Source organism: Amblyraja radiata, chromosome 12 (genome assembly GCF_010909765.2).
Source record: "Amblyraja radiata isolate CabotCenter1 chromosome 12, sAmbRad1.1.pri, whole genome shotgun sequence".
In the NCBI taxonomy this organism is placed as follows: domain Eukaryota; kingdom Metazoa; phylum Chordata; class Chondrichthyes; order Rajiformes; family Rajidae; genus Amblyraja; species Amblyraja radiata.
In genome coordinates this window covers 21637643-21692637 of record NC_045967.1, presented here as the reverse complement: position 1 = coordinate 21692637, position 54995 = coordinate 21637643, and the positions used below count along the sequence as shown (strand labels likewise).

Sequence of the window (54995 nt, the reverse complement as noted above, 5' to 3'; positions counted from 1 at the left end):
AATGTTCAGGAATTGTATATATTTATCAATTGAATAAAGTCTATTTTGAAATTTAAAAAAAAAATGTTTTAACAGTGAAACAAATATGATGGATCACCGTTCATGAAACGTGGAAAAGCGGCGATCCCTCCCAGCAAATCACTCAGCAGCCACTGAACAATGAAAACAATGGCATTCGGGGGCTTTGGGAGTTATAAGAAAACTTGGAAAGCCACAGGAAGCTTGATTCCTGTAATTCAGAGGATGTTTTGAAAAATGTGCATATCAGAAATGACCACAATTATGAAAACACACTCAGAATTGAACATATGCAAGATTTACTGGCAACATAATTCAAGATTGTACCAAAAAGGTGTGTATCTTATCTGTCAAAAGACTAATTTCATAAATTATCCTATTTACAGCCTAAAAGCAAGTCTTTTGATGCAAAATTATTGGATTTGAGCAGTCAATGTGACAGTGTCTGTAGCTATCTGCTCTTTGTTGTACCCAGGAATAAATACTCCTCAAAGAAAAGAAGAAGAGGCGAGACTTATGTAAGGGTAAGAAGAGTAAAGGGCCCGTTGCACTTGGGCGTCATTTGTGCGTCACGCAGGTGGCCCACGAAGATTTTGTGAATCCCAAAATCCTGGGGCGCTGCGCGTCACCGCCTACGTCACCACGCACCATGCGTGCGTAATGCACGCCATGCGCACATCACGTGCGCATTATGCATCATGACGTGTAAATTATGTCGTGTAAATGACGCTCAAATGACGCCCAAGTGGGACAGGCCCTTAAGAAACACATCTAAGGTTTTTCGGGTTTCCCTGTTGCACTGCCCTGGGATTGCTGGGGCATCATCAGGCAGGTGGATCGACTTGGTTGGGTATTAGGCACAGATGCATCAATGCAATGAGGGAGTGCTGTTCATGTTCTCACATTCATACCCCAGTCTTATTTTACTGGCAGCTCTGAGATTCTGTTAGATGAGCCTTCCAGTGAAAGGGTGTCCAAGTAAAAACTGCAGCTGCAGTCTGTTTTCCTTTTGCATGGTGACAGTGGTACACATCCCAGATCAGCAACAAGGAAACAACATCATTGTTTATTCAGTTACGTCATAAGCCGATTACTATGGGCACGTGCAGCAGTATGATTGCAGTTTGATGCTCAGCTGCAGATCCGAGAGATCAGGCAACATTTTTAAGTCTTACGAGTTGAGGGCAGATGCAAGCAATAGGTTGCCTTGGGCTATACAAATGAGTTATTCCAGCACTTGGTGTCTCTTGTAGAAATAAACAACTGCAGATACTGGTAAATACCCAAAAGGACAGAAAAGTACAGAACTAACTCAGCAGGTCAGGCAGCATCTCTGAAAAACATAAAGCATCACATATCGGGCCTGAAGAGTCTGAACCCTAAAAGTAATCTAATCAAGTTCTCCAGAGATGCTGCCTGACCTGCTGAGAATGTATCACTTCCTTTTACATCACTTCAGCATTTTGTGTCAATTTGTTCCTCTCCTTTTATTTGAAACCCAGCATCTCCAGTTCTTTATTTCTACATTCAGGCATTGAACTGTCATTTGAATTTGTAAATAATTATTACCATATAGATTTTATTTTCACTCAGAATTTGAAGGATAATCAATTGTGTTGGGATACCTTTCCCTGTGTGGGTGAAACCATTTCACCTGATATTTGCATTGGTTCATCTGAGACATGTTAAGAACGAAATAGCTTCTCTTCTCATCAGGTTTCTATACATGGCCTGACCTGATGAGATCATAAACTTGTCCATGGAGTCAAGAAGAGCAGGACTGCTTGTCAATTACTGAGGACCCACAGTTAACGAGCTGAGGTGAGTTTTAGTGGGACAACCTGAAAGCAGTTAGCATCCTGGATTGACTGCGGCTTAGTGGTTGTATACAAGGAAGCTAGAGACTTGCTTGGGAGCGGCCATGAGTAAGTATGAGACTTTGACTTGAGAAGCCTATTGCCATGTGGAGAATAAATGTGAGGCTTTGGCTTGAGAGGCTTCAGCATAGAGGCTGACTGCAGAATAAGGTATAGTCTGTGTTTTTCTTTCTTTTATAAGCCTTTCTTGGTTTAGTGCAGTGAAAATGGCAGTCCGGGCAGTTGTATGCTTCTCCTGCAGGGTATAGGAAGTCGCTGAGCACCACACCTCAAGGAGGTGCATCCAGCTGCACCGTGTTAGGGAACTGGAACAGCAGTTGGATCACCACAGGATCATCTGGGAGATTGAGGGGGTCAGAGATAAGAGATACAGTGAGGTGAGCATGTGCAGGGTAGAGGCAGAAAGTAGATGGATGACCACCAGGAAAGGAAGTAAACACAGAGTACTGGAGTCACGTGTACTGCATAACCTTAATTGCATTGATGTTCAGAGGGATCTTGGGATCCATGTCCATAACTCCCTGAAAATGGCTACACAAAGTTGATAGAGTGGTAAAGAAGGCATATGGTCTGTCCGCTTTCATAGGTCGGGGCATTGAGTATAAAAGTCAGGAAGTTATCCTCAGTAAGGATTTGAAAAGGATGCAGAGGAGGTTTACCAGAATGATTCCTGAATGTGGGGTATTAAGTACATGGAGTGGTTGAACAGACTTGGGTTGTTTTCTCTGTAATACCAGAGGTTGTGGGGTGACCTGATAGAAGTATATATAATTATATATGAAAGGAGGGATATGGCTTATGTGCAGGCAGATAAAAGCTTGTCTTGGCATCATGTTTGGCACAGACATTGTTTTATATGTTCTAACATTTAACTACCAGATGTCAGGGGGAGCCAAATGTGTCTGGTTCGTGTCCTTCCTTAATAGCTTGGGGAAAATTATTCCTTTGGATTTGAAAATTGGGTCACTTTACTTGCTCTCAACTCTCACCTTTTTTGTGTTTCATATTGCTCAATTTGGTGGCATCCTCGACCTCTTCCACTTTATATATATATATATATATCACAAAAACTCTTATCTTGTTTGTTTGTTTGCGTGCGTGTACTACAAATTCCAACAAAACGGTACACGATAGCGTTGGATCGCCTTATTCACCATTGTCATGTGTGATATATCAAGTTTTGTTCAGATTAATGCTATATTTTACAAGTTATTTACATTTTTAACAAAAAAAAAATGAAACAGCACCCCCACTTGCCGTTAGCAGCATATGACGTCTCAATGGGATCTCATTTACATAAACTGCCCATCAGCAGTGTTCCAACCCACAATCACATCACAATGGGAAACTTAAAAAAAAATTAATACAGCACCCCCACTTGCTGTCTTTACTTGACTGGCATCACAAAGGACACCGAATGGGTCCTCATTGTGTTTAGGTTATTTGAAAGAAAAAAATGCAATTTTCATTGAGAATTTCATTAAAAAAAAAAAAACATTGTGGATTTTCATTGTGGGGGGTTGGGATAGGGGGGAGACGAGGAGTGGAGGAGCAGGGGGATAGAGAGAAAGAGGAGGGGGTTAGGGAGGGAGATGGAGGGGGGGGAGTGGGGGAAGTAGGGTGTGGGGGATAGAGGGCGAGGAGGGCAGTGGGGGAGGGAGAGTGAGGGGGTTGGATGTGGGAGAGGAGGGGGATTGAGGGGATAGGGAGGGGAGAAGGGTTATGTAGGGAGGCAATGAGGGTAGGGGAAAAGAGAGGGAGAGGTGAGGGAGGGAGTTGAGGAGGAGAGGGGAAAGAAGAGGGAGGGTGAAGAGGACGGGGAGTGCTGGGGGTGAGGGGGAATGGAGGATGATAGTAGTAGGAAGAGGGATGGCGAGGTAATGGAGGAGGGGAGGGAGGGGGTGAGGGGAGGAAGCAGAGGAGGGTTGGTGGAGGTTGGGGAGAGGGAGGATAATACAGGAGGGGGATAGGGGACTGAAGAGGGAGAGTGAGATGCGTTCGCATCTTATATTTTACAGGTTATTGCCATTTTGAACTTTAAAAACGTCGCAGTCGCGCTCCCACTTGCTGGCCGTGCCTGCGCAGTTGGGGAGGGTTGCCGTGACTCGCTTCACAACGGGGATCTCTGGCGTCACAACGGGAACCCTTCAGCCGTGCCTGCGCAGTTGGGGGCTATGGGTCAGTGGTGGAATATTGCCTTGGGGGACAGGCCCAACGGGTCCGCACCTGGTCTAGTTCTGTATATATTTGCTTCTCCATATGTAAAGTGTGAAAAGTTGTACAGTCCAATGATCATAGTACAAAGATAACACTCAATTCATTTGTATTACATTTGCATCTAACTGAGCTCTGCTAGTGTCTGACACTGAACATGGATTTGATACTGAAAATCAGAAATTAAAAAAGCTGGAACAGCTTTATTGTTTAGGTCACTTCTCTGGAGAGAGAAACAGTTACATTTTTTGTTACATGGAGGGTTATGGTCTGAGCGCAGGTATATGGGACTAGGGGAGAATACGTGTTCGGCACGGACTAGAAGGGTCGAGATGGCCTGTTTCCGTGCTGTAATTGTTATATGGTTATATGGTTATTTTGGGTTAATGACTTTTCATCAGACTAAAACATTAATTGTTTCTCTATCTCCTCAGTTGCTGTTTGAGTATTTCCAGCAATTGACACAAAGTGCTGGAGTAATCAGCAAGTTCCATTTTTTTAGTTTAGAGATACAGCGTGGAAACAGGCCCTTGGGCCCACCGAGTCCGCAGCAATCCCCGCACATTAACACTGCTCTTAATTTACATTTATACCAAGCCAATTGACCTACAAACCTGTACGTCTTTGGAGTGTGGAAGGAAAACAAAGATCTTGGGGCAAACCCATGCAGGTCACAGGGAGAACGTACAAACAAGCAGCCATTGTCAGGATCAATCCCGGGTCTCTGGTGCTGTGAGGCAGCTACCCTACCGCTGCACCACCGTGCTGCCCTACTCCAGCACTTTGTGTCTATCTTTGGTATAACCAGTGTCTGCAATGTTTCTACATTGAATATTGCCAGCAGTCATTCTATATTACAAAAATTGAGATTATTCATAACTTTATTTCTTCTATGTTTCTGTAAACTGTCTATGCACTTGTTTCTCAAAATTCTTTCCAATATTATCTAAAAAGTACATTGAATCAGTTCACTATAAAAAATATGGCAGAAGTATCAGTCAATTTATTGCAAAGGACAAAGTGCTTGAGGAACTCAGTGGGTCATGCAGCATCTGTGGATGGAATGAACAGACAATGCAATCAGCTCAGGACCCTTCTTCAGACTGAGGAAGGGTCCCAACCCGAAATATAGTCTGTCCATTCCCTACATAAATGCTATCTGACCCAGTTTGTTTCTCCAGCACGTTGTGTTTTATTAAAGTTTCAAGCACCTGCAGTTCCTCGTGTCTCAGTCAATTTATTGTTTTCTTAATATGAAATCATTAAATTCTTCTCCATCCTCATTGATGAAATCAGTACTGTGGCTTGTTTCCTATGGATTATTGGAAAAATACCGCACACTCTTGCTTATCTCTCTCTCATATTATGGTTAAGATGCCTGTTGGCTGAACTGCAAGGCCCCAGCACGAAACTTTATCATTTGAAGTCACCGAATGTCCACGGATGATTCACCACATGATCATGAGCTGCGAATATTATATGGATCATCTTAAGTGTTTCATGGATATATTTTCAATACTTTATTGGTATTGAAAATGCTAGAACATTGTGGTGATTAACACATTTCTTGTATTTTAACAGTTATGCTGTTATCTGTCTTCAGTTGAACACTTTAACATTTAGAATTAAAAGCACATCTGTTATCTTGCCCGAGATCTATCTTTAATTGGCAACCATGCTTTCACTGAATTGTGTTCTTTTTATCACTCACTGCATGTTTTTAACTCTGCTCTGATGTCCGGGTCGGGGATTGGCCTTTTCCTGTGTTTCCTGTCAAGTTATTCCTATGTTTTATACTGTGTCCCCAGGGAAGTGTTCTCATCCTGTAATGTTTGGCTTGCATATATTTGAAACACCCTTTTAGTACAGAACTGCATATTATTTTTTTAGACTTTTTGCATTCAGCCTTTTTTTTCATTGTTGGTTAATTTCCTTTAATAAGCAAGTCTATTTCATGCAAACTGCAGAGATAAAACAAAACTGTGCATGTTGCAATTAACTGGTCAGAATATCTATAGAATAAATTGGGCAGACAAAACTTGCTCTTTATTAAATAGATAATTTAACATGCGTTGCATTAATGCACTCTGGTATTCCATTTTAAGTGTACTTGGAAATTCCCTGTTGGAAAGATCTGGTGATTTGCAGATTTCCTGTCCACAAGAGTTGATCTCAATCCCACACTTTCAGGTTTCACATTGCTGATCGTTGAATCATAGTCACATACACGATTGTCTGTTTTTTTCTTTTTCTTTTCCTTACTCCACTGACCATAATTGGATTCAAAATAAGTAGTCATTGAGTCGTACAGCGTGGAAACAGGCCCTTTGGCCCAATTTGCCCATGCTGACCAACATGCTCCTTCTACCGGAAGTGGCGGCGCTGGTGAACGGCTGCGGCTCGCCTGCAGTCCGTTTGTTTTTACTTTTTTGTGCTGTTTTTTTTTCGTTTTGTCTAGTTAAGTCTTTGGTTTTTAGGTTGTGTTTATGTGGGGGGGGGGGGGGGGTTGAAACGGGGCTTGCTGTCTCTCCCTTCGGGGGAATGCGACTTTCTTGTCGTATCCCCCTTCTCTGCCTCCGTCTGTGCTGAGGCCTAATGGCGGAGCTGGCGACCTCGAGACTCCGGAGGCAGAGCCAGTCAGGACTTGCCCTGGGCTCGCTCCCGTGAGGGCGGCCCGGCTCGGGGCTGGAACGGCGCTCCCGTGAGGGGCTGTGACGCTCCCGTGAGGGCGGCCTGGCGCGGGGCTGAGACTCTCCCGTGAGGGGCTGTGGCGCTTCCGTCGGAGCGGCCCAGCCCGAGGGTGGAACGGCACTCCCGTCGGAGCAGCCCAGCTCGAGGGAGGAATGGCACTCACGTGAGGGCGATCCGGCTAGGGGCTGGAGCGGTGCTCCGGTGGCTGGGACGGCGTCCTGGCAGCGGTGACCTGAGTCCGGGGTTCAGCCGCGGGCCAGCGGCTGCGTCTGCTGGACTGGAGGGCGGCAGCTTCAACCACCCCGGGCCGCGTTGTTTGAGCCGGCCCGTTTGCGGGGTTCGGTGAGCTGTGCCATCGCTCGGTGGGGTATCGCCTCAGCGCAGAGGGAGAAGAGGAGGGAAGAGACTGCAGCCCTAAGATTTTTGCCTCCACCACAGTGAGGAGGTGCTTGGAGGACTCACTGTGGTGGATGTTAATTTGTGTTTATTGTTGTTTATTATTGTATTATTGTATGTATGACTGCAGGCACGAAATTTCGTTCAGACCGTAAGGTCTGAATGACAATAAAGGTAATTCTATTCTATTCTATTCTACACTAGTCTCACCTGCCTGCATTTGACCCATGTTCCTCTAAACCTATCCTATCCATGTACCTGTAACAAATGGGTTTTTAAATGTTGTAATAGTATCTGCCATAACTATCAATTCTGGTAGCTCATTCCATATATTTGCTACACTTTGTAAACAAAAAGTTGCCCCTCGAGTTCCTATTAAATCTTTCCCCCTCACCTTACACCTATCTCCTCTGGTTCATGATTCCCCAACTCTGGATAAAATACTGTATTTACTTTATCTATTCCTCTCATGGTCTTGTACACTTCTACAAGATCGCCCCTCAGCCTTCTGCGCCCCAAGGAATAAAGCCCTAGCCTGCTCAACTTCTCACTATAGCTCAGGCCTTCAAGTCCTTAACATCCTCTTAAATTTTCTCTGTACCCTTTCCAGCTTAACAACATCTTTTTGTAACAGGGTGACCAGAATTGACACAATACTCTAAATGTGGCCTCACCAACATCTTGTACAACTGTAACATGACTTCCCAAAGTCTATACTCAATACTCTGATTGATGAAGGCCAATGTGCCAATAGACTTCTTGACCATCCTATCTACCTTTGATGCCACTATCAAGGAACTATGCACCTGCACTCCAAGATCCCTCTGCTCTACAACACTCTTCAGAGCCCCACCATTCACTGTGTAGGTTCTGCCCTGATTAGACATCCCAAAATGCAGCAACTTGCATTTCCCTGCATTAAACTCCATCAATCATTCCTCAACCCACCTGCCCAACTGACCAAGTTCCTGCTGCACATTTGCCAACCATCTTCACTATCTACAATATCGCCCACTTTCGTGTAATCTGCAAACTTACTAATCATGCCTTGTACGTTCACATCCAAATCATTGATATATATGACAAACGGCAATGAACCCTGCACCAAACCCTGAGGCACACTACAAGTCACAAACCTTCAGCCTGAAAAACAACCATCCACCATTACCTTCTGTTTCCTTCCATCAAGCAAATTTTCTAGTAAGTCAGCTACCTCTCCTTGGAACACATGCAATCTAACCTTCCAAAATACCCTACCATGCAGAACCTGTCAAATGCCTTGCTGAAATCCACATAAATAATGTCTACAACTCTGCTCTCATCAACCTTTTTGATCACATCCTCAAAAAAACTCAATCAGATTTGTGAGACACAATGTCCCATGTACAAAATGATGCTGACTATCCCTAATCAGCCTGTCCATCTAAGTGCATGTATATTTTATACCTCAGGATACTCTCAAGTAACTTTCCAACCAGAGATATTTGGCTCACTGGTCTGTTCATCATCACTTATATGTCTTATCAGGGCACCTCTCAGTCCCCCTCAATCCAGAAGATAAGATAACTTGAACTCCCCATAACTGAAGTCCTCAATTGTACTTTCTCCAGTATAAACGTGTTTCCTTTTGTGTGGAGATGAGGACTGCACACAATCTTCAAGTGTGGCTCAACCAGTATTTCATAAAGTTGCAACTTAAGTCATAAGTTGAATGAGACCATTCAGCCCAGCAAGTCTACTCCACCATTCAATCATGGCTGATCTATCTCTCCCTCCTAACCCCATTCTCCTGCCTTCTCCCCATAATCTCTAACACCTGTATTAACCAAGAATCTATCTCTGCCTTACAAATGTCCACTGACGGCCTCCACAGCCTTATGTGGCGAAGAATTCCACAGATTCCCCACTCTCTGACTAAAGAAATCTCTCCTCTTCTTCCTAAAAGAGCGTCCTTTAATTCTGAGGCTATGACCTCGAGTCCTAGACTCTCCCACTAGTAGAAACATCTTCTCCACATCCACTCTATCCAAGCCTTTCACTATTCTGTATGTTTCAAAGAGGTCCCCATTCATTCTTCTAAGCTCCAGCGAGTACAGGCCCAGTGCCGACAAACACTCGTCATAGGTTAACCTATTCATTCCTGGAAAAACAAAGAAAACAAAGAAACTTGATGGCCAAACTATATATTCCATGTTTTGTCCTGTGGAGACGATTACAGATGAAATGTAATGTAATCCCAAGGTAATGTATTTTGGAAAGTCAAATAGGGGCAGGACAGATCCAGTAAATGGTAGGGCACTAACAAATGTTGTTAAACAGGAGGTCTTGGGATTCATGACCATTGTCCCTGAATGTGGGAACTGTAGGTAGATGGGGGTGAAAAAGGAATATGGCATGCTTGCATTTATAGGTTGAGGCATAGAATATAAAACATGAGATGTTAAGTTGCATCATTACAAAAGATCGGTTATCTATATAATTAAAACTCAAATCTTGACCACTTCCTGTTTGCACTGCATATTGATTTTAGAAAAAACGCTACCACTTACGGCTGTGATTTTTGGCCATCTTACTCAGAGTCCCCCTCCGCTGCGCAGGACAAGAGGATCTTCGATGGGAACATCGATGAAAAGTAAAAGACTTATTAATGTTGAAAAAATGTTGAGATTCTCTCTGCTGTCAATCATGCCATGAAGGCCATGCCCCTTCCGGTGGGTGGGGGAAGGGACTATAAAACCCGGAAGTGTGGACTGCCTCAGTCTCTGCCTGAGCTGTGAATAACATTGAACACATGTCTACTAAACTGTGAGTGATTTTACTGACCTGAGTGCCCTTAATGTAGTTTGAAAATGCAGTTTGAAAATGCAACGTGGTGTTGGTTTGAAAATGCAAAAGTGGTGTTGCCTTGAAAATGCAAAAGTGGTGTTGCCTTGAAAATGCAAAAGTGGTGTTGCCTTGAAAATGCAAAAGTGGTGTTGCCTTGAAAATGCAAAAGTGGTGTTGCCTTGAAAATGCAAAAGTGGTGTTGCCTTTGCCTTGTTGAAAAGTGGTGTTGTCTTTGCCTTGTTGAAAAGTGGTGTTGCCTTTGCCTTGTTGAAAAGTGGTGTTGACTTCTATATAATTAAAAGTCTAATCTTGACCACTTCCTGTTTGCGCTGTATATTGATTTTAGAAAAAACAATACGACGTACGGCTGTGATTTTTGGCCATCTTACTCAGTCCCCCTCTGGTCATCAGGTGCCGAGGAATTTTCCCATAGATGAAAAATAAAATAGTTATTAGTGTTTAAAAAAATGTTGAATTTCTCTCTCCTGTCAATCACGCCATGAAGGCCATGCCCCTTCTGGTGGGAGGGGGAGGGACTATACAACCCAGAAGTGTTGGCGTGGCTCAGTCTCTGCAAGATGGGGGAGGGGAAGGGAGAGGTCACGACTGTCTTTGGTGGCCTTGCACCCTGCTTGAAATGGTAGGAAACTGCACGAATTTGGTGGCCTTGCACCGTGCTTGAAATGGTAGGAAACTGCATTTGAGTTTGGTGGCCTTGCACCCTGCTTGAAATGGTATGAAACTGCACTTGAATTTGGTGGCCTTGCACACTGCTTGAAATGGAATTTCAACTCTCATATTAGCGCTCCAGCAAGCCCCCACCCCCCCCCCCCATTGGTCACCAATATTGGAATTGGTGTAGAGGTGGAATATTGCGTTGGGGGACCAGCCCTCCTGTGTGAAACTGGGACCCAACGGGTCCCACTTAGTCTAGTATCACACTATAGGAAGGATGTGGTTACACTGGAGCGAATGCAGAACAGATTCACCAGCACATTGCATGGATTGGAGGACTTTAGTTATGGGGAGAGGTTGGATAGGCTGCATTTGTTTCCTCTGTCGCAAAGGAGGTTGAGTGGTGACCTGATAGTATTTATTAAATTATAGGAGATATAAGAGGTAGAGAGTCAGAATCTTTTTCCCATGCTAGGGGGTTCAAAAACAGGATGGAATATGTTTAATGTACGAGAAAGATGATTTGTGGGGAACATTTTTCACACAGTTGCTGATATCTGAAACTCGCTGGAAAGGGTGGTGCAATCATACACAGTCACTGTTTTTAAGAGACATTCATGCAGGCACTTAAATAGGCAAGGCATAGATGGATACGGTCTTTATGTGCACAAATGGTTTTAGAGTGGGCAATAAGGTCAGAATAGACATGATGAATTGAAGGGCTCATTTCTGTGCTGTATAACTCTGAGACTTTATGAATTGGGGCTTTGTTTTAATATCTCATCCAAACAACAGACCATCCAAGCAATGACAGCCTCTTTTTGCTGCAATCAAGTTTCAACCTATATTGTTTCCTTCCAGAGAGAAAACTGCTGTCAACTGACATCAGTGTCTTTAAATCCTGAGTTGAATGTCATTGTTGCAATAACTAATTAAAATGTGACAGTAGAAGTAATTCTAATCTAATAATAAAAATGAACTGCCGATACTGGTTTATACTAAAGATAGACACACAATGCTGGAATAACTCAGCAGGTCAGGCGGCATTTCTGGAGAACATGGATCGATGACGTTTTCGGTCAGTATGCTGCCTGACCCGCTGAGTTATTCCAGCATTTTGTGTCTATATCTAATTCTAATCTAGATTTGCTACCACATGGTCAGACATCAAAAGGGCTGTACTGATCTCTAGTGGTTACTTTAGCACCTCAGCAATGGCAGTGGAAAGGCAAATGTAGAATTCATCCAGTTTCATTTATATGAACTATTATTTTGGTCTTTTGTATTGCTAACCATTAAGTAGAACTGAGAAAATAAATCTAATCCAAGATTTTACTGTAGTTGAACACTTATGATAACTATTTGACTCTTTCTTGCATTTAGGTACAAACTTTTGAAAACTGTAGAGTCATGGAATAATAGAATAGCCACAGGATATGAGGAGGCCATTTGGTCCATCACGTCGGCTCCAGCTCTCTAACAGATCGACATACTAGTTCAACCACTTTTCCGGGTAAATATTTCTTGCATATACATCTATTGATGCAATGAATGCCTCCACAACATTTGCAGACATTGAGTTCCAGGTTCCAACCACACACATCACTAAAAGGTGTTTCCTCGTGTTCTCTTCATTCTTTTCCACTTTACTTTAAACTTGTGACTTACCATCAATGGGAACATCCTGCCGTTTATCCACTCTTCCTACGCTCTTTTCATTTCACATACTTCTATCAGATCACTCTTTATCCTTCTCTTATCAAAAGTAAACAATTACAGCTTCTCCAATCGAGTCTTGTAATTGAAGTCCCTCATCCCAGGAGCTATTCTTTTCTCGTCCCTTGTCATTGCTTCTACATCTGAATTATAATAAGGTGTTGAGAATTGAACATGAAATTATAGATAAAACTGGACCTGTATTTTGTAAAGTGTCAGGATGACTTCCATGCTTTGATATTCTCTGATGATAGACACAAAATGCTGAAGTGGGCCAGGCAGCATCTCTGGATAGATGGAATGGGTGATGTTTTGGGTCAAGACCCTTCAGACTCTTTTTTAACAAAGCCCAGAAATGCCCTTGCCTTAGTAACTATTTTCTTAAAATGCCCTGCCTTTTCAATAACTTGGGCACTCATATTCACAGGTCATTCTACATTTGCATCCCTCTTGGAACTGTGACATTTATTTGTTCGTATTCTTCTTCCTAACAAAATGCAATAGCTCGTGTTTCTCAGTATTAAAATTCACCTGTTTTGCTTTTGTTTATTCAACCAACTTGTTTATATCATGCTGCAATTTATAACTATTGTCCCCACAACTCATAATGCTGCCATGTAAATGCTATCTGCAAATTTAGAAGTTGCGCCTTGCAACCCTGAATCCAGGTCTTATTAAAAAAAATAATAACCTCAACAGCGATCTGTGGGCAACAGCACTGCATAAAAAGTCCAATAATCAACAGTGACTTTATGTTGTCTCTCACTTAGTCATAGAGTCATGGAATCATGGAAGCATGGAAACATACATTTTGACCCAACTCGCCCACACTGGCCAATATGTCCCATCTACACGAGTCCCACCTGCCTGCATTTGGCCCATATCTCTCTAAACCTGTTCTATCCATGTTCCTGTCTAAATGTTTCTTAAATGTTGCGATAGTACCCGCCTCAATTACCTCCTCCAGCAGCTCGCTCCATAGACTTGCCACGCTTTCTGAGAGAAAGCTACTGCTCAGATTCCTATTAAATCTTTGCCCCCTCATCTTAAATCCATGTTCTCTGGTTCTCTGGCCACTTTCCAGACTCCTACTATTCACTGTATAGGTACTGCCCATGTTAGTGCCCCCAAAATGCAACACCTCACATTTCTCTATATTAAATTCCATCAACCATTCCTCAGCTCACTCGCCCAAGCAATCAAGATCCAGTTTGACAACTTTTGACAACCATCTTCACTATCTAAAATACCACCTACTTTTGTGTCATTCAAAAACTTGCTAACCATGCCATGTATCTTCTCATCCAAATAATTGATATAAATGTCAAACAGCAATGGGCCCAGCACCGAACCCTGAGGCACACCACCATTCCAAATAGTAACATTTCACCATCACCCTCTGCTTCCTTCCAATTTTCCATCCATTCAGCTATCCCTCCTTGAATCCCATGAGATCTAACCTTCCAGAGCTGCCCACCATGCGGAACCTTGTCAAATGTCTTGTTTAAATCCATGTATACAACATCTCCAGCTCTGCCTCCATCCACCTTCTTGGTCACAAACGCAATCCGCTTTGTGAGACACAACCAAAGTATGCTGGCCATCCCTAACCAGCCCATGTCCGCCTAAGTGCATGTATATCCTATGCCTCAGAATACTCTCGAGTAACATTCCAGCCACAGATATTAAGCTCATGGCCTGTAGTTCCCAGCCCTGCAGCCCATCTTGAATAGAGGCACTACATTTGACTCACTCCAATATTCCGGCACCTTGCCTGTATCCAACGACGACTCATATGTAAATCTCCGCGAGGGCTCTTGAAATTACCTCTCTAGCTTTCCACAATGTCCTCGGATATATCTGATCAGGCCCGGGAGATTTGTGTATCTTCAGACATCGCATTCATACTTTGGCACCATTGATGCTGATTGTGGCATATACTCCAACATCTTTCCTGAAGTCGATAACTAGGTCCATCATCTTGCTGACATTGAGGTTCTTACCCTGACACTATGTTACTAAGTTCTCTATCTCCTACCTTTATTCTGTCTCATAATTGTTTGTGATCCCACCCACGTAACAAATTAATAATGTGTAGGAAAGAACTGCAGATACTGGTTTAAATCGAAGGTAGACACAAAATGCTGGACTCAGCGGGACAGGCAGCATCGCTGGAGAGAAGGAACGGGTGACGTTTTGGGTCTGAAGAAGGGTCTCGACCCGAAATGTCGTACGTTCTCTCCAGAGATGCTCCTGTCCCACTGTGTTACTCCAGCATTTTGTGTCTCCCTAACAAATTAATAATCTCAGTTTCACTGTTACAATTTTGAAACACTTTTCTCTCCTTTGTTCCTCAAACTTTAAACCTATGCCCTCTAGTGTTTGACATTTCCACCCTAGGAGGTTCTGACAGTCTATGTTATCATTGCCTTGCTTCATTTCATAAACTTTTATCAGGTTTCCCTTCAGCCTCAAATGCTCCAGAGACAACAATCCCAGTTTGTTCAAACTTTCCTTGCAGCTAATACTCCTGAATCTAGGTAGTATCCTATTAACACTTCTGCATCCTCTCTAATGGTTGCTCCTCCTTCCTGTAATGGGGCGACCAGAACTGCACACAATGTTCCAAAGGCGGCCTAACACAAGTCCTATAAAGCTGCAACATAATTTGATAAGAGTGGAAAGGAAGTGATGAGGTTTATTTTCTTTATTAGTCAAGGCATTAAGTATAAGAGTCAGGAAGTCGTGTTACAGTTTTATATAACTTTGGCCGTTTTAATCAGGTAGTATTTATAATTATCTCTCTATCTGATTTATTATTCTCTATCTCAATAAATAGATGTAGCTCCAGCTGTTATATTGATAAAAAAAATAATGCAAATATTGTTGCCTAGAAATGTTTGCATAATCCTGAGTATATTATATGGGCACAACAGTAAGATATCAACTGTTTTGGGTGCCACGGACAGGGCCTGTGCTGTGTCAAGGATGGGATGAATCAGAAGATGGGGATGGGGACTGGACATTGTGCCTTCCCCCACAGTGGTAACCATTGTGGGGGGATGATTTTTTGTGTGTAAGTGATTATTTTAGTTTGTGTCCAAGATGGCTGTCGGAAGGGAGAGTGTACGCTGGCGCGGTTTAGCTGCCGCTGCTATCTCTTCACATTGTCAAGAAGCATCTCTGGAGATCATGGAGTGACGTTTTGTGTTAGGACAGTATGAAGAGTCTATGGAAGTTATAGAACACTTAATTAAAACATTTATCATAGCCAGCAGGTCAGCAATTTATGTAATCAGACATCAGTTTATTGTATTCAGACTCACGTGATTATTAGCCATTTAGCAGCACTTAATTAAATCATTTATCTAGTAATCAAGGCACTAAACAAGTTACTTATTTTATACTTTTGTATTCTTAATAAATACATTTATATCCTTGTATTAAACATAAAATGGTGTGTGTAACCTTGGCTTTAGCTAAAAACATAGCTGGGAGATTAAAAGTAACAGTTTGGAATTTGAGGGCGGCCGAAAGAGGAAGAGATATGAGGGGAAATGTAAAGACTGAACCAAGGTCGGAAGTTAATGGTGGCGAGACAGAGAATACTAGAATCAAAGACAGATTGATGCAAAAGGAGTACAGCATGAAAGATAATGTAGCAGAGATTAGGGCTGAAAAACTGTGATAAAAAGCTGCTTGGTTCTGTGAATCGGAGAGCAATTGGAGAACGGACAGGTGGTGTTGTCTCTGAATGTTCCAGCTGAATATTTGCAAATAAAGGCTTTCGTCTTCTTGCAGAATTCTCCGTGTCTGTGTCATCTTATCCAACTTTGAGTCTTAAAACCACGACAGGTCCTGACCCGACCCGACATGTCACCTATTCACATCCTACAGTGATGCTGATTGTCCTGCTGATTTACTCCAGTAACTTTGTGTTTTTTTCTGCTGGATATTCTGCGGTGTGTGACTCACCTCCTGATGCCCCAATGCCTTCCAACCACCTACAGTAGACAATTATGGGAGAGGTCCAATTGCATGATGAGGGCAGTTCCAACAACTCATAAAAGCTTATCCCTATCCAGAACATAACAGCCCACTGGATTAGCACCACATTCATTCTCTCCACCATTAGCGCACAGTGGCTACAGCTTGTGGCCTGGAGGAGCACTATTTATTATAGGAAATAGTTTTTTATCTGATCACCGTGTCATTGCTGGGATGTGAAGGCATTTGAGGGTCTAGAAAATATTTGCAAAAGTTGTTGAAGGATTACATTTACAAGAATATATTTACAAGAATGGGGTTAGGGTTACGCAAGCCATATTATGAACCAGATGGTTGTAGCTGTTCCTGAACCTGGTGACGTGGGACTTCAAGCTTCTGTACTTCCTGCCTGACAGTAGCTGTGTTTCTTTTGACGGTGATAATGAGTGGCCTGGACAGAGTGGATGGTGGCTTTCCCTTTGATGTAGATTCGAGGACATCACAGGTCTAAGATAAAGGGAACTAGAATCAATAGTGACAGGAGGAAAAAACTTCTTAAGCAATATGTAGTTGAAATTTTAAATGCAGGTATGATGGAAGCAGGCCTTCAAGAATTGGAGAAATACATGATGAGGAAAAAAATAACAAGACTACAGAGAAGTGGCCAGGCAGAAACCAGGAGTCTAAATGAGTTTATTGCCACATGCATCAGTACGGTGATGTACAGGCACAATGAAAAGGTTTTTTTTGCAGCAGCACCACAGCATGTGTACTCAGCCAACACACAGAACATAATTAGACACAAATTACACAAGGTAATGAAAAGAAAAAAAAACTGCAAACTCAAGGCATTTGTGCTAAAACACAATATAAACAAGTCCATGATAGTGGTTCAGTATAGGTATCTATTGCTGAGGTAGGGTTAGGGTTGTGTAAAACAGAGTAGGAATCTGATGGATCTTTGTGTGTGGCTGTTCCTAAATCTGGTGGTGTGGAACTTCATGCTTCTGTACCTCCTTCCAGATGGTAGCAGTACGAAGAGGGCATGGCCAGATGCTGGGGATCCTTGATGATAGATGCCGCTTTCATGAGGCCTCATATAAATGCCTTAGATGGTGGGGAGGCTGTGCCGATGATGGACTGGGCTGAGTCTATCACAGCATCCTCTTGCATGCCTGTCATTGGAATTGCAGTACCAGGCCATGATGCAACCAGTCAGAGTGCATCATAGAATAGCTTTGATGGTTTACTGGTACACACATGATTAACTTAATGGCCTGCTGTGTAGTAACAATTCTACAACTCTATTCAATGATCCTGCATCCTACTCTCGTCAGTGATAGCTTGATCACTAACATTTTGGTGTGCATCAGCTGTTTAAAATGGCTCCATAAATCTCAATTTGTGCCAGATAATTTCTGAATGTATGCACTCTGAATCATTTGGATCTAAAATGATCTTGTGTAACTGAATGCTTACTTGCCATGAGCAAAGAACTCACCCGCCCCAGTTCTATGGATCATTCTGACAGATACAAATGCAGAACCACACTCATTATCTTTAATTTCAATGTATAATTTATTCCTCTTAATTCAATTTAAATTAACTATTTATTTAAATTGCTTTTCAACAAAAAATGGTTGTTATTTGATTAATTTAAATTGTTTTATCTTGCTTTAATGGATTGATTCATTTGAGCAAATGGTAGTGTCACATTTCTCTTGGGGAAAAATTACATTTTAATTAATGGGGATAGAATAGGTACTTGCATCATTTAATGAAAACATTTTGTGCTGAGAGCATGAGATTTCCAGTGTGTACTATATTAGATACACCAAGTTTGCATTTTAAATAGATAATTTGAAAGCATTAACAATAGGTGTAGTTGGCCACATTCGACCCTTCGAGCCAACACCGCCATTCACTGTGATCATGGCTGATCATCCACACTGAGTACCCCGTTCCTACCTTCTCCCCATATCCCCTGACTCCGCTATCTTTAAGAGCTCTATCCAACTCTCCCTTGAAAGCTTACAGAAAAATGGCCCCACTGCCTTCTGAGGCAGAGATATCCACAGATTCACAACCCTCTGTGTGAATTTTATTTTCTCATCTCTGTTCTAAATGGCTTACCCCTTATTCTTCAACAATAATAAATAAAACCTATTCCTTAAACTCTACTCTGAAAACTAAATATAAAGCAACAAGGGCAAATATCAGCCCATAGTAACAGTTCTGCCTCCTCTTCTTGGTGTTGCAGGATGGGGACGTATCTTTATAGAGGAAAATCGATCATTCAGAGTCACACATGTCTGCAAGAAAACACAATCCATTAGAGTTTAAGAAACTTTATTGTACAATTCATTAAAAGAGATTCAATGTGGATTGACCTTGAAAAACAAATCTAGGTTAAATTTTGAGGAAGTGTTTATGAATGTGGCGGCATGAAATATCAGTGGGCATTTGATAACACTTTTGCAAGAGACTGAAGGTGTGAAGCAAGACTTCCAGGGAACTATTTCTATCAATGGTTGTGACGTACTCTCTTATCAACCTCAGGTTTTCAAAGTGCAGGTGGACTCCACAATATGGCAATGGGAAGATGAGGGAGTTCATGTTGCACATGCACCAAGGTGTGTAAGTTGGAAAATAAATGCTTGTGTATTTTTCCTGCAAAAAATTCATAAAAGCAGATTTTTATTCTGTACTCCAGATTTTTTTGGTGGTGATATGAGAATTCCTTTGGGAAGCATTTCCATTACCCAAATTGCTGTAACACAAGGACAGTTAGGAGATATGCTAAAGGTGCCAGATGGCATTATTTTTATTTATTTTTATTTTTTTTAATTTTTAATATAAATTTATTCAATTATTAAAAAATAATATTACACTACAATAAAACAAGCCAGAACCCACCACCATAATACAATACAAACATGTAATAAACTACTATACAACTATGATACAATCCTTATTGAGGATACATTCAACACCCTGCGGAGCCCAGCGGTCCCGGAACTCCCTCAGGGTGCCCGCAGACAGGGCGTATTCCCTTTCTAATCCCACCCGGGCACGGACGTAACCCCAGAAAAGGGGCAGGCAGCTGGCTCGGGCAGAGCCCTCCACCGTCTGGCGCCGTGACTCGCAGATGGCATTATTAGGAGGAATAGTAAGCTGTGTAAATGCAAATGTGAAATGACAAAGAAGGACAATGTGAATGAATGGACTAAAGCAGCAGATGGACTTCAGTGTGGCAGGTACTGAAGTCATCCATCAGAGAGACATAAAAGATAATTTCATTAAATGAAACAATGTAGGAACGTTGGTGTAGGTAAAGAATTTAGATGTTAATGCATAGTTTTAGGTGTTAATCAAAAGTGCTAAAGGAACTTTGGCCTTCCAAGGGATTTTTAAAAACTAAATGCGCTCCCCTTCTCTCTCCATCCCTCCCCCATATTCTTGATCTCACTGAGCTAACTGCTAACAATGGCCTGTTTTCTTTATCATCATTACTTTTTGCATATCTTTCATTTGTTCTATATCTCTCTACATCTCTCGTTTCCTTTTGTCCTGACTAGTCTGAAGAAGGGACTCAACCCGAAACGTCACCCATTCCTTCTCTCCATACATGCTGCCTGTCCCACTGAGTTACCCCAGCATTTTGTGTCTATCTATGTTCGGAGATGATGATCCAATAATGAAGAGCATTGTGCGTAACACATGTGAAATACATTGTTCCTTATTTTTATTTTATTTTCCCATTTCAATATTTGCTACTGAGGAGGAATATCTTGGTCTTGATCATTAGTCAGCCTTTAAAGAAATTAAGTATGAGAATTTAGTTTAGAGCAAGCGTGGCAGCAGACCCACCGAGTCCGAGCCGACCAGCGATCCCCGCATACTATCGCTATCCTACTAGGGACAATTATACCAAAGCATTTAACCGACAAACCTGTACATATTTGGAGTGTGGGAGGAATCTGGAGATTCCAGAGAAAACCCACGCAGGTCACAGGGAGAACGTACAAACTCCGTAGTCAGGAACGAACCTGAGTCTGAGGCTAAGCAAGGCAGCAACTCTACCGCTGCGCCACTGTGCCATACCATACGGTTGAGTAAACCTAATTCATCTTATCATTACCTTAAAAAGTGAGGGTTATTCTATTCAACATTTTAAAATTCATAAAGTGGCTGAAGGGGATGTTCCTGTGTTGTAGTTGTAGTTGTGCTAGATATATGCAACCCTAGTTTGAGTAACCTGTACTGTTCTGGTCACCATCTTACAGTAAAGATGTGATTACACTGCATAGTTGCACAGCACAGAAATGGGTCTTTTGGCCCAACTCATCCATGCCGACCATCTAGATTCATCCCATTTGGTTGTGTTGTAATCATATTGTTCTATGCCTTACCTATTTGAATGTCTGTCTAAATGCAATTTAAATGTAGCAATTTTATCCCATGCTATCACTTAAAGGGCTTTCTCACGGTGCAACCTGAAGCAAGACTTAACAAGAGTTTAACATCGTGGGAACCTTCTGCGATAGCAGTACGGCATTCGTGGACCACCGAGGACCTCCGTGGCACTAACGGCAGGTAGTCGTGTAACTTTGTAAGGTCGGGAGAAAATTCAAAAATTTTTGAATTTCTCCAAGAGTGACTTGAGCAGCGTTGCAACATTGTATGAACGCAGATGCCAGTGCGATATCCGTGCGATATCCGTAATGACTCTTGCGGGTACCGTGGGAACTCCTGCGTACGGTAAACCCGGAAGCTTGACAGAAGGGACATAAGGTGAGTAAAAAAGGTGGTCTCAATATCGCCAATGGACCATGTGTCCATCGAGGACGTCCCACCTAATTGTCATTGTTTGAGAATCTTTTTCACAGTAAAAAGACTTGCAGAGATGCCTCTCAGAAAAGCGCAAAGAAAGGGGTCAAAGAAAGTCAGTAAGTTTTTAGCCATGCAGGTAAATGAGGAGGAAACTCAGCAAGAGAGACAGGTGGAGAGGCAAGAGTAGATGCCAGAGATACCACTGCCTGTGGGCTCCTTGGAGCAGGGAGAGGGTGATCAAGGTGGATTTGAGATTGCCTCCCCAGTAGCTGTTGCCTCCCCAATAGCCTCAGCAGATGATAACATAAAGGGAAGATGGCAGAAGGTAAGGCCATATAACTTCAACAGGGAACAAGAGGGGGAACTGGTGGAGTGGTACCAATGCAATGAGATTCTCTATAACATGCAGTAGTGTTCCTGTGGTCGGCTACCCATCAATATAGCTGTCCTGCCATGGCACACTCCCCAATTGTGAATTGTAGTAAGCTCAGAGATGGTCTCTTTGCTCTTTCACACTGGATGTGCCCGAGTTATCTTTCAAACGCTGCAGTGAGACCATTTTCAACTTGTTCGCACCACTTCTCCAAGCACCTAGTGTTACTTCCCCTGTGTCACTGTCCACTATGTCACCGTCCTGGATGGATGTTGCTGATCCAGCAGCTGCACCTCTCATTCGGATCAGGTTGTGCAGAACACATGCTGCATATACTATACTCTCCACATTCTTGGGCCTCTGCTCCATTGTCTTGAGCAAGCATCTAAATCTGTTTGCCAAGATGCCAAAATAATTTTCTACTACCCTCCTGGCCCTTGACAGCCTGTAATTGAAGATCCTCTGTTCCCTAGTTAGATTCCTCTGTGGATATGGCTTCATAATCCAGGGCCGTAGTGCAAAGGCTTCATCAGCAACCATCGCATATGGGATGTCCGGGCTGTCTTCTCCTGACAGAGGTTCTGGATCAGGCATGCCTGCTGTTCCACCTTCCATTTTCTTTCCAAGCCAGGTTTCTTTCCAAATCCGGCCATCACCAACACTTCCAGGTGTGCCCACATCCACATACAGGAAGTCGTAGTTATAATCAACCACCGCCATGAGTACAATTGAGTGGAATTTCTTGTAATTGAAATAATTTGAGCCACAGGTGGTTTACGAATTGCCACATGCTTGCCATCCAAAGCCCCACATGTGTGAGCAAAGTTCCACCTGTTTTCAAACCCCAGTGCAACTCTCTTCCACATATCTGGTGTACTGGGGCATTCCATCACTTCAGCTGAATAAAATTGGATGATCGCCTCACAGGTTTCTCGGACAATACCACAGATGCTGTTGGTGGCGACAAGAAAGTTGTAAGATAGACTTTTATAAGAATCGACTGAGGCCAAGTAGCGGAGGGTAATTGCTATGCGCAACCCTGGTTCCAGTGCCTTTCTCATTACAGTGTCAGTCTTCTTCAGCAGAGGTCCCAAATTATTCTTTAACTCATTAAAGAGTTCGGGTGAAATTCTGACAGTTTTTGAATGCACTTTTATCCTCTTCGCACAGCACATTAAGCAGTTGCTCATATTGTCCAAATTGAGGTCTCCGTTGAAACATGGGCTTAACCCAGTGAGACTTCCTCTTAATTCTCTTTTTAATTAATCTCACCCTTCTGCCTTCACGCAAGCGTTTTCGATGCACATGTTGCGCTAATGCATACAGCGCGTCAATGAAAATAACAACCAGCCTGTACTCGAACCAACTTTGTATAGGCATGTCTGCAAATGAGCCAATTCTACGAACGGAGGATATTTATATAGTGTGTGAAAAAAAGTGACATCATTTGTGCCACGTGATTAACTACACTACAGTCCACGATGTTCATTCACGATTAACGGGAAAGATCGGGAGACGGACAAGTCACTCGCACAAATGACAGATTTGCCGAGTACCGTGGGAACTCTTTATCTACCCCCCGTTATATCGTGCGGAACTCGTGCTGGACCACGACCACTTCACTCTTGTGACATCTTGCGTCAGGTCGCACCGTGAGAACCGGCCATTATCCTGGCAATGTATTCCAGATCATCCACACTTATCCCAAATTTATGCTTTCTTGCTTTTTGACAAATATTTTTTTTAAAGCAGAGTGGTGGAAATCTGGAACTCATTGCCTGGAAAAATTAAAAAATTAAAAAAAATATCTTAGGACATGCTCTTGCAGAGTCACAGTCCCAACTACTGGAAGATATGGTTGACTGACCTTTCCATTTGGGATCAACACTGTACATCAAAATACCTTATTTTGAGGCATATTTTGAGGCATATCTCTAACACCACAGCATTGTCAAAGTAAATCAAATCACTGTGAACAGATGCGATTCCTTAACATAAAATATCAAGCTAATATGTTGCATTAAAAATGTAATGTTAATAAATATTGCCAATGCTCTTCCTTCATCTTTTTATGTGATAATTTTTATAATACATATTGGTACAAATTGCTTAAAATATTTAATTTTCAAATTTATTAATCCAAGGAAATTATATTGTTTTTTTCATTCTTGAAGTTATCCTTTAAAAATTGTAAATGGTACCTCCTAAAGCCACTAAATATTTGCTGTCAACATAATTATAGATAATCTTGAGCATTGAAGATACCTGTACCAGAAATAAAGATTTCCATTGACACCTATCATTGTCCTGTTGCAATTGATACATTTGATCTCTGAATCACTGTGCAAATCATCAAATATAATCTGCTACCTGATTGGCAATACTCTTCAAGTTGAATCCAAGGTAAACCCCTTTTGGCTGTTTTCTCACTACTTTTGTTCCCATTCGTTTTCTTCCAGCTGTAGACTGTTGAATTCTTGGTCTTTGACTGTTGATGCAGAATATATTAAAGTCAATTCCTTGTGTTTCAGTCCATTAAGTTAGTCTAGACTCCACGTTGTAATACATATCTTAAAAGCTACTAAAATTGAAATTTAAGGATTTGATTTAGAAAATTGGGTTTATTGGGAAAATTGGCATTAGCAAGGAACTGCAGATGCTGTTTTTCACAAAAGGACACAAAGTGTTGGAGGAACTCAGTGGGTCAGACAGCATCTCTGGTGACATTTTGGCTTGGGACCCTACTTCAAACTCATTAGCATCCTGCTTTTCATCTATTCACATAAAGTAACCAAACGCAATTTGCTCAAGGATCCACATAAGCAGTTATAAACTAAATTAGATTGCTTGATGTTGGGATAACATTTGTGAATTGATTGAGAATTAGTTAATGGACATAAAATAGATGTTACAGGAATAAGTGGGTCATTTTTGAGTAATGAGCCTGTGGCCATTGCGATGATGCTAGAATTGTTGCCAGGATTCCAGCTTTTGTCAATCTATAATGGTGAAATGGATATCAAGTAAAAAATCCAAGTTTACTGTTGATATAAATTAACGATTGAACATGTACAGAAAATGTATGCATTAGATGCACAAAAAGGCCATTACAGATAGCTTTGCTATTAATTGAGGTCATGGCTGATCTGGCTGTAATATCAGCTCCACGTTCCTGGCAACCCCTGATAAGCTTTCATTACCTTGCATATCAAGAATATATATACCTCTGCTAAAAAATATTCAACAATTCTTTCACTGTTCTTTAAGGAAGAAAGTTTCCAAGACTCACAACCCTCTGAAGAAAAAAAAAAATAATCTCATCTTTATTTCTTACTTTACAGAGAGTCACAGTCACAGAGATATACAGTATGGAAATTGCTCGTTGGCCCACTGAGAAAGTGTTAACCATCAAACATGTATCTTTAATACATGGAATGTTAATGTATAGCTAAGTCATCTAGGATGGCACAGTGGCACAGAGGTAGAGTTACTGCCTTACAGCGCCAGAGTCCTGGACTTGATCCCGACTATGAATGCTTTCTGTACAGATATTGTATGTTCCCCCTGTGACCGCATGGGTTTTTTTCTGGGTTCTCCGGTTTCCTCCTATTCTCCAAAAACGTACAGGTCTGTATGTTCATTGGTTACTGGAAATTGTAAATGATCCCTAGTGTATAGGATAGTGCTAGTGTACAGGGTGATCAATCGTCAGTGTGGACTCGGTGGGCCGAAGGGCCTGTTTCTACGCTATATCTCTGTCTAACTCAGACAAATATATTTAAATTATGTCACTGCAGCCCCCATTTAATGATCTCTGATGGTGATCAGTATCACAAACTGCAATGTAATTACTGTGATAATCATATTATATTTGTATTATCGATCAAATCTTGGATGACATAGATGTTTTCTATCTTCAAATGTTGAGGAGAGAGTGGGAGAGCAGCCTTTTTGAGAGAAATTAATTTTGTAAAACCGGCAGGAGAATAGAACAGGTTTTTGTTGAATAAGCAGGAGATTTAATGAAAAGGTATTTAATTGGTTGAGGAAGAGACCCAGCAGCCATTAAAAGGAAGGTAAGGTTTAGTAGGTCAGCCGTGGCTGTGTTGGAAGAGAGGTTGTGTTGAGGCCAAGTACAAAACAAAGGTTTTAGTTCATGGGACTTTGGCGAGAAGGGAAAGGAGTGCTGAGCTAGCAAGATAGTCTGTTTCAAGCCCAGAAACCGAGCGGTAGCAGCGGGAAGTTTACAAAGGAGTCATTGAGAATAAATAAACTAAAATAAGTTGTTGTGAATAAATAAGGCGGTGATGCAGGAAAATGTGATGCATGATGTGGGAGCTGGTGGACCCCACTGTGGTTTCTGGTGACTACACAAGTGTTGCCTGCCTGGGTTTGGGACAACTCAGCTGACCTGCAGAGGAATTTGGAATGGGAGGGGAAAGATCCAGTTGTTGTTGTCCATGTGGGTACCAGCAACGTAGGTAGAACAAGGGAAGAGTTCGGCTGATGAAATTTAAGCAGCAAGGGAAACAAAAAAGGTACCAATCTCTGGATTGCTTTCTGATCCATGAGCAAATTGGCATGGGATTGATAAAGTTAGAGAGTTGAATGCGTGGCTCAAAGATTGGTGTGGGAGAAGTGGGTTTGAATTTGTGGGGCATTTGCATCAGTATTGGGGAAGTCAAGTCAAGTCAAGTTTATTCGTCACATACACATACGAGATGTGCAGTGAAATGAAAGTGGCAATGCTCGCGGACTTTGTGCAAAAAGACAAACAAACAAACAACCAAACAAACTATAAACACAATCATAAAGACACACTGTTTCAATTTGTTTCAATTGGGCGGACTCCACCTGAGCCCTGCAAGGACCAGGGTCCTGGTGAAATGCATAACTAGGCTTGTAGATGGGGGTTTAAAATAGTGGGGAGGGGTTCAACAGATTAGAAAAGTATGGATAAAGTTAAAGTGAAGGAGAGTATAGGAGAGGTTACTAAAGTTTCCAGAATAAGAAATAAGACAGAAAATTTAGAAAAAAGGATGAGTCAAGCAACGTCGGGACCATTTTGAGAAGGGGCTGGTGAATACAGACTGAAAATGTTATATTTGAATACATGCAGTATCTGAAACAAAGTGGATGAGTTTATAGCGTGGTTAGAAATTGGCAGGTACGACATTGTGGGCATTACGGAGTCGTGACTGAAAGAAGATCAGAGCAGGGATACACATCCTATCAAGAAGGCAGGCAGGTGGGCAGACAGAGTGGGGTGGCTCTGTTGGTAAGGAATGAAATCCAAACTTTGCAAGGGTGAAAAGATCTCGATGGTAGTTATATACAGGCCTCCGAATAGTCTGAAGAAGGGTCTCGACCCGAAACGTCACCCATTCCTCTCCAGAGATGCTGCCTGACCTGCTGAGTTACTCCAGCAATTTGTGTCCACCTCCGTAAAGTAGCCAGGAAGTAAAGTACAAATTGCATCAGGAGATAAAATGGTATGAAAGAAAGGCAATGTTACAACAGTCAGGGTTTTCATTATGCAGATAGACTGGAAAAATCAGGTTGTTGCTGGATCCCAAGAGACTGCCTATGAGATGGCTTTTTGGTCAGCTTGTTGCTGCGCCCATAAAGATAAAGGCAATTCTAGATTTGGTGTGGTGTAATGAACCAGATTTGATTAGGGAGCTTAGGTGAAAGAATCCCTTGGAGGCAGTGATTATAATATGATAGAATTTAACCAGCAATTTTAGAAGAAGCTGAAATTGGATGTATCGTTATTGCTGTTTAAAGTCAACTACAGAGGCATGATGGAGGAGCTGGCTAAAGGTAAGACTGCTAAACAAGATAGGAGCCCATGGTATTAGAGGCAAGGTGCAAGCATGGATAGAAGATTGGCTGACTGGCAGAATGCAAAGAGTAGTTATAACGGGGCCTTTTCTTGAAGGCTATTGGTGACTGGGGTGTTCCGCAGGATTCGGTATTGGGTCCACTACTTTTCACTTTATATGTTATATGTTAATGATCTGAATGATCTGAATGATAGAATTGATGGCTTTGTGGCTACGTTTGTGGATAATATGGAGATAGGTGGAGGGGCAGGTAGTGTTGAGGAAGCAGGGGGTTTGCAGAGAGATGTGTTCAAAAGGGAACTGCAGATGCTGGAATATCGAAGGTACACAAAATTGCTGGGGAAACTCAGCGGGTGCAGCAGCATCTATGGAGCGAAGGAAATAGGCGACGTTTCGGGCCGAAACGAATTGGACAGATTGGTACTGTGGGCAATGAAGTGGCAAATGGATTACAGCGTAGCAAAATGTACAGTCATGCATCATGTAGCAAAGTGTACAGTCATGCATTTTGGTAGAAGAAATGAAGGCCTCGACTATTTTCTATGGGACTGTCAGAGTTGCACTCACCCAGTTGATTCGTGAGTATTCCTTTTTCCTTCTAATCTTTGCCTTTGAGGGTTGGAAATCTTTGGAGGATTACTGCAGGATGCTGAGCCTCTTGCTCTAACTCAAAATAAGTAGCCAAATGTACAAAGATGAGAATGGCCGAGTTAAATATCAGGGAATGGGATCTGGACTGATTCAGATTCCTGAATATTTCTTATTGCTTTTGGTGTTTCCATCGCCAGCCACAGGTGAATGTTATGTGTATGATGTAGTGGTGATAACATCTACTGATGTGGGTTTGCCGTGCATGAGGATTGCAGTACGTAATCATTTTAGAATTGAGATTTTATGACAAACAAGAATTCTTGTGGTTAACTTACACTGGTGGATGGTTGGCCAGTGGATTGGGTAGAGATATTGTTAAAATGGAGCTGGTAGTTGATCGTTGCTGCCACCTAGAAAATGAGATATGCAGAGTTCAGTCTGGAATTAGCATGGTGTAAAGTATATTTGAACAAATAACCATTTGGTAACAAAAAGATTGTCTTCTAGTTATACAGAGATATAGCATGGAAACGGGCCTTCGGCTCAATGTGTGTGTGCTGATTGTTAACCAGTCATCATATCTATTATTATATATGTGTGTGTGGGGTGTGTGTGTGTGGGGGGTGTGTGTGTGGGGTGTGTGTGTGGGGTGTGTGGGGTGTGTGTGTGGGTTGTGTGTATGTGTGTGTGTGTGTGTGTGTGTGGGGTGTGTGGGGTGTGTGTGTGGGTGTGTGTGTGTGTGTGTGTGTGTGTGTGTGTGTGTGTGTGTGTGTGTGTGTGTGTGTGTGTAGGTGTGTGTGTGTGTGTGTGGTGTGTGTGGGGGTGGTGTGTGTGTGGGGGGTGTGTGTGGGGTGTGGGTGTGGGTGTGTGGGTGTGTGGGTGTGTGGGTGTGTGGGTGTGTGGGTGTGTGGGTGTGTGTGTCTGCCAGCCCTTAATTCGTTGCTACGCCAACACCAGACGCAGAATCGCCGAGAATTTTTCCATTTCGGTAGAGATTTCACTTTTCATTCCAAGAATCCACTCCTGATTAAATTTTGTCGTGTTTATGTACACATTTTTAATAAAATCCTTCTCCCCCCCCTCAAAATTAAAAAAAGAAACGGCTTCTCACCCATAACATGTTGGTGAACGTTCCATCGATGTCACAATGCCCAATGTTCACAGATGTCCAATCGGAATGGATCCATTTACATATGCCTTTGCAGCAGCCCCAGCCCCTTCCCCCCACCCCCACAGCCTGTGTCGAAGCGCATCATCATGTGTGTGGGAATAGAGAAAGACGATTGGGGGTGATGGAGAATGGGGAACAGATGGACTGTCCCTACCCCTCCCCCTTCCACTCTCCCTCCCCACTATTTTCCCTCCCCACTATTTCCCCTCTCCCCCCACCCCTCTCCCCTCCCTCCCCTACCCCATCTCCCTCCTCCCCTCCCTCCCCCATACCTCCCCTCCTCCCCCACACTTCCCTCCCCCTCCCCCATCCCTCCCTCCCCCTCCCCATCCCTCCCTCCCCCTCCCCATCCCTCCCCCTCCCCATCCCTCCCCCTACTCGCTAGAATTTAGAAGATTGAGGGGGGATCTTATAGAAACTTACAAAATTCTTAAGCGGTTGGACAGGCTAGACGCAGGAAGATTGTTCCCGATGTTGGGGAAGTCCAGAACAAGGGGTCACAGTTTAAGGATAAGGGTGAAATCTTTTAGGACCGAGATGAAAAAAAACATTTTTCACACAGAGTGGTGAATCTCTGGAATTCTCTGCCACAGAAGTTGGTTGAGGCCACTTCATTGGCTATATTTAAGAGGGAGTTAGATGTGGCCCTTGTGGCTAAAGGGATCAGGGGGTATGGAGAGAAGGCAGGTACAGGATACTGAGTTGGATGATCAGCCATGATCATATTGAATGGCGGTGCAGGCTCGAAGGGCCGAATGGCCTACTCCTGCACCTAATTTCTATGTTTCTATGTTTCCCTCTCCTCACCCCTCTCCCTCTCCTCCCCCTCCTCCTCCCCCTCCTCCTCCCACCCCCATCCCTCTCTCCCCCACCCTCTTCCCTCTCTACCCCACCCCCTTCCCTCTTTCCCCTGCCCCAATCCCCCTACCCCTCTGTCCCTCTTCCACCACTCCCTCTACCCCTCCCTCCCCACTTCCATTTCTCTCCCCCTTACCCCACCCCTTTCCCTCGCCACCCCTCCCTCTACCCCTCCCTTCCCCTTCTCTCCCCTCTCTCCCCCCCACCCCTTCCCCCTACCCCTCTGACCCTCTTCCACCACTCCCCCTACCCCTCTCCCCCTCCCTCCCCACTTCCACTTCTTTCCCCCCCTCCCCCTCCCACTCTCCCTCCCCACTCTTTCCCCTCTCTCCCCCACCCCTCTCCCCCTCCCTCCACACTCTTCCCCCTCCCTCCTCTACCCCCTCCTCCACTCCCTCCCCTACCCCATCTCCCTCTTCACCCCCTCCCCCATCCCTCTCTCCCCCACCACCCTTCTCCCTCCCTCCATACTCTTACCCCCCCCTCTCCCCTACCCCATCTCCCTCCCCCACCTCTCCCCCCTCCCCTCCCCCACCCCTCTCTCCTCCCCCTCTCCCTCTCCTCAACCCTCTCCCTCTCCTCCCCTTCTCCTCTCACCCCCACCCCTCTCTCCCCCACCCCCCTTCCCTCTCTCCCCCCCACCCCTTCCATCTCTCCCCCTGCCCCTACCCCTGTCCCTCTTCCACCACCCCCCCCCACCCCCTTCTCCCTCCCCACTCTTTCCCCTCCCTCCACACTTCCCCCTCTCTCCCCCACCCCATCTCATTCCTCCCCCACAACTCTCTCCCCCTCCCCTCCCCACCGCTCTCTCCTCCTCCCTCTTCATCTCCCTCTCCTCACCCCTCTCCCTCTCGTCCCCCCCATCCCCCTCTCCCCACCCCGTCTCCCCCTACCCCCCTCCCCCCACCTGTGTGTTTGGGGGGTGGTTAGTGTGAGTGTGATGACGCAGCCCCCCCCACCCCCCCCCCCGCAAACGCGCGTTGGGGAAACAGACCTAACGGGTCTGCACTTGGTCTAGTGCTTATTAAAACTGTCTGTGTATGTGTATGTGTGTGTGTGTGTGTGTGTGTGTGTGTGTGTGCGCGTGTGTGTGTGCGTGTGTGTGTGCGTGTGTGTGTGCGTGTGTGTGTGCGTGTGTGTGCGTGTGTGTGTGCGTGTGTGTGTGCGTGTGTGCGTGCGTGTGTGCGTGCGTGCGTGCGTGCGCGCGCGAAAAATTCGGTTAATTATTTCCCAAGTTTTTCACAAATCTGACTTTTTTTTCAAATCTAACCGCTGGTTAGATTTTGTCGTGGCCCACCCTTTGTCGTGGCCCACCCAGCTCGTGGCCCAGTCCCCACCCCGGCTCTGGATTAAAGCAGCTGCTGGCCAGCCCCCCCCCCCCCCCCCCCCCCCCCCCCCCCCCCCCCCCTCCCGCAACCACGCGTTGAGGAGACGGACCCAACTGGTCCCCCTTGGTCTTGTTTACAATAATTTTACATTAATCCAATGTTTTATTCATCCCACATTCTTTTCAACTTCGCCTAAATTCTGCAGAGAGGTGGATTGGCAAAATCATCTAGCTTGCAAGAGCCAAAATAATCAAAGGGAAATTTATAGGCTTTCAAGAGAGAATTTGCTACATGGATATGGGGCAAGAGAAGGGGAAAATTATTAATGAGATTGTTCTGGACCTAAAATCCAATGAATTTATAGATCCAATAAGTAAATTAGTCACAACACCCCATAACTGGCTTATGATTCACTTCAGGCAACATCAGTTGATATCTTACATGCAGCACTGTTTACTATCCATGCTGGCAATCATAAAATTGCAAAGACTTTACTCAAGGAAGATAATTGGAGAAATTGCTAAAAGAACTCAGTAGGCCAGGCAGAATCTGTGTAGGCAAAAGGGATGTATCAGGATGATGGGGAACATATAAGGCCAGCATATAGAAATGCAAGGAAGGAGTTGGAGAGGAGCTGAGAGGTGATAGGTGAAACAAAATGAGGGGGATACTGATGGGCAGGTGCAGCCAGGTGGGGAAGGGGAGAGGGAGATGGAACAGACAAACACAGAGAGGGGAACCTGAGCAGACATTTGGCTGGCCAACTATGTCGCCAACTGAATTCTGGCCTCAAATTCAACTAGATTATCTCTGACACTTCTCTTCCTTTCCTCATCGAGATCTTCAGAAACATAATCTTTCTTGTAGATATGTAGATTTCCCTCTCTTGTTAATGAAGTTGTCACCTGCATTTCCTCCATTTGTCACATGTCTGGTCTCACTCCCCTTACCCAAGATAGAACACTTAGTCATCACCTTTCACCCTCTAGCAGCTAAATCAAGCATTTCATCCTTTGTCATTTCTGCCAGCTTGAACAGGATCTCGTCAGCAGTCACATCTTCCCCTCTCCCCACTTTCAACAGGTATCACTCTCTCCATGGTTCCCTGATTCATTCACCCATTCCCACCCACCTCTCCCCATCTGCTGACACTTTCCCCTGCAACCATAGGAGGTGCAATAACTGTCCCTTCACCTCCTCCCTTGCTATCATCCAGGGACCTAAACACCCTTCCGGGTGAGACAGAGATTCACATACACCACTTCTACCATGGTCTATTATATTTCAGTGCTGGTAATAGTGGCAAGGTCAAGCTTTGACATGGTGACCATTTTGCAGAGAACCAACTTTCTGTCCACAATGGTATTCTTAAGCTTCTGGTTGAATATCATTTCAATTCCACTTCCCATTTTCACACTGCCCTGTCTGGCCTCAGCTTTCTCTACTGCCATGGTGAGGCAAACACAAAGTCAAAGAACAGCAGTTTGTATTCCCCTTGGGTAGCCAATGGCTCAATGGTATGAATGTTAAATTCCCCAATTTCAAATAACCCACACCTCTATTCCTTTCTCACTGCTGACAGTCCACTCAAGTTGGCTCTCCCTTTGTTCACTTTCTTTTTCCTTCATCTCTTCCACTTGGGTTCCATCTGCCCATCATTCAACCCCTACCATCATCCCCCTTATAGGGGTTCCACCTATCAGTATCCCACCTCTCCTCTGGATGGCTATATGCTGGCAATCTTTCCTTTTCCTGCCCCCTTACCCTCTTCCCCACTTCTGATACAGGGACTCGCACAAGAGGTAAAAACATCCCTTTTGCCGGACCCGCTGAGTTCTTCCAAGATTTTACAATCGATTACCTCCTGCTTAAGTGAAAAACAATTGGCAGTGGCAGCATGTACACTTGCCCAGAAAGCATGTTTTGTAAAGATTCAGGAAATGATAAATTCCACACATGGTGTGATTTGTTTCACATGTAAATCATGACTTATTTATTCATTGAATAATTTAATTGAATAATAGGGCTAATATTCTTTAAATCTATCACCACCATCAGGTAATCTTGGTCAATGCTATATATATGTGGGCGTTCATTCCATTTTTTCTTCTGAGACAGTCTACTTTGCCTGCTTCTAAACATCCTTTACTATATACAGAGTACCAGTTTCTAAACAATAGCTAAGAGTATCAAATGGAATAATCTAGTGCTTCCTTCTTCACTTTCTTGTCAGTCACAGATTAGGCCCTGTGCAGATGGAAAGTCATGATTGAGGGAGAGGGCGAGGGTATGGTTAAATTAGATGCATCTTGAAACTGGAAGAGATTGTGGGCTGAGGAGGATTGCTTTTAAGTTAATGATAATGTGCAGCAATGTATCAATGCTTGAAAGTTGTAATGTATTTTTTGCTAGATAGGATTTGCTAGTGAATGCACTGACCTCGGCCTTTACATTTTTTCCAGAAGACTTTTAACATTTGGTTAGAGCAATTTTATTTTCCTCTCCTCTCCTACAATTAGGGTATCACATTGAGCCTGAGAAATGGAGTGGTCAGTTCGGTGTGGCTTTATTAAAATTTCAATCAGGCATAACTTCAATCAATGTCAGTTAGACTCGGCAAGTGCGAATAAGTAGTAAAATTACTCTCCATGGATGTGCAGTGATGCACAAAGCATCAAAACTGCCATGGTCTGAAGGTTACAATCAATGCATGAAGGTGCAGTCACTCATGTATGGTGTATATCTAGTGTATTAGATTAGATCAATTTGGCACAGTTCAGTTCGGGAGTTGGGCAGAGAATTAAGAAGTCAGTGATAGGTGGCTGTATGTAGTTTTGCTTATATATTTAATAGAGATGTTAGGAAAACTGGAGAAGTTGGAGGAGAGTACCTTGATTATACATCGTGTCTTGATTGTACATAGTTTGACGTCACTGTGCCTCTGTAAATCTGGTATTTCAGTCCACGTGTTATTCCAACTATTGTGGCCCATAAAATCAAGGAGGTTTTATCATCAAGCGCCGAATTCCTCCTTTCAAAGGAGTGGTGAATCTCTGGAATTCTCTGCCTCAGAATGTAGTTGAGGCCAGTTCATTGGCTATATTTAAGAGGGAGTTAGATGTGGCCCTTGTGGCTAAAGGGATCAGGGGGTATGGAGAGAAGGCAGGTACAGATTACTGAGTTGGATGATCAGCCATGATCATATTGAATGACGGTGCAGGCTCGAAGGGCCGAATGGCCTACTCCTGCACCTATTTTCTATGTTTCTATGTTTCTATGATGTAGATTATTGACATGGGCCATTACAAGCTGTACTTAACAGTTAGCAAATTTACAATTTTTGCACCAAAACTAAACCAAAAAACTGTACACAGTTGTTCCTTTGCAACTATATTTGACAAATCTATCTGTTGATACATTAAAAATATCTTATCCTTTGGTACTAAACTGTCACAAGTACAGAGTTTGAATAGGATGGCATGGTGGTGCTGCGGTAAAGTTGCTGCCTTACAGCGTCAGAGACCTGGGTTCAATCCTGACTACGGTTGTTGTCCATACAGAGTTTGTACGTTTTCCCCGTGACAGCGTGGGATTTCCTTGGGTGCTCCGGTTTCTACCCACACTCCAAAGATGTACAGGTTTGTAGGCTAATTGGCTTCAGTAAAGATTGTAAATTGTCCCAAGTGCGTAGGATAGTGTTAGTGTACATGAATCACTGGTTGGCACGGAATCAGTGGGCCAAAATGCCTGTTTCAGCACTGTATCTCTAAACTAAACTAAAATAAATAAACTTATAGACTATATTAATTAGCTCATGTGATGCCTCATAAATTTAGACGTTGAAAGCGTTAGAAGTTTCCAGTTGCTAACTGGACTATTAATTTAAATTGTAGCATGATCAAATGCCATCCAAAAGTAATTATGAAATACGTGATTAAGAAATACGTGGCAGTAGCAGAAGTGCATGCATGGAGTAACTTGCACTTTAGCGGTAGTGTTTTTTAGCAGGCAATTACTTACACTTGAGTCCATTGTTTCTTCTGTGCAGCTTCCAAACCCATTTGCAGAAACTTAAAAATTACAGATAAAAGCAAATTAATGAAAATTCTCGAATAGGCGACATAGACTCCAATAATATCTTGTTAAAAATCAGTTATGTACAAAGATCTGCACTAAATATATTTGTGAAAATATTAAGCCCTTTTTCTCAAGGCATACTGTGCTAAATTATAGGGCATAATATAGTGCTGGATGGACTGCTCAGGTCTGGATGAATGTAAGGGAGGAGGTATAGTGACAGGTGTTATACCTCCTGCAGGGGAAAATACCTGGAGAGAGAGTGGTTTGGATGGGAAGGTTTGAGTCAACCGAGGAGTTGTGGAGGAAGTGGTCCCTATAAAGGCAGAAATGGGTGTGGATTGTAAGATGTGACTGCTGGTTCACGTTGAAGGTGGGGAAAATGTCGGATAATTATGTATTAGATGTGGAGGCTGGTAGGATGAAAGGCAATGACAAGGGAAACTATGCCCCTGTTCTGTTTGCGAAGAGGGGGAGCAAGAACTACAGCGAATATATGTGTGAGGGATCCATCTGTGACAGCAATGGGTGGAAATTGAGAAGAGGGGGTTGCATCTTTGCAAGAAGCAGGCATTGTCCAGATAACTGTGGTAGTCAGTGTATTTGTAGTAGATGTCAATCGACAGTTTGTCTCCTGTGTTGGAGACAGAAATATCAAGAAAGGGGAGAGAATGTTAGAGATAGTCTGTGAATTTGAGGTCAGGGTGGAAAGTTAGTAGTAAAGTTAATGAAATCAACGATAACTGCATGTGTGCAGGAGGTAGCCCTGATGCAGATGTCAATGTAGAGCTATACAGAATGGAAACGGGCCCTTCGGCCCAACTTGCCCACACCGGCCAACAATGTCCCAGCTACAGTAGTCCCACCTGCCTGCATTTGGCCCATATCCCTTCAAACCTGTCCGATCCATGTACCTGTTTAACTGTTTCATAAACGCTGCGATAATCCCTGCCTCAACTGCCTTCTCTGGCAACTCGTTCCATACACCCACCACCCTTTGAATCTTCATATTCCTATTAACTCTTTTCCCCTTCACCTTAAACCTATGTCAATAGACAATTGACAATAGGTGCTGGAGTAGGCCATTTGATCCTTCGAGCCAGCACCGCCATTCAATGTGATCATGGCTGATTATCCCCAATCAGTACCCCGTTCCTGCCTTCTCCCCATATCCCCTGACTCTGCTATTTTTAAGAGCCCTCTCTAGCTCTCTCTTGAAAGCATCCAGAGAACCTGCCTCCACAGACGCACCACTCTGTGAGAAAAAGTGTTTCCTCGCCTCCGTTCTAAATGGCTTACTCCTTATTCTTAAACTGGTTCTGGACTCCCCCAACATCGGGAACATGTTTCCTGCCTCTAGCGTGTCCAAGCCCTTAACAATCTTATATGTTTCATTGCGATATCCTCTCATCCTTCTGAACTCCAGAGTGTACAAGCCCAGCTACTCCATTCTCTCAGCATATGTCACAGTCCCGCCATCCCTGCAATTAACCCGTTGAACCTATGCTGCACTCCCTCAATAGCAAGAATGTCCTTCCTCAAATTAGGGGACCAAAACTGCACACAATACTCCAGGTGTGGTCTCACTAGGGCTCTATACAACTGCAAACCTCTTTTCTCCTATATTCGATTCCTCTTGTTATAAAGGCCAACATGCCATTCGCATTCTTCACTGCCTGCTGTACCTGCATGCTTACTTTCATAGACTGATGTACCATGACCCCCAGATCCCGTTGTACTTCCCCTTTTCCCGACTTGTCGCCATTTAGATAGTAATCTGCCTTCCTGTTTTTGCTACCAAAGTGGATAACCTCACATTTATCTGCATTAAACTTCATCTGCCATGCATCTGCCCACTCCCCCAACCTGTCCAAGTTACCCTGCATTCTCATTGCATCCTCCTCACAGTTCACACTGCCACCCAGCTTTGAGTCATCTGCAAATTTGTTACTTTGTTACTTTGAATCCCTTCATCCAAATCATTGATGTAGATTGTAAATAGCTGCGGTCCTAGCACCGAGCCTTGCGGTACACCACTAGTCACTGTCTGCCATTCTGAAAGGGACCCGTTAATCCCTACTCTTTGTTTCCTGTCTGCCAACCACTTCTCTATCCATGTCAGCACTCTACCTCCAATACCATGTGCCCTAATTTTGCATACTAATCTCCTATGTGGGACCTTATCAAATGCTTTCTGAAAGTCCAGGTACACTGCATCCACTGGCTCTCCCTTGTCCATTTTCAATGTAAGGCTTACTGGTCTATAATTCTGTTTTCTCTCTCCCGCCTTTCTTAAAAAGTGGGATAACATTAGCTACCCTCCAATCCACAGGAACTGATCCTGAGTCTATAGAACATTGGAAAATTATCACCAATGCATCCACGATTTCCATAGCCACTTCCTTAAGTACCCTGGGATGCAGACCATCAGGCCCTGGGGATTTATCAGCCTTCAGTCCCATCAGTCTATCCAACACCATTTCCTGCCTAATGTGAATTTCCTTCAGTTCCTCTGTCACCCCAGATCCTCTGGCCACTACTATATCAGGAAGATTGTTTGTGTCCGCCTTAGTGAAGACAGATCCAAAGTACCTGTTCAACTCATCTGCCATTTCCTTGTTCCCCAAAATAAATTCACCTTTTTCAGTCTTCAAGGGTCCAACTTTGGTCTTAACTAATTTTTTCCTCTTCACACACCTAAAGAAGCTTTTACTATCCTGCTTTATATTCTTGGCTAGCTTACCTTCGTACCTCATCTTTTCTTCCCGTATTGTCTTTTTGGTTATCTTCTGTTGTTCTTTAAACATTACCCAATCCGCTTGCTTCCCGCTCATCTTTGCTACGTTGTACTTCTTCGCTTTAATTTTTATATTGTCCCTGATTCCCCTTGTCAGCCATGGTCATCCCTTTCTCCCCTTGGAATCTTTCTTCCTCCTAGGAATGAACTGATCCTGCACCTTCTGTATTATTCCTAGAAACACCTGCCATTTTTGTTCCACTGTCATCCCTGCTAGTGTACCTTTCCAGTCAACTTTGGCCAGCTCCTCCCTCATGGCCATACAGTCCCCTTTATTCAACTGCAACACTGACACCTCCAATCTACCCTTCTCCCTCTCCAATTGTAGATTAAACCTGACCATGTTATGGTCACTGCCTCCTAATGGCTCATTAACCTCGAGGTCCTTTATAAAATCCGATTCATTACATAACACTAAATCCAGAATTGCCTTCACCCTGGTAGGCTCCAATACAAGCTGTTCAAAGAATCCATCACGAAGGCACTCTACAAAGTCCCTTTCTTGGAGTCCAGTACTAGCCTGATTTTCCCAGTCTACCTGCATGTTGAAATCTCCCATAACAACCACAGCATTACTTTTGCTACATACCAATTTTAACTCTTGATTCAACTTGCGCCCTATGTCCAGGCTACTGTTTGGGGGCCTGTAGATTAGTCCCATTAGGGTATTTTTACTAATTCCTTAGTTCTATCCATACTGACTCCATATCTCCTGTTTCAATGTCACCCCTTGCAAGGGACTGAATTTCATCCCTCACCAATAGGGCAACTCCGCCTCCTCTGCCCACCTGTCTGACTTTTCGATAGGAGGTATACCCTTGAATATTCAGTTCCCAGCCCTGGCCATCTTGCAGCCATGTCTCAGTAATTCCCACAACATCATACTTGCCAGTTTCTAACTGAGCTTCAAGCTCGTCCACTTTATTCCTTATACTTTGCGCATTCATATACAGTACTTTGACCTCCGTATTCACTTCCCCCTTCGCAATTGGCCCTGACCTTACTCTGTTGTCCATTCTCAAGCTTTCCTTCCCATTAATTTGAGAAAGTCCTCTCTGTCCTCTGGTCCTCGATTCCCCCACTCTGAGTAAGGGACTTTGTGCATCTACTCGATCTATTCCTCCCATGATTTTACACACCTCTAGAAGATCACCCCTCATGCTCCTGCACTCCAAGGAAAAGAGTCCCAGCCTACTCAACCCTACTCAGCCCTATAGATAGACACAAAATTCTGGAGTAACCCAGCGGGACAGGCAGCTTCTCTGAAGAGAAGGAATGGGTGACATTTCGGGTCGAGATCCTTCTTCAGACTAGTCAGGGGAAAGGGATACAAGGGATATAGAACAAAAGAAAGTTGTTCTCCCTATACCTCAGACCCTTGAGTTCTGGCAACATCCTCGTAAAGCTTCTTTGTACCCTTTCCAGCTTGACAACATATTTCCGATAACATGGTGCCCTGAACTGAACATAATGTTGCTGATAAAGAGTTGGGGAATGGCACCAGCATACATTTGGAAAAAGGACTGTTCAACACAATAAACAAAGACGCAGGCATGGCTGCGGCCCATGCGAGTGCCTATAACTACACCTTTAACTTGAAGAAAGTAAGAGGAATCAAAAGAAAAGTTGTTTCGGTGAAGGTCATGTTTAGCCAGGTTGACGAGAGTGCTAGTTTAAGGGACCTGATTGGGTCTCTGTTCAAGGAACAACTGGAAGGCCTTGAGATCCTCCTAGTAGGGATGGGCATGGAGACATAAAGGGATTCGACATCCACGATTGGACATTACAATTAAGTGATGGGGGCCTATAATTGAAACTTATTGGTATGTTGAAGAATGCATTAGGGATCTCGGATGTAGGCCAAAAGGGACTCTGCAAGCAGGGACATGAATCAAGATATTTATGGATGAGTTAGGTGGGGCAGGGCCAGACAGAAACAATGGGCCTACCAGGGCAGTCTTGCTTGTGGATTTTGAAGGAGACTGAAACAGGCAGTGCAGGGTTGAGGAACTATAAATTTGGAAGCAGTGGAGGGGAGATCGTCAAAGACGACGAGATTGATGGTCTGGCCTGGTATTTGTCTGTGGTATCATGGTCAAGGGGTAGGTATGAAGAGATGTACACATGCCTGGCCTCAGCATGGTAGAATTCTATATTGGGGTTTTTACTGAGTGTGCGGAGGACTGCACATTCAGAGAAGGTGAGATTAGAGCGACTCAGGGGAGTTGCAAAGTCAAGACAGTTTATGTTTCTCTGGCAGTTGGAAATAAAAATAAAAATCTAATGGGGTAGAAGGCTGGCAGGGGCCGTTTAGCAGTTGTCACTAGTGGCAAGGAACAGAGAAATAGACCCACAGACAGAGGCAACAGAGAAAGAGCTCGATATGATGCTCTCTGAATTCGCTGACATACGGGCACGGGGGTATGTGTGTAAATATGTTTTGAAATGGAAAAACAATCCCTTCTTAATTACATAAACAAAAACCAACAGATGTACTGACCAAGTGAGCTAGCAGGACCTTTTTTATCCTAACGGTCTGGTGGTAAAATAAACCACAGTTATCACGGGAATGGTAATGTACAACCTAACACTTCTACTTTCAGCAATTTTTGTCTTTTTACGAGAAGGCTGATAAGAGTTCCAAATAGTCGTGTGAGGAACCAATTGATTATTCTCTGGAATCAAATGCATTCTTCCAAATCTATTCATAATATGACTTACCCCTCTTTTAATGTTCACTTTGGTTTGTCTTTGTTGATTTTGCATTAGTTGTCTGTTCTGCTGGTTTGAAACTTTATTTTGGAACATAATCCTGAAACAGTAAAATAGGAATTAAAATTGTCATACAAGGTGGTTTGAAAAGAAGTATGCACCAAAATGTTCCCAACACATATTTAGTGGTTTAGATTATTGACCCAGCACGGAAACAGGCCGAGCCTGCACCAACCAATGATCCCTGCAAACCAACACTATCCAATACACACTAGGGACAATTTTACCAAACCAATCAATTTATAAACCTGTACGTCTTTGGAGTGTGGGAGAAAACCGATGCACCCGGAGAAACCCCAAGCTGGTCCCGGGGACAATGTATGAACTCCATACAGATGGCATCCATAGTCGGGATTGAACCCGGGTCTCTGCCGCTATAAGGCAGCAACTCCACCGCGCTGCGCCACCTTATAGCTTGACTATTTCAGAATTAACTTCAAATTCAAACACAACTGTGAAATTGCCATGAAGGGGTTAATATAAGTTTACATTATGTTTTCTAGCTTAGTGTACTTCTATTGCCAAACTCATCTTATTTCACGTGATTGTGAATTAATTAATTACGGGAACTGATGTATAGACAAGGCACCTATTAGATCTTGTCTCATAGACGTGAAGTCATTACACCCTGAATGGATAGGAAATTTGAGAAATCTAACAATGGCAGGATAGCGCAGGAGGCAAATGAAACATTGTATTGTAAGGTAGAATATTGTCGAGTGGACAAGTACTCTGCCGTTGCGTTCAAATACCCAAAAAACCATGTTGATCTTTAAGTACCACAAATCTAGAGACTTCCTTACATTTGAAAAGGGAAAAGGGATCCAGCTGTTCTGTTCTGTGCAGTAATCAATGATAAGTGTAGAACTAGGAAAGAGAAAGTTGGAGTAAATAAGGGCCAAATGGAAATAAAGTAGTTCGAAGGTCTTTTTAATTATTATTCAACTCTTATACAAATTAACATATAATCCAATGGATCAAAGGCTTTGTGCCATGTCTGACAGTGAATTTGAAGATCAGGGTTTTGATTCATGCAAAACTGGCCCCTTTACTGAAGAAAATAGGGCGCTTTTGTTTGCGATGAACTGCAGTTAAACTGGACAGAAAACGGTGTCCTGGTGAATCAGATAACTTTAAAATGCAGTGGTAGCAGAGGTTTCAGGTGAGATACAACTTCTATTTTTAAGGATGCAGAACAAAATAATAATTGGGGAAACAATGAAAAGAAAGGGAAAGTTGTCTGGAAATGTTAGTTAATGTTGCTGTAAAAATGGTCTGAAGAAGGGTCTCGACCCAAAACGTTGCCTATTTCCTTCGCCCCATTGATGCTGCCTCACCCGCTGAGTTTCTCCAACATTTTTGTCTACCTTCGATTTTCCAGCATCTGCAGTTCCTTCTTAAACATAACTATAAGGGGGATTCATTCTCCCTAAACTACCCACTTTATTTTAAAATACTGTCCCGGATGGAGTCCCCTGTTGTGTCCCCAGAACCTTTGCCTCCTCCGACAACTGGCCAATGGCAGAAACCATCTTCCTGGCCCTACACTCATCCTGAAACATTTGGATTAGAAAGATACATGTGACACTTCCTCTTTATTGATTATAGCTCTGCCTTTAACACCATAATTCCAACAAACTCATCCTCAAACTCCGAGACTTAGGACTCAACTTCCCCTCTGCCACTGGATCTTTGACTTACTGGGTGCAATCAGTAAGGATAGATGACAAAACATCCTCCACAATAATTCTCAATACTGATGCTCCATAAGGATGTGTTGTCAGTTCCTTTGTATACATCCTATACACTATGGTCAAATTCTGCACTAATTCTATTTACAAATTTGCTGATAAAACCACCATCATTGGCCGGATCTCAACAATGACAAGACAGAGTATATGAAGGAGATAGAGAGCTTTGAAGCATGAAGTCAAGATAACAACCTCCCTATCAATGTAGACAAAATAAAGGAGCTAGTTATTAATGTCAGGAAGTACGCATAACATCCACCATCTAGAGAGTGGGGATAAATGGTTCATACTCGGGATGGCAACCGGTAACTAGCGGGGTTCCGCAAGGGTCGGTGCTGGGACCCCAGTTGTTCACAATTTATATAAATGATTTGGAGGAGGGAACCAAGTGTAATATATCAAAATTTGCGGACGATACAAAAATGGGAGGAAAAGTAGGGGATGAGGAGGATAGGAAGAGTCTGCAAAAGGATATAGATAAGCTAGGTGAGTGGGCAACAACTTGGCAGATGAAATTTAATACTAATAAATGTGAAGTCATTCACTTTGGGAAAAAAAATGATAGGGCAAGTTATTTTCTAAATGAGGAGGAGCTGCGTTGTAATGCAATGCAAAGGGATCTAGGGGTATTAGTACATGAATCACTAAAAGTCAGTATGCAGGTGCAGCAAGCAATCAGGAAGGCCAATGGAGTTTTGGCCTTTATTGCTAGGGGGATTGAGTATAAAAACACGGAGGTCTTGCTGCAGCTGTACACAGTATTAGTGAGACCACATTTGGAATACTGTGTACAGTTCTGGGGTCCATACTTAAGAAAGGATGTACTAGCCCTGGAGGCAGTGCAGCGAAGGTTTACAAGATTAATTCCTGCAATGAGGGGATTGACATATGAGGAAAGGTTAAGTAAGCTGGAACTCTACTCTTTGGAGTTTAGAAGAATGAGAGGCGATCTCATTGAAACATATAAGATCGTGAGGGGCCTTGATCGGGTGGATGCACCGAGGATGTTCCCAATGATCGGGGAAACTAGAACTAGGGGACATAGTTGCAGAATAAGGGGGGGCTCTTTTAAAACTGAGATGAGGAAGAACTTCTTCACCCAGAGGGTGGTTAATTTATGGAATTCACTGCCCCAGGGAGCAGTGGAAGCAGAAACGTTAAATGTATTTGTCTAAAATAGATGGTTTTTTAGCTGCCAAGGGGATAAGGGGCTACGGGGAGAGGGCAGGGATATGGACCTAGGTATGGTTAGTATAGTAAGACCTGAGTGATCTCCTGGACAAGTGTCGATCGCCTGGATTGGGGTCGGAGAGGAATTTCCCGGATTTTTTTCCCGAATTGGACCTGGGTTTTAATCCGTTTTTTTGCCTCCCCCAGGAGATCACGCGGTTCTTGGGGTGGAGAGGGGTGATAGCGGTATAAAGGGGAGGGTAGTGTCTTGTGTTCTGTGTCTTGTGTCTACTGTTTGTGGGTAAGTGTGTCTGTTTAGTGTTCAGCCATGAGCGAATGGCGGTGCGGGCTCGACGGACCTGGTGGTCTACTCTCGCACCTACTTTCTATGTTTCTATGTTTCTATCAATGGTGCTGAATTGGAGACGGTCAAGACCTTCAAGTTATCGGGTGTAAATATCACCAAGAATTTGTCCTGATCCAACCTCAATATCGTTGTAGCCAGGAAAGCACTCCAATGCCTTTACTTCCTCAGAAGGCTAAGAACATTCAGCTAGCCTCCGATGACCCTTTAATTGATACCAATTTACATAGACGCACCACAGTAAGCATTCTATCTGGATACATCACAATTTGGTATGGTAACTGCTCTGCCCAAGACCACAAGAAATTACAGAGAGTTATGGGCACAGTCCTGTCCCTCCCCCCTCAACTCCATCTATACTTCATCTGCCCTGAGAAAATAGCCAACATAATCAAGGGGTACTCACATGCTAATCATTCTCTCTTCTCCTGCCGGGCATAAGATACAAAAGCTTAAAGACACATACTATCAGACTATTCAACAGATCTCTCATTTGCCAAGAATCTATCTTGTTGCAACCCTTACACTTTATTTGCAATTTCTCTGTAGCTGTAACACAATATTCTCTTCTTTGTTCATGTTCTCTATTGCATTACCTGATGTAGTCAGGTAAGGTATGATTTGGCTGGATAGAGCGCAAAACAACATTTTTCACTATATCTCATTACTCGTGACAATAATAAACCAATACCGAAAGATAAATGTCAAATCTAAAAATGACTTGTCATTTCAAACCTATTGTTCTCCCTTTTAAATTATCCACCGGATTATCCACCTATCCTTCACTTCAAGGGGCCTTATTTTTTTTTATAACCTTTTGTGGGACGTCAACAAATACTTTTAAAAATCCAGACTTGCTACTGCTGCAGGTTCACCCATATATACCCTGTTTTCTCCTCCCCTACCCAGCTCTTCCTCAGCCCACTGTCTCCACCGCTTCCTTTCTTCTTCCCCCCCCCCCCCCACCCTCACATCAGTTTGAAGAAGGGTCTCGACCCGAAACGTCGCCTATTTCCTTCACTCCATAGATGCTGCCTCACCCGCTGAGTTTCTCCAGCAGTTTTGTCTACCCCTTATAGTTATGGTTACCTGCAAATGGAATGGCTAAGCTAGCTGCCACTTATGACTAGCAATACAAAAGATAGGTGGGACGTTGGGCTGTGCAAAGTTTAAGAATATTCCACAAATGAATATGGATAGATTAAGTGAGCAAAAAAGACAGTAAGACAGGAAATTATGATATTAGTTTTAAAAGAAAGCATAATAAAATAAAACAGAACAGCATGGTAGGGAATGCATGTCTTGTTCAGCAAAGAGATCACAACGTAGAAAACTAACATGCACAGATAGGAAGCAAAAAGGAAGGAAATTGTGTATGTTAGCCCTTTTTGCATACAGTTTGAAATACAAGGTTTTGTAACATCTGTGCAGAACTTTGGTAAGACCACACCTAGCATGCGGTTTTGGATATGCAAGGTACAGTTACTAGCTTGATTCTGGGTACAAGGGGAATTTTAGGCATGGAACACCAACTTCTCTATTTCCATGCGCGTATTCATATATTGGATAGCAATCTCGTGTGATGTGTGTCAGCTCCTCAAACAATGTAACAGTTTTATACCAGGAACTTAGAAATTCAATATGCAAATAGTTTGTGTACTGTTTTGCAAACAAACCTTTACATATATGCCCTCAATGTAGTCTGAAGACATATAAATTAGTGATGAGGATGCTGATCAGTTTATTCAAGTATTTTGCAAGTTCTCACCTGACAAGCTTTTGGAAAGCTTGCACCAAAACCTATTTCTTGACTCTTGCTGTGACTGCATGTAAGAAATCTCATTGAAGATGTCTATATCAATGAGAGAGCATAGCTCAGCAATCTACACAGGCAAATGATAGTGTCAATAACTGGATTACTGCAGACATAATGTTAGGCGTACTATTAATGTGCAGGTATACAACAAAATGGCTTCTGTGTTTGATTATATCAGAAGCTTAGACATGTGAGCAACTGAGCCTGAGAACTATTCAGCTCGTAGATCAAATTAAAGGACATCTCCTTGCAGACAAACAATATCCAAAAAGCTGAATGATAAAGAAATACAATGAAACCCCAAAACGATATGACGAGTGAATGTTAAAAAAAGTAATACAACCAATTAAAATTGGCCAGAAACATATAGCACTTTAATAAATCTCATTGCAAGGTAAAAGATGCCATGCTTAAAGATGTTGTGCAGTTTGAACCAAATGTGTTGGAAATAGCTAAAAGCTATAGGTTTGTCACAGAAACTGGGTAAGAACATTTTATATATTGTTAAATTAGGAACTGCGTAATTTGATGCTTTTTTGGAACATGCCTTACACAATGGGCTTGTATATGGACCGGCAAATCACAAATTCAGTCTGAAGATGAGTCCCAACCCAAAATGTCGTCAGTCCATTCCCTTCACAGTTGCTCCATGACACGCTGAGTTCTTCCAGCACTTTTTTCAATAATTTCAGTCAAATCTGTTGAACAAGCAAAGCCTACATTTAAATTTGCATGTAAAGTAGCTGGAGAAAGAATGGATGATGGCACAGCAGAGGATTCAATCCCGATCTCCAGTGCTATTTGTGTAGTTTGCATTTTCTCCCAGTATATGGATTTCCTCTGTGTGCTCACATTCCAAGGGTGTGTGTTGGTAAATTAATTGGCTATTAATGAGCTGTAAATTGTCCCTAATGCAGAGGTGAATGGCGGAATCTTGATGGAAATTTTGGGAGTTGGTGGAAATTTAGGGAAAACATGGTACAAGTGTAGGATTAGCGTTAACGGATGTTTGATTGTCACCACGGAATCAAAATCTCTTTCCATGCAGTATGACACTGTCTGTGTGTTAATTTGGCTGCCCGCAGATTCAAGGCTAAAACATGCCACAAAAGCAATTTCAGTGGCAATTCAAAATAACAATAGATATTAGGAAATTTGGAGTATAGCTTGGCACGTTGTTGGATTTTATGATGATATTTTCAAAGACAGCTGCACTGGCAAAAAAGAGTACAATGTGAGCATTAGACGATTGCAAGCCCAAATCCATCCCATGCACTCCAAAGAATCAAATTGAAAGAAACTGGATAAATGAGAACCAAATGTTGTGCTTTCTAAAAACAGACTAAGTGTGCTAGGTTGTACCCAAGGCAGAAAACAGTGAACCTGCGCAAAGGCTACAATGTCATGAAAATCAAGACATTCACCACGAACAATATTCACTGCATTTTGCTTTGCATGCTGAGTTAGAAGGATCAAATTTCTTCAAACAATTGGAACTCTCCCATGACTATGCTCAATTGAACATTGGCAATGTACTTCAGCACTACTTGACCATCGACATACACAAAGAGCTCTCCTGATGTTAATCCATTGAGTCAAGAGTTTCGCCAAGAATTTCTGGCCAATATGGATAAAACATGTAGGATGAAATTGCAGATGCTGGTTTGCACCAAAGGTAGACACAAAAAGCTGGAGTAACTCAGTCGGTCAGGTAGCATCTCTGGAGAAAAGGAATAGGTGACCTTTCGGGTCCAAACCATTCTTCAGACCGAGAGTCAGGCGAGAGGAAAACGAGAGATATAGGTATAATGAATGAAAGAGATGCAAAAAGCAACAATGATCAACAAAAGGTGGAGCCCACAATGGCCCATTGTTGGCTGTGGGAAGGTGATAACGTGTGATACAAACAGTGAAATTAGTACGATGAATAGGGCGGGGCAGGGATGGAGAGAGAGAGGGAATGCAAGGATTACGAAGTTGGAGAAAACAATATTCATACCGCCAGGTTGTATGCTGCACAAGCAAAATATGAGGTGATGCTCCTCCAATTTGCATTTGGCCTCACTCTGACCTTGGCCTCATTCTGAAATGTTGTCGGGAGCAGATTAGTGGGTAATCAAGATGAGCTGTTAATTGCCAGAAATTTATAAACAGAAAAAATATATTTTGCCGAAAATGTTCAATTTAGTATAACTGAAGATGATACAAGGCAATTAGAAACAGTGTAGAAATTGTTGATGTCAATGGCCTACAAGCAATGAAAGAATGATGAAGCTTATTTACTGTGCAAAATATGACACTGCAGCAGAACTAGGGTTGTTCCTGGGGATGATGCCGTTTTACATATGACTCTTTCCAGTTCTTAAGGTGCAGCAAAGAACAATGAAGTGTGCAAGATGAAAGCAAAACAAAAAGATGTCAGTGAAGTTCTCCCCAGAGACAAATACTGTAGACAGACCACACAAACAGGCTATTTGGCCCAACAACTGCATGCTAACCGTCAACTGCACATTTACACTAAGCCTACATTGATCCCAGTTTTTATTCTCCCCACACTCTTAAGAGTACAGTACCCGTATTTATTTTGATTCTGCGCACACATTGATGTTGTCAAGTGAAATGACATAATGATATTGGTGCAGTTGCAAGCCATACAAAAGAATAATGGGTAAGAGAAACCATTTGCTTTTACGTCTCATAACCTCACAAGAAAATTAGTGAAATTATGTATAAACTGAGAAAGAAGTACTAGGAATCACGTAAGGAATCAAGAAATTTGATCCATTTCACAGAGCAGAACCTTTGTTCAAGCAATGCTCACTTTGAAGAGGCTTCCCTCCTCTCTTTGACAGGAATTCTAAGCCCCTCCCTCTCTGCTCCCCCTCCGCTAGTGGATAAATTATATCCTAATTCAGAGACATTTAAAATGGCATCATCAAGGATGAACACATTTTTTTTTTTTTGCATTCCAACAATAAAATTGAGTATTAAAGTTCCAAACAGAACACTATTGCAAAAAAAAAACAGACTGCTGTATGAACTCAGCAGGTCAGGCAGCATCTCTGGAGGCAGAGGGATGGTGAGTGTTTTAGGTAAAGAATCAGGATTCATCACTGCTCCTGAGTATAGCATCTGCAATCTCTTACATCTCCATTATATCACCCCACTGCAAAACCTCCTCAAAATAAGCCTCTGAAGAAATTGTCCTCCCCCCTTCGAAGGGAATTCACTGAGCCTCTCTCACTGTAGTTTCCGCTAGTCTTCTCTTATTCAACCATATTTGGAGAGTTCATACAGCGGTTTGTCATTTGCTCCAGTTAATGCTTTACAGTCTCTTGTGCCTCCAGAACGCTACTGTAGATGTTTTGTCATGTCTACCACATAGGAACCCTCAAGTTGGATGTGTAAATGAAATAATGAGGACTTTCGAATAACCGAGTATGAAACTACAGACAAAACCCAGAATGATTCATTGTTGAAAAAGGTCTATGAACAGATATTGGAGGGATGGACAGAATTCAAACACGAGTTGTCATGTGAACAGGGTTGCATAATGTGGATAAGAGAATGATAATACCTATTCTGTTGAGAGAGGTTTTTTACCAAATTTTTTATTGACTGCATATAAAATAATAGTTTGAATGATGATCTTGAATCATGGCTAAAATTGAACAAATTTGCAATAAACCTTTGAAAACTCCTTTGCTGTAATGCCCGTGATTTACAGGAGCTTTTTAGAGTACATGGAGAGTTTTGTGAAAAAGGAAATTACAATTTCCTGCATTTAAAGTAGATTAAAGTGTAACACATGAACTCGTATTATGACTGAACATACTATAGATAAATTGAGGTCCATATATGCATAAAATCAAGGCTTACTTGAACAGCTAATTTCTGATAATGACCCCTAGTTTAAATATACTTAGTTTGCAAATGTTTGAAACCGAATGATATCAAACGCACTCTTCTTCCTTCAAATGTGTCTTGGTCAATTTACCCCAACATGACAGCCAAATGTATTTCCTTGTACTCTTGTATCTTGCCACCTTCCTCAGTATTCCCACAGCCACCTTGAGGTACTGTCATTCATAACAATTTTATGAAAGAGTTATGATATTTCCGATGCAGAGTTAAGAGAGACTGGATGCATACTGTAATTGTTGATACAATTAAGTTATTGTTACCTTCTTTTCAGCAGTTGAGGAAGCCCCTGTCGTGTAGGCCTGAAACTCTTCTTGGTTTGCTGTGCTCTTTCCCATATGATTCTTGGAGTTCCTTTCCGAATGGGTGCAATTTGCTGAAAATTCAATAAAGAAATTGATTTTAAAATTAAAAAAATCACAGACAAAATAGGGCTTTATTTCGTTTGCTAATTTATTTACATTAGTGGGAGATTCTAGGACTGGACGTTAAAGGACGTTCTTTTAAGTAGGAGACATTTCTTTAGTCCGAGGGAATGTGTGGAATTATTTGCCACAGAAGGCTATGAAGACCAAGTCAATCGATATTTTTAAGGCAGAGATAAATAGATTCTTGATAAGTACAGGTGTCAGAGGTTATGGGGTGAAGGCAGGAGAATGGGATTAGGAGGGAGAGAGAGATCAGCCATGAATCAATGGCAGAGTAGACTTGATTGGCCGAATGGCCTAATTCTACTCCTATTATAACCTGATGAATGTTAATAATTAAAAGACTCACTTGTTTGACTGCTATGGTTGGTTCTCTTCCATCTGGTCTAATTCTGGGATATCTAGCCTGTGTTTGCCAGCGTTGATTAATTCTCCCATATCCTCGTGATCCAAAGGCATTTCCCGGTGGTCGACTAGATCCTATTTGAATGGCAAGAGAAAAATAATCAGCTTGCTACAGGTGATAACATTTTCATATGTATTGAATTATCACATTTGCAGCTCAGTATTAGAATTAATAAGAAAATTGCTTTGGCTTGACGGGGCATAAATCTCCTGTTTACATTTCTATCTCAGGATTACAGCATTCATCCTCTGCCCCCTATTGTTACCTATTTACTTAAGCAAATTGCTGCTGCTTACATAATGTTGCCCATAGCTGAGCCAGTTATCCTACAAATCATTAGTAATGCCCTCCAAAGAATCAGCATCTCGCCAGCAGCTTTGGCCACCTAAGTCACAGAGACATACCGTACCAAAAGAAGCCTTTTGGCTCAACTTGTTAATATGTTCTATGAGCAGTGTTAGGTCATTTGGCCCATCAAGGCTATTCTACCATTCAATCATAGCTGATCTATCTTTCCCTCGCAACCCCATTCTTCTGCCTCCACGCCATAACCTGTGACACCCTTACCAATCAAGAATCTGTCAAGCCTTAAAAATATCCATTGACTTGGCATCCATAGCTGTCAATGGCAATAAATTCCACAGTTTCACCACTCTCTGACCAAATAATTCCGCCTCCTCTCCTTTTTAAAGGTACTTCCTTGTATGCTGTGGCTCTAGCTTTTGTCCTAAATTTTCCCGCTAGTGGATACATCCTCTCCACATTCTCTCCATCTAGGCTTTTCACTATTCTGTAAGTTTCAATGAGGCTACCCCTCCCCCACCCTTCTAAACTCCAGCAAGTGAGGCCCAGTGCCTTCAAACGCCCATCATATGTTAAACCAATAATTCCTAAATTCATTTTTGTAAACCTCTCCAACGCCAGCACATCTTTCCTCAGATATCGGGCCCAAAAGTGCCTATAAAGCCTCAGCATTACATCCCTGTTTCTGTATTCTAGCCCTCTCAAAATAAATGCTAGCATTACATTTGCCTTCCTTACTACCAATTCGACTTGCAAATTAACTTTTTGGGAATTCTGCACCAGCACTCCTGAGTCCATTTGCATCTCCCATTTCTGAATTCTCTCTCCATTTAGAAAATTGTCTACATCTTTATTCCAACTACCAAAATACATTACTGCACACTTTGCTACACTGTGTTCCATCTGCCACATCTCAGCCCACTCTCCCAATCAAGATGCCATATCTAAACTAATCCTATTTGCCTGTGTTTGCCCCACATTTTTCAAACCTTTTCCTATTAATGTACCTGTCCAAATGTCTTTTAAATATTGTTATTGCACCTATTTATGCCCTCATTGCCCCTTAGATTCCTATTAAATCTTTATCATCTCACCATAAACTTATACCTTTTAGTTCTTGATTCCCCTACCGTGAGGAAAAAGATTCCCTATCTATTCCTCATATAATTTTAACACCTCTATAAGATCATCCCTCTGACTACTGCACTGCAAGGAAGAAAGTTCTAGCTTGAACACAATAACTGAAACACAATTGAAAACTGAACATAATACTGCCATACATAAGTGCAGCCTCACCAAAATATTGTACAACTGTAACATAACATCCAGACTTCTATACTGAACTCCCTTATTGATGAAGACCAGCATGCCAAACACCTTTTGCATCACCGTAACTACCCAGCAATAGCATTTTTTGGAAACTATGCACTTGTTTCCCTATGTCCATGATTTCACCATCAAAGCTTTAGGAGTCACCAATGATGTGAAACCCAACTGAACTAACTACATAAATATCATGGATGCAAATCCAAGCCAAAGACTAGGCATACGGCAGAAGCGTGATGAAATATTTTCCATCTTCCCAATCCAGGCACTTCAACCACCAAGAAGCATAAAAAGGCATCAGGTGTGGGGAACAAAACCACTTCCGGTTATTTCCCTCACTCGTACATTGTACACTATCCTGACATGGAAATATATTGGTGCTCCTCCATCCAGTAACATTTGCATACACAGGCAGACAGGATTTGGGATACCAACAGAAGGCACAATCTCAATTATCTCAATTTCAAATATTTGCATACTGCTAAATAAATATGCCAACAAAAATGCAAGATTAGATAAAATGTACAATTCCTGGGTTTGCAATTGTGACATGGTTAATTTTGATGAAGAGCTTACCCTGTATATTCTGTTGCATTCTTTGTCCTGGCTGAATTTGTGGGATGTGAGGGTGCAAATTCCATTGTATTTTCTGTTGTTCTCTTGTCCTGTTAACTGCAATCATTGCAGAGATGTTTTCCTTTTTATTGAGTTCAATAATTTCATCTGCATAATGCATGTACAAAAATTATTTTTGCATGTATTACCAGATCTAATGCATAAAACTGGGTTCTATATACAATGCTATCCTCTTATCTAAGTTTGCTGAAGGAGTCTGAAGAAGGGTCGACTCGAAATGTCACCTATTTGTTTTCTCCAGAGATGCTGCCTGTCCCATTTAGTCACTCCAACATTTTCCTTTGATAAAGGAAAAATTGATACTAAAACAGGAAAATTATATATCTTTGCTATGAAATAATTCTGTGCCAATCTCTCCAAGATCATAGAAATGCACAATACAGTTACAATTCATCCTAGCAGCCTCCCTGACAGAGATTTAAAAATACAAATCCTACTAAATTATTAACTAGATCCGTGTGAAGGACTTTCAAAATGTTTGGAATTTAGTTAAGAGTGCCGTCTCATACGGATTTTAACATGCTAGATTATATTGAGAAAGCTCAGCTTTGACAGCACTGACTGGTTGAAGTAATAATATAGAAATTAAAATAATTTATCATACTAAATATATGTATTCGCTCATTCAACAAAAGGTAATTTACATACCACAAAACTCATAGGAAATCAAGTAAAACACTGCAAACGCTTGAAATCTGAAATGAGGAAAGAAAACTAGGGAAACACTTAGGACCTTAGGCAAGATGCGGGCGAAATAAAATCAAAGTTGGTCACCAGGACATATGTGTGTCAGATTCTTTGCCTTCAAAAAGGATATTCTGTCTATTTGCTTATGCTTTTGTGAAATTACATTTGGTGATATGGGTAGGATATTACAGCATGTAAAAGTAGCAACTCAGTGACCTGGGATGAGTAATGAGGGGAACTATGAGTGAAGGTAAACAACATTTATTGCTTATTCCCACATGTTGATTGGAGTCGGTTGTTTGCAGGCAAAGGAACGTCAGGAAAGAGGAATACCTCTAAAAGTGTGACAACAAGAATTCAGGGCTTGCACGTTCATGTTAGGGTGAAGGGCAAAGCAGGTGGGCACAAAGGAAGCTTGGATTAAGAGCTCTGACAGGAAAAAGGGGGCATGGGACAGATATGGGTGTGTAAATATATCTATGTTATATATATAGATATATATGACGCAGATCGACGGCCGCAGTATTTCTAAGCACTGACGCATGACGTTGCAACAATGCAATATCGTCGCTCCTTATTTAGTGATTCGCATCTGACTGATCTCATACGACATCTCCCACTTCACTCCCTCCCAAAAAGTGAAAGAAAACATCATTTTTAAAATCACATATTCTATGCCTTGTAATAGAGACCTGCTCTCCTTGGATTTCGTATCAATAATTTCAGAAAACCAGCACAGACAATTTTAGGGAAACTTATACTTGCCCAAAGACATGTCAATCTTTTCCGAGTTTTTGTCTACGTCCATAGGAACAGGTTCAGCGGCGAACTCAGTCATTTCTTCTTTATGACGGATGCTAATGAACAATTCAAAGTGAAGTGAAGAGTAAACGTGAGAATTGTCACTTGTTCAGATTTAGCTTCTATCTCTAAGGCGCATGTACGGAATGCTGTCTGCGTTGTGATCGTGATAACGTGACTTGAAATACGAAGGGAACGGATTAAATTCCTGGGGATGGCAACGGATTAATCTAATTGCTAATATAATAGTTACTGAACATATCAACCAAAGTTACATTAAAATTAACATGAGCGTGGAGCTGCTGCCTCGGCGCCAAAGACCTACGTTCGATCCCGCCGT

At 42.5% G+C, this 54995-nt stretch overlaps 1 protein-coding gene across 2 annotated transcripts; it reads right to left on the bottom strand.

Moving 5' to 3' along the window:
* Positions 1-17080: 17080 nt before the first annotated feature.
* On the bottom strand, positions 17081-54785 carry LOC116978998 (UAP56-interacting factor-like). Of its 2 annotated transcripts, XM_033030358.1 has the most exons (9): positions 54620-54785; positions 53108-53254; positions 50846-50976; positions 50332-50444; positions 40996-41086; positions 35421-35470; positions 28379-28453; positions 23977-24094; positions 17081-18712 (listed from the first exon to the last, which is right to left on the bottom strand). In XM_033030358.1, exons 1-9 carry the CDS (start codon positions 54690-54692, stop codon positions 18617-18619), a joined length of 894 nt encoding a protein of 297 aa, XP_032886249.1. In that variant the 5' UTR covers positions 54693-54785; the 3' UTR covers positions 17081-18616. The 2 variants fall into 2 exon arrangements, with proteins under 2 accessions (XP_032886249.1, XP_032886250.1); XM_033030359.1 differs by lacking the exon at positions 28379-28453.
* Positions 54786-54995: the final 210 nt, after the last annotated feature.

Excerpts from the sequence above, each read along its gene's own strand:
- LOC116978998 (XM_033030358.1), bottom strand. The coding sequence starts at position 54,692 with ATGACTGAGTTCGCCGCTGAACCTGTTCCTATGGACGTAGACAAAAAC. Across the intron at positions 50,977-53,107 it reads AATGCAACAGAATATACAGG|GATCTAGTCGACCACCGGGA; the intron begins GTAAGCTCTTCA and ends CCATTCAAATAG. Across the intron at positions 28,454-35,420 it reads AAGAAACAATGGACTCAAGT|GTGGCAGCAACGATCAACTA; the intron begins GTAAGTAATTGC and ends CTCATTTTCTAG.